Below are 72,089 nucleotides of genomic sequence, written 5' to 3'. Positions count from 1 at the left end.
ATATCAGATTAACATCTCGCCAGCTGGGGATTATATTGTATATCCTATTTTTACCAAAATACATTATTCTCGATAATTCAATTCTTCAGAGTTAACTTGATTTATATCAACAATATAAAGGTAGAATTTTTTTTTATTTACATTATTATTTTTTTAAACACATTGTATTTACATAAATTGTAATTTTATGTAAATAAAAAATAAAGATAAATTTTTTGGACAAAGAATGGTTATTACTTTGATATTTCTCCACTTTAAAAAAAGAAAACTGTATTAGGTCCTTTCATAAAAATACAATATGTGAATTTTTTTAAATGAACTCCTTTTAAATTGGAAGATATACACTATAATCTTCAACAGGTGTTATTATTATTATAACTTATTTAAACATGTTTAAAAAAAATAAATTCAATAAAATTTGCATTAATTTTAGATGTGAAAAAAATTATAAATATAATTTATAGATATAAATTTCATTTAAAAAATAAAAATAATTATTTCCGGGGAAAAAATTGTTCGTGGATGAGTTGACAAAATAATGACTATTTTTAAATAAGTAACAAATCTAATTTTGAATAATATAAAAAATAAATTTAAAAATTTAGTGTTATAAATAATAACGAACAGGGCTGGCTCACGATGTTAATTGAGAAATTATAATTATTATAGAAACTCAAATATATTATTAAAATAAAGGTAACTCATATTTATTTGAAAAGTGATTGAATTTTAAATATTTATATTATTTTCTACAAGTACATTCTATTATTTGTTAAATTAAAAAAATTTATAATTACAAACTAGGCCAATTAATTTTATGCTTATGTTAAAAAAAATAGATGTATTACTATCAATAAGATAAATATAAAAGCAAGCGTCAAACAATGTGCAGATAAAATATATTATATGGGTGACAATTTTTTATACTAACCTCAATAATGATACTTTAAAAAACATTTAAAACAATTAACAGTTGTGTAAGGAAAAATGTCATGATGATAACCCTTTTGCATTCGCGTTTCAAGGATGATAACGAAGATTTATGTCTTAATAATTTAAAACTTTATGTCTTAGTAATTTAAAAACTTTATGTCTTAATATTTTCTTAAATATTTTGAAGAATTAATTAATACTTCTGGCTAATTCTGATAATTGGCAAAATTATTTATTTATTTTTATTGATCGAAAATTAAAATTTTTAACTATTTGATCATTCTTTACTACGGTTTTATTTTGATAACGTTGTCGAAGTTCTACATAAACATTCTACAAAATCCTTTAAATTACCATATTTATATTTTTTTTAATCGCTTCTTAGGCAAATGAATTCAAAACTTGTCTTATTCTTCTTATCAGTAAATCTATATCATATATTATAAAACTACTCTATCAATCTAGGTAATTAAAATAGAGTATATACGATTATTTGAATATTCCTCCGATACATTGAGTGAGAGAAATAATGGTAATTAATTAATTTTTAGATATGCCTAAATTTTCTTTAGCGGAGATCAGGAAAGCAAAGTATTATAACAATGCAACTCCTTTGCTTAAATATCCAACAACTTTTAATATAAAACCCCATAGAATGTTTAAACAAAGTGTGCTAAAATCTTTTTTTAATGCATTAGGTAATGATTTATACTATATTTATTAGATGAGAAATCTGCAGTGAACAATATTTTTTAAATTAAATTATTTTATATATAGGCGTAGTCGGGGAGATGGGGCAAGAAATTCCCCCCCCCCTCGGATATTTCCATGTTCTCGTAAATATTATATTAAGATAATAAAATTTTCCCCTAGACACTCCCATCCCCTCTCTGCCCTTCACCCCCAAAAATACATAAAATATTATCACTATAAAGAAGGATTTGAAAGAAGAATTAGTAAAAGTTAATAAATTTTTATAATAATGACTATAATTCAAAATTTTTAGAAAAAAACTGATAACCCAATTTATTTTAATAAAAATCTAATGTAGCTAAACGCCTATAATAAGTAGACCTAAGAACCTCCAATAACATTCTTGAGGCACCCCACCCCCTGTCTACACCTTATGACTTTAATACGAAATGATTTTAAGATTTATGTACAAACTAATTCAAATTATGTCTTTATCTTTAAAAATCCTATTGTGTTAATTTTTCAATAAATATTTTACTAGTAATAGATGACAAATTATTTATTTAATAATTTAAGATATCTACAATCAAATTTTTGGACTATTTCCTAGATTTACTCCGCCCGAATTATTTCCCTCCTGGACTTTTAAAATATCTTTTGTTATGGCTCTATAAAGATTTTTAAAATTTCTGTGTTTTTTAAAAATATATTTCTAGGTCCAGCCTGGGTTCCTAGTTTTAATATATTTTCAAATACAACCCATTTTTTTTAAGTCGTAAAATTTGCCGGCTGGGCAAGCAAATCTCTGATAAAAAAAAACATAAATACAAAATTATTAGCACTAATAATTTTTGTTATTTAAAATAATAAAGGACTATTATACTAAATAATAAAAACTAAAATACTTCCTAAACTTTGATTTATTGTCAAGTCTATTTATATAAATCAAAGGTCATATTTATATCAGTAAATTTGAAATAGATCGAATTCTATTTTTGATTGGCCCCTTAGCTTTTATGTAACATTTGATGATTAAACATCAATACTGCGAGAATTTTAGCGTGAAATACATTATCGATCGATTACCGCGAAAAAGTATTTCCGCAAAATGCATTGCCGCTAATATATGTTGCGAAATGATTATCGCGAATGCATTTGCGCGAATAGCATAAGCACATCAGCGTGAATGCATTATAAAGATTGTATTATATTAGGTATAGCGAATGTATTATCACAAATAAATTACTTAAGTTGCAACGGGAATGGATTTTATTAAAAATTACATTTATTTATCGGCCTTTGGAGAGATTTATTGGAATCTGGAAATGGGCCCCCTTATTTGATTTGTGAATCAAAGTTTAAAAATAATCGGGAAAAATTTACTGTAATTATTAATAAAATTATTTTTTCACTTCAAAAATATTGGCCGTCATTTTTTTATAAAAATTTGTGTTTGAAATAAAAATGTTTACGACTAATACCAAAAAAATTCAGAAGAAAGAAATTCTATCCCACCTTCTATTGGGCGTTATTTTTAAAATATAATTCAAATAACTAAAAAATTGAATCCTTAATATCAAAGTAAAATAATAGTAGATTGTGCGATCTAATTTTTAAATAGTCTAAATTTTTCGGTACATTAATTTTTTTCCGAAAAATTCACATTTACTAATCAATCTTGAAAGAATTCCCTAGGAAATGGAATATTTGTCTCCAGTTCAACCTAAAAAGACCTAAAAAGATGGATTTATATACCGAAATATTATCAAATAATAGGCTACTAACTTTGAATCTTTTACAAACGTGAATGAAAAATGGTGAAATATGTTTCTTAATTTTGTAAGAAACAATAATATTGGCGTTGATTGTTAGGTCTATACAAGAAAAAATAAAGGAATGTTTAAAACAATATCACACTAATTATATTCATTATTTTGAAAATTCTATAAAATCTCAAAGATTATGTTATGTGGTGCATTATAATTTATAATTGAATATTTTTAAATTTAATTTTAATTAGGGAATTATAATAAATTTCTCCACTTTAAAATATTATAAGTAAGTATAAATACAAATAACAAAATAAATATAAAAACGTTAATTAGGTTGGGTCTCTAAATTTTAAAAAAGGTTTAAATGCTAAAGAGTTAGAATATAGCAGTAGAGAGTTTATAGAATTTCTTTAAAGAAAAGGAGATCCTGGGAAAAAAAAATATGGGGCTGGCATTCTCAAGGTAACAAAATTATAAAATCCAAAATATTTAAAAAAATAACCTTATTATAAATTTAAAAAATGTATATGCGGCAAAGAAATTTTACTTTATATATTATACCATTTGTCAAATGGATTAAATATATAAATAAATCGCTATTGCATTAATGCATTCTCGACATTAATTTCGATGTGATGCATTTGCGATATTATTTTCATGGTAATACAATTACACTAATAAATTCGCGATATTACTAATAAATTCGCGATATTGAATTCGTGATAATGCATTCGGTGTAATATATTCGCTATAATACATTCGCATGCATTTGTATTCGCGATAATGCATTCGCTATAATATCTTTTTGCGGGAATCAACATTTTGCATTTCTTGGGAAATGTTTCACGGTATTGACGTGGTAATACGATATATAATAGGGTGGGTCTGGTTTGTTATGTTTTAAAAATCTAATTTTAATGTGTATTATTTTTAACCGATATCCATTTCCATTTTTATAACACAATTTTGTAAAACGTAATTCAATAATTTAATAATTATTATGTTTTATTATGAAAAGTATGAAGGATTAAGAAATTAAAATGTGAAAAATATTAGTATCTATGAATGCTAACACTTTTTATAGTGTGGAATAAAAAAATTTATTCAAAACTTTTGAATTCGCATGTCTTTTAAACTTTATTAATCTTACAAAATAAATATCGAGTTGTTTAATCATCTATCGGCATTTCAATAGTAAGATAATCAAATAGGCTTAGATTAACTTTGTGTTTTTAATGTGCAGTGCTCAATAAATATTACGATTTAAAATTTTACTAATTCTAAAATATTGTAGAGGAAACCTGACCTATATATCTTGCCTAGAATGGGTTATGAAATGGTAATTTTAAAGGATCCACTCCATTTCTTTAAATGGTCCTGACTTAGTTTATTTGCGATTCGTATTTTTTTTTTGAAACTGGAAACATTTAAAAATAATAAATAATATATATCTACTAATTATTATATACTTTCAAACCAGAGGCGTAACAGAGGTCTCGGGATTCCCGACAAAAAAACTAATTTATTGTTTTTCCATAGATACAGATCATCCATTAAATAAAATTCATATTAATATTATATAATTTAATTACATGGAAATAATTGCAAAGAATTGTATAAAAACTAGAGATCTGCAAAGTTAGGCCAGGCCCGTACCCGGCTCGAGTCCGACCCGAACGGGCTTCGGACTGGACTCGGGCCCAATTTTATTTAAAATATTTGAGTTCGGGCCGGGTCGGGTCGGACCTTGGAAATTTTTTTAAATATAACTAAATTTATCAATTTTATATTGAATTTTTTAAGTAAAATAAAAATTTTTGATTTTATTAAAACTAAACGCCATATAACATATGTCTTTTATTTTGAGTAATTATAAAAATTAATTTCTATATTTAAATAATTTCGTGCCGGGCCAATAAATTTTTTAAAAAAAAATTTCGGGTTCGGGCCGGACTTGAAAAATTAGGCCCGATGCAGATCACTAATAAAAACTACAAACTAGTCATTAAAAACTGAGTATATATCAATAATTTAGGCATTTAATACAAATATTCAGAGTGGCTTGATGCCATAGAATTATTAAGTAATATTTTCTCGTTTATAGCATAGATTTGTCTTCAATACTTATCATTGGAAATTAGATAGTATAGTTGCTTTTCCCGTGGATTTGTGATTATATAAAAAGATGTAACTTAAATATTAACACTAAAATATCTTGCTTATTTAATCTTTCATCTAGCCATAGTTTTCCAAATTCTAGTACTGTTATCTTTTAAAATAACAATCGATACTCCATATTTAAACCATTTTCCATATCCCGTTTTGAACCTTAAATCATTTCTCATTCTTTAGGAATAATTTTCAAAAAATCAAAAAATTTGCCTCATTAGAATAAAAATATTTTTAAACAGCATTGCTATTTTTAATTTCCCATTTTAATCTTTTATATAAAAGTTGCGTAATCTAATTCTACTCCTTTCTGATTGCTTAATGATATTGATATTTAAAATGGTTATACAGTTACAGCCTATATGTCAGGCATAAATTTTTTAAAAAAGGTTGTTAAACGCCTATAGAGTCAAATACTTTAATTTGCCCATCTAATCACAATGTTACTAATATGCATCCTATGAATTTCTCATTTCGTTAATGTTTGAAGTAACATCACTTAAGACAAGGTTCAAATTGTGGTGAGGCTGCACAATGTATAAATATGGCAGGCTCCCTACATTGAACATTATAATACACTCATTAAATCGATATTTACCTGAATCTATAGCTTAATTCGTCAATCTTTTTAATATCTTGGATCGCTTCAATATAATTGCATAAAATGAGACTTCTTTGATTTTGAAATTTAAATTAGAAACCTGTGGGCCGGGTCGTATTTTAATTTTTTTAAATATACCCGGGCAGGCCTAAGAAATTTTTTTTTAAAAACCCGGGTCGTGCTTAGTCGTTTTTTTAAAAATACCCGAACCAGGCCGAATATTTTAAAATCAAATTAATTCGTTATTAACCATAAATATAAATAATAAGTTTTGTCGTTTGATGAATATATTTAAAGCTATGTTATTTTTAACAGATTTGGGAAAATATTTATTATTGAATAAATAGTGAAAGAATATTGCAACTAACATCCATTATTATTTTAAATTTTTATAAAATAAATATTATTGTTATATATAAAATTATGAATAAAAATGAATATTATTCACAATATTCATGCATTCTATATTCAATAATAAATATTTCCTGTACCATGATTTATAATGTTATTTTTTGAACAATTTAATAAGATTGATTTTAATTTCACATTACTGACACTTTTTATTTAGATAAATTAAGTAATACAGCTTATATTTTAAAAGGCCCTCTAATTTTTCAAAAAAATTGCAGGGACCTCTCAGGCTGGAGGTGTTGCCGGGGGGGGGGGGGTACGCTTCTTATTTAAAAATAAGATTCCAATTTTTGTTATAAATTTCTTGAGATATAAATGAATATTTTAATTTCGCTATTAATTACCTATGTTTGTATTATTTTTAAATAAAATTGTATATCTATATATAAATATAAAAAAAATAGATGATGCTAAACATAATATGGAAGATAAATTCATCCAACCACGAATATTAAATAAATCAAGTAATTCTATTTAAATATTTAAAATCTTACCTACTAATTATTTTAGAAAATTAAAATAATAAAGTCAAATTTATATTTTTATGTCCACATGAGTTACATTAAATCTGAATGCCGTGAGAGTTTAAATTTTTTATCAATGGTAGGCATACGATTGCTCTCTATATTTTCCCCCTTACCTTTAAAAATCAAGGAGTCTCGATATTTTGTTTTATCTTAAAGTCTTAATTATCGAATATTTTCTGAATTTTTCTTGCAATGGTTTTTGTACTATTTTTTCTATTAGTTATTCATCCAAAAAATTTTCAATGATTTTTCTAATATATTGCGTCAAAGGGGCTATAGACTCATATTTTTCCTACTACATGCCAATATCCATGCGTTTAAAATCTAGTTTTATGTTAAATTGTATAGTTACTGATTAATTTCGTGTACACTAAGGTTGCGTCATAGTTAAGGGATATTTTATATTTTACACCATGAGTTTTATTGGATATTTCTAGGTCTCCACTGTAGGCTTTTGACGGGATTATATTTTTTTTAAATTTTTTTAAAAACAAAATATTTTCTCAATAATTTTAATTTTGATAGATATAATAAATTGTTGTCAAAAAATAATTTTAATTATAGTAATTATTTTAAAAATTCACTTTTACTTATATTTTTTTTGAAATAAGGCTTACAATGAGATATGTGCAAGCTCATACCCCCCCCCCTTCTCCCCCCATCCTATCCAAAGCTAAAAAATTTAGATGCCGGTTAAAAATTATCAATGTTTTCTGAAAATTTTATCTAATTCTATCATTAGGATTCTTATTAATGCTTATTCAGAGTTTGACAAAATTAAAACTTTCCAACATGTAAAAAAATAATTTTTAAACTTTACAATTCGATAAAAACATAACATTAACATTTAACATCAATTTGAGTCAAATGTTGTTCTTCAAAGTTGATGTTCAAATTGCTAGCCATTAGCTTGAATAGATGCTATCCATCTTGCCATTCATTGATTACGAATGATAAATTATTCCTTAATCAAAATGATTCCTCCATAAGTCTCTGTTTGAGATAGGCAACGTCACATATACTATCTTATTAAACACGTTCTTGAAAGAAGCTTCATGATCAGAGCTGTTGGAAGAGTTGGTAAAAATATGGAATTTCTTTTGATAGGATCCATAGTTCCTCTAGCTCTGTAAGCTGGAGCACTCTGCGGGAATATAAAAAATTTACTGCCCGACTATTCTTTAATAATAGGCAATAAATACTCATCAAGTAAAACGTCACAATATTAAGCACCATTAATTTTGACTCCTGAATGGATAAAACTATGTGCAGCCAAGACTTGATTTCCCTATGGGAAACCATGATGGATTTAGAAATATTTGAATTGGTACAAAGTAAACGATGGCTGTAACTTGTTTTTTTCTCATTGAAACTGAAACGCACCCCCTATCATTTTTCAGATTACCGGTGGAGTTACTGTAAACAGCTTTCCATCCGCGAATCACATCAAATGGACTAATCTCGTATTTTTGTAGAAGTTGTTTGGAACTTACTAGACGTGCAATCACTCGTATCGGTTAGATCATGGGTTTCTTTTTTTAAAAAACGTTACAGCTCTTTGTGCATACTCCATTAAAATGAAGTTCATAGTTGTTCGAGATCTTTGACAAATTGTTCTGAGGGTTTCAAGATAGTCTTCTTGGCTTAATACTAGCATTTTAACAGAAGCAATATTTTCTAAAGTACGAGCTGTGCATAAGCCTAAAACGAATTATTTGTTATTCATTATTCGATTTGCAAGATTATTCGATTCATAATGGAAAAAAAAATCTTAGATAATAAGTTTTTATATTCAATCGAATTATTCGTAATTCGAAATTATCTGTATTTTTCGAAATATTCGTACTACTCTACAGAAATTTAGAATTATTTTATATGTTCCAAAAAATGCTATAGATATTTTGTATAATTTCAAAAACAATTTAACTATATTCCTAAAAATATTATTATTATATATTTTGAAAACTATATCCATTAGTACTTTTACGAATGAAAGAACATTTTAAAACATACCTGAGAAGTACTCCCTCTAAAAATGGATTGAATGGGTTAGCTCTTCGTAATATACATAGAGTTCACACCAAGCGCTAATAAAATAATTGAAAAATTGCTAATGAAATAATTGAAAAATTAGCAATCCCAGGTAAGATCTAATTTCATATTATAATTTTATAATGCTTCTAAATTATATTTTTTCCCATTTAATATATTTTTTTCACGAATACTTTCTAAGTTTATATGCATACAATGATTCTAATAATATTTTTATGTAATAATCTATTTTTTCAACATTATAAATTAAATTTATATATTAAATTTTAAAAACTTAAAAAATTTATATTTTTTTTACAAAGTCATTATTTTATAGTGATTCACACGCTAGTTATATACATTATATTTTATCATTTATTTATATTTGAATTTATGTATTATAAATTATCAATTAGTCTTAATATTTTTCTGAAACTTAAGATATCTTTGAATCTCCTAGAATTTTTTTTTAATTACCCTCCTCGCCCACATATTAACTTCCGTAAGCGCCTGGATATGTTATCATTTTTCGAAAGAGAGAGTGATGCAGGTTATATATTTTTTATTAGCATAAGATATAATTGGCCAATTTCAATTGGATGCATCAAATCTAAAGCTCTTTAAAACATCGAATTTTTATTAGTGTAGAAACAAGACTGTTCTTGGAACATTTTTCCCCTACCTTCTAGGATCTGGATGATTTCTTGTCTTATCTTATAGATTTTTTTACTACTTTTTCTGTACAGTACTTAAAATTTAATTTTTATCCAATTATAAGACCACTTCTAAACAAGTCGTTTTTTCAAAGCGGTATCCTAGGCATTTTTTCCCCAATTTTTTAAATTGTATAATATAAATTTGCCACTATTTAATAGTTAATAAAAATTAAAATCTTCTGTTTTTTATTACCAATTTAATAATTTCTGATGTACTCATCTTGAACAAATTTTTTTTTTTAAATATTTTATTATACAAAATATTAATTCTACAAATATAATATGTTTGGGAAAAAATATATTGCTGCAAATATGCCTAGGAAACTAAAATATTTCTCTTTATTTTTCATCTAATAAATTCCAATAGTATAATCATAAAAATCGATATCAAATAATTCAAATTCCAATTCATAAATATACAACTCATTTAATAAAATCTCCGACTCATTTCATATAAAAAATCACACACTGAATAAAATATTACTTTTACAATAAAAACATATTATTAAAAGAATAATAATCTGATTGACATCTCTTGAAAATAAATAAACATTTTTATTTTTCTCTTTAATTCAACATTTGCAACACGCCCACCCTTCAAAAGCCCAGATACCATATAATTATCCTTCTTTAAGGACATTGATTATTTCCTCGTCATTTATCGAATCTTATCTTTGAACATCATCGACTTTTAACTCTTGAATTGTCTTCTTTCGACATGCGGATTATAATAATTAATAAATTTTGTTTGTTTTATAAAAATTTGGATTCAACAATCCTTTACAATTATTTTCTTTTTCTTAATGTTCAATTATAAAACAAATAATTGACCACAAACAAAATAAAAGAATACGAATAGGGATAAAAAAAAATAATTTATAATTATCACTATTAAAACTACATAAATTGATTTTCGTTATATCCATTAAGAAAATAATATGAACCACAAAAAAAAAATATTAAGACATGTCATATAGCAAAAATACAAAACTACAATATATATATATATAATGCCACCACAATCATATTTTTTAAGTTACAAAAAAAAATATGAAGATGTGCCGATAGATAAAAGAAAATTTTAATTTAAATTATAACTATTAAAACTATAAATAATATCATCACATCACATTCCATCTTTTTTTAAAACTCTTTTATTTTACATAATTCTTCATTAGGTCAAAGTTTAAAATCTTTTATTGTCCACCGACTTTTATTTAAGAGTTTTTTCTTTATCACATAATATTAAAAAAATTTAATTTTACATTGTTTCACATCACAACAATGTCTCTTTAAATTAAAAAAAAATACATTTTTCTTTTAAAATTAATCTACACAAAAGTTTGTATTTCATTGAACTTTCTAATACCATGCCACATGGTATTATTCACATGAATTTATTAAAGTCAATGTTTTTATTTTATTGATAACAATTTAATTGTTAAATTAAAATATTCTTCTCTATTGCTTAAGATAAATAATACTTTTCTTCCCAGATGTTATTTTTATTAAAACTTTTATTACAATATATTATCACTTTTAATTATGCTTTACTCAATTTTATATTGACACGAAAACACCAACACTGATTACTTTCTTTTTCAATCATTAAAATTTTATTCATTATATTTGAATCACCATGAATATCATTAATATTCATGCCTAAATTCATCTCAGAATTTAAAGGTCTCTGAATCTCATTTATGTTTTTATTAAAAATCTCTCCTGGATATTTCCCACTTGTTTGATTACAATAATCCTTTTTATTCATATTATTGGTTAATTTAATTTTTTTTATTTCATCAGAATGACAATAAAAATTTCCCACATTACAACTCTTTTTATTCGAGTTAAATTTCAATGTATAATCTTATCTATTTTATTATATACATCCACAAAATTTTTAATAAAACTATATATATCACAAAATTCATTTATAATCTGAGGAATTTGTATACTTCGAACCACTAGATTTATCACTACTGGTGTTTGTTGCGGAAATCCACTTTTGAAATTGACTTCCCATGCAATTTCTTTTTATATGTCCTACAAAACCACATCGATGACACACTATGTCATTTTTTTCACTTGGTTTTGTAATCACATTCTCATTGGTTTTTCGGTCTCTTGCATAACAATTTTTACCGATATGTCCTTTTCTTCCACAAAATTCACAACTTTCAATTATATTATTATTATTTTTAATTTTTAAGTTGGAAACATCTCTGGACAAATTTTTCATATTTTCTCTCATTTCTCTAATTTCACATAAAATTAGAGATTCCTCTGTACTTTGTCTCAAAGTATTATTGGTATTATTTGTATTATTATTTTTCAAAATTCTACTGGTTTCTCGATTAAAACCTCAAAATTTGCTTTTTAAATACTATCACAATTGAATTTAATTTTTTATTTATATCCTCCGATATGTAAATATTTTGAGGAAAATTAAATACTTCACTAGTATCTAATTATTTTCTCGGATTTTTCTTCCATTATAACATTTTTTTTACCATTTAAATTTTTTAATTCTAACAAAATTAAATGTAAACTATTTTTGATATCTTCAGAAATATCTGGAGATTTCACCAAAACTTTAGGAATTAAATTTTTGATATTTGTATTTTTTATATCATTTTCTCTATTTTTAAAAGATCTTCTTTTTATTTTCCTACTTACTTGTTTCATTATAATTAAGATTACATATAACATAAAAAAAATTAATGCAGTAATGACATTATTGGTCACATCCACTTTATTAAAGTTTGAATTAAAAATTTTATTAAAATTACTCTTAAATTTTGTCATTTTATTAATATTATACTTATTATAATTATCAGAGTTGTTAAGAGATACTTTTTAAATGGATCTAGATACAGATACATAGTCTAAAAAGTTATCTAGATACAGATACAGCGTCTAAAAAGTTATCAAGATACAGATACAATTTTTAAATGTATCTGTATACTGATACATTTTTTATTGTGCTCTTATAGGTTTGCATAAACCTAAATTAATATTATATTGTGAAAATTCATGAAATGAGCTAAAAAATTTATTGACGCGATATAACATTTATCAGAATATAACTAAAATAATGATTTTAATATAATATATGAAAATATATGATTAAATAATTATAAATAATTATTAGATTTCAGTAATAAAATATTTGGAAAATTTTGATCATTTAGGCATCCTCGTTTATCAGTAAAGACATTTTTAGCAACACTAAATAGTCTTTCCACAGGGGCGCTTGAAGGAATTGTAGTGTTATATTTAATAAATAACAATTTTATATCAGGGTATTCTTTAAAAATGCTAAAATCTCTACATTCATTTTTGAAAAAATTATTTAAAATTTGTTGATTATCAAAATTTAAATCATTATTAGAAATTATATCTGCTGTAGGGTACTGAAAAAAATCTGAAATTAAATTATTTGTTTTTTTTGGCAGGTTATTTGCTTGCAGTCAGTTGATGACTTTGATAATTCACCAGCTAATCTTTGTATCAATTGTTTTCTTTTATTAAGATTTTCTTCCATTTGCAACCATGTCCAATCAAGTTTAAAAAAAGGGTGGAGCATGGTTGCTATAATATTATCATCTTCAAATAAGGTCACAATAAACCTAGAATTATTAAATATTTTTAATTTATTATATTAATTTACCTATACTCAATCCCTTTAAGTAAGGCATCTAAGAGTGGTAAACAGAATCTCAGGTTCATTTCTTTAAAATTCTTTAATTTGATAATAAGTTGTGAAATAGTTGCACAGTAATAAGCTGTGTACATATACTTATCTCTCTGCAAAATATCAAGGGAATTAGCTATTGGCTTCATTAGCTAATTTAAAATAATGCTATATATATAAATATTATTTATAACTTACTAAACAATATTCATGAATAAAATCACATTCATTAGGTAAAAACCTAGGTAGTTTTATTCTATCACATATCTTGTCCACTTTATCAGAGTTAGCTTTTATAATTTCTGACATTAATTGTAAGGCATTATAAGTGGAGTTCCATCTAGTTATATTAGGACATATAAAATAACGACCAATATATTCCTCCTTAATAATCTCAGATGAAATAGGAGACTTATTTTGCCTATTCCATATATTTTGGCATTTATGTAGTGTTGTGCTATATATCTAATGAAGAAAATATTACTTAAATTAAAATTAGTTTTACCCTCTGATATTATTTACACTGCATGGCTCTATTGGCATCCACAGTGGCTATAAGATTCAATGTGTGACTGGCACAACATTGGTGATGAGGTAAACTAAATGATTCTGATAATTCAGAATCCTGTGCAGTATTATAAAGATTTGATATAGAAATTGGCACAACTGCTTCATCTTCCAGATCATCAATTGATTCACTTGTATTATTTTCAATATGCTTGAAAACTCTTTAATAAATTAAGTAATCAATCATATATTATGTTTATATTTATTTATAATAAAATAAACCTAAAATATTTTATAAAATTTTTGGCATTATCTATAATGGTCTTTGAAATTTTATTTTGAATGCAATAATCCTTAGCTATATCTTGTAAATTTTTTGCTATTTTATCATATGTATGACTACCAGTCATTCTTTTACAAGCCAACGCTATATTTTTTCTTTCCAAACTTATTGGATTTATATAGTGAATGGTTACTCCTATGTATGAACTAAAAATTAAAATTTTTTAAAATTGCTGAAATAATTTATTCTTAATTAATTATTATACAAATTTAAATGTTAGCTATACCGGCGATAGGCATTCCAACAATCTGCTGTTGTGCATATTAATGATGGTTCTATAAGACTTTTAATTATTTCTTTCTTTTCATTTTCCCATCTTTGGGAAATTCTACCAACAACTGTCTGTCGGCAAATTATATTTTTGTGTAGAGCCAAAGTGTTGATCATTTTTTTAAAAGAAGGATTTTCAACAATTGAAAATGGCTGCATGCCATCTATAATAAAAGCAATAATTAAATCATCTAAAGTGCCTTGAGTTAAAGTCAAAGGTCTTTTAGCAAAAATATTATTGGAGGATGAGCCTTGTCCGATATTTTCTTTGGTAGTTTTATTTTCCTTCCCCTTTTTTATTTTTGTTAACAAGGTTGGATGTTTTCTCTTAAAATTTAAATTAGAATTTTAAATATATAATATCTATACCCTTATGTGCTTAACGATATTGCACGCTGAAGTCATACTGACGGATATTTTTGTATTTTTAGGTAGACACGGCAAACATTTTGCAAAAGAGAATTGTTTTCATTGTTTTGAGATATTATTTTAAAATATGCTCTATAAATTGGCCATGGTAAAGCAATAGAACTTGTTGTTGCTTCCTCTTCTTCATCGATATAGATCTAAATAAATATATAAACTTAAAAATTTAGTTATAAAATAAAATTTACCATTTCCATATTGTAATATTAAAATTTGTATGGTTTATTGATAAACTCGGACATAATATTTAAATTAATGAATATTTATATATATTTTTTATATATAAGTTTTAATATTTTATGTATATATAATTTTTTATTATAGTATTAATATTTTATGTATATACAATTCTTATTATAGTATTAATAAATATTAATATATAATATATATATATATATTTATTTATTTCATAAGCTCATATGAAATAAAATACATTTTACAGTCAAATATTTTTATTTATAATAAAAAAAGGGGTATATAAAATGTATCTTAAAAAGTATCTAAAAACAGATACAGACACCTCTAAAAAATATCTAGATACAGATACCTTTCTAAAAAATCTATCTAGATACAGATACTACATTTTTATAACTAGATACTTTAACAACTCTGATAATTATCATTAAAATAAAAAGCTATTTTTTTATTAATTACCCAAAATTTAAAATTTTATCTCATATATTTTTAATTTTAATCCAAAAAATATTACTATTGCGTTGTGTAATTTATAATACAAAAAAAAAATTTCTTACTTTTATATATATCCGGAATTACTATTATTTTGAGGAACCCGGTCCTAGAAAATTTTTTTCTTGATTAATAACGTCTGAAATTTATTTTTATAAAACACTCTTGTTATATTTTTTCTCTAAATATCTCAATTTTTATTTTTTTCTCTAACTTATTTTTTCCCTAATAAGAGTTCACGAATCTTGGTCGGTCGGCACCAATAAAATATTTCTCTTTAATTTTTCATCTAATAAATTCCAATAGTATAATCATAAAAATCGATATCAAATAATTCAAATTCCAATTCATAAATATACAACTCATTTAATAAAATCTCCGACTCATTTCATATAAAAAATCACACACTGAATAAAATATTACTTTTACAATAAAAACATATTATTAAAAGAATAATAATCTGATTGACATCTCTTGAAAATAAATAAACATTTTTATTTTTCTCTTTAATTCAACATTTGCAACAGAAACCATTTTGAAAAAATCACTTGTTTGGAAGTGGTCTAAAAGGAGGTTCAATAAAAAAAATTTTAGGACTTTTTTGATAGCTAACATTTTTAAAAATGACATTTTAATTGTATTTTTTAGAATTTCAACAGGGAGATCTTCAATTTTGTGAGGCTTGAGCCCCTGTGCCCCTAGTGGGGCTACGGTCTGCATTTATTTTTAAATTTTAAGCAAAATCCAATTACTTAAATAAAAAAGCGTACAAATTTAAAGTTTATAAAGTCGGGTTTCTTTAACTAGATAAAATGTAATAGAATATTAATTTTATACTTTAAATTATTTTTCGGTTTTGTATTTCTTTCTAGAGGAATAATAATATCTTCATTGGCTTCAGGAGGTAGAGTGTAAAAGTACCAGCTTAAACCTTATTTGCCTTTTTTAATTTATGTAAATAAAAATAAATCTTATTATTATTTTTACATAGTTAGGTAGATTTAAAATTTGTTTTTCTGATCATTATATTCTTAGGTATTTAAGGAGTATATCCCCTCTTAATAAATAATATACTACTTGGAGGGATTAAATATAAAATAAAATATTTTCAACTTTCCCGTAATTATAAAACTTACAATGAATTTTTTTTACAGATAGCCTCAAAGATCATAATAAATTTAAAGAAAATGCTAATCAAATTGATACGCATTCCAAAAAAGTTGCTCATTACACTGATTCTTCCTCGTTTAACAGGGATAAACTTTTAAATTTCAGTAATATTGAAAATTGTATTTCTAGTAAAAATTTTTATTTAGATATTACAACAAAATCCGATGATTCTGACTTTATATCAAGATCATTTTCAGAGGATGATAATTTTTATGATGCAGGAGAATATGAACCTTCATCTAATTTACAACCCCGTTCTTCGTCTCCTTATATACCTTATGCTAAAAATACTATTGTAAAAAAAGATTCATTAGATGATACATTCCATGATAATATTAACAATAATATTAATAGTATCAATAATGTAGCCTCTTCTAATAAATTTCCTACTTTTAATTCTAATATGCTAGATGAAAAAATTTCTGGTAATTTTACATTTAAAAAAAATAATATAATAACTATCAATACAAGATGTTCGAGTGTTTTGTGATTTTTCGACCAAAGAAATGGCGATAGATGTGAGTTTCTCTAAACCATTCGAAGGAGTTATTTATACAAAGGGCTACTACAAAGGAAAAAGTTGCAAAGGTTTTGGGAAAGGTGAATATTCTTTTAGGTTTAAAATTCCATTGGATGCATGTGGTACTCTTAAAAAAGAGCAGGTAGAAAATTATATAAGCTATTAATCATTATTAAAAAATATTTATGGAATAGAATGGAAACCGAATACTTGTAATTTTAAGCAATTCTATTAGATAAAAATAAAAGGATAGACCGGTTTCACATTCGGAATTTTAAAGTTCTATATTTAGAACCACCCCAGAATTCAAACTTTTGAAAAAATATATATCGATAGAATGAAAATAGAATCAATATTTGTATTTTATAGAAATAAAAAAAAATTACAAAAAAAAATTATTATAAAATTATTTCTTTTGGAAATTTCAGGGAAAAATAAAAACTATTAAATGTATACAATATTTTTAAATCTAATTGCAAATTAAGTTATGTGTTTCTTTTATTTTTATTGTTTTAAGTTAAATTATCTATCCGAACCAAAAAGTGAAGACTATGGAAAGAGGGTATTTGAAAATATTGTAGTGATTATGTTTGAACCTTATTATGGAATATTGAATACGGATGATAAAATATATGGAGTTAAATGTAAAGAAAGCATGGTAGGTACAAAAAGGATAAATACCGGATTCACTATACCGTAAGAGAATTTTTATATTTAAATTCCACCCTCAAATTGCATTCCTAAGACGCACTGAAGTAACTCAAGTAATTCCCTACACAGCAAATGTTCCAGATGTTTATATGAAAATAACAAAAGGCAAAAACCCAGACAATTATGCCACCGATATATTACAATTAGGGGATATAGCTACCGTTGCCGTGAATCTCCCTGGCTATTCAGGTAATATCTTTATAAAATAAGACAAAAAAGACCAATCAATTTTATATTCAAATTTTTTTTGGCAAATAATAAATAATTTTTAATATCTCATTTCTTGTTATCTGAGAGATACTAGCTGACACAGCTGATATGAATTAAAACTGTAGAAAGATTTAATACTTTTTAACATGATTTCATTATCGGGAGGTCAATCTTTTATGAAATTTGGTAGGCGCTTATATTACAATCAACTTTAATTCGTGCACAAATCTTAGTAAAAATGGTTTACCTGAAAAACTTTTTTTATTGTTCAGTTTATTAATATAAAAAGTATTTTTGTAAATTATAATAAAAATTAGTTGATCTTCATTTTGATATGTCTTGATAAAGTAATTTTCTAATAAAAAGTAGCTAAAAGATTTGAGATACAAATTTAATATAATGAAAAAGTATATACTATCCTACAATATATGATAGTTAATTAGGTGGATGACCAATAAGATTTCTTCCCAAAAAAAGAAATATAGTTGCTGCCACGGAAAATTAATTTGAAGTTTTTAAAACTTATTAAAAGCAGGGCTGTGATTCCGCTTATAAAAAAGGTTTAGGTTCAGTGAAAAATCTTTGAACCCGGGTTGGGGTCAGGAGGGTTCAGGGTTCTGTGTCGAAAAATTTTATAATTAAAAAAGATTCTACCAATAATGTTTTAATATTAAAAATAAAAATAACAATTATATTTTATATATGTTTTTTTATTATATAAATATTATACATGTTATTTTTTAATATATATTTTTAATACTATTTTTTTATAATTTAAAAAATAATTTTTAAAAGAAAAACAGATAAAATAAATAATTTAACCCTGATCCTTAAATTTAAAAAAAGTTTGTGGTTCAGTGTTCTTGAAAATATTAGGGTTGAAGGATTCTGGTTCAGGGTTCGGGTTCACAGCCCTGATTAAAAGTAGCCTTTTTTTGGTTCCCATGTTCTATTTTAATATGATTTCAACGATTTTTTAGATTATGATATGTATTTATTTGACTGCATGGCACATGATGGACTGAATTATGGGAAAATTCGTTTAAACGATGAAAGAGGGTTATTATTGATTCATTTGATTTTCCGATTAACTTTTTTAAAAGACTTATAATGACTATTTAGTTTATTCAAATTTAAATAAGAATAAAATAAGTTTTATTTTTTTGCTTAATTTAAAAAGGTTGATTTTCAGGTAATATTCTAAGTTTTATAAATCAATTATCTTTAGTATGCATTTGGTTTTTTTTTGAAAATTAATAAACTTTTATTATGAAGATGAAATGAAAGATTGGAAGTTATATGTCAATGTTAACAACTGTCTAAAATTTAATTATAATTTTTTTAAAATATACAATTTTCAAATAATTCCTATGAAATATAAAAAATAAAATCTTTACTCTGAATCTTAAGGTTTCGTTCAGAAATGTGCACCGATGCCACTTTTGGCACCGATTCCAGAACTGATATAATATAATATAGGGCTTATCTTAATATCGATATCAACAAACAATAAAGTAGCATATTTATTGAAAAAAGCAGGAATAAAATTCATAAATATTATTGTTTTATTATCTTTTTTTTAATATCTTATCTAATTAATTTATAAAAGTATGTAAATTAATAAAGTAAAAAGAGGGAAAAAAAGTACCTTGTTTCTTTCCTTTTTATCCGCTTAAAATTTTATATATTCATTTTTTTTCTATCTCGAAGTATCCTAAAAAAAATTCAAATTTATGATAATTATCATTTTTGGGTATCGGCCACTAGAATCGATTGATTCCAGGACTCTCTAGTTTCGATAGATATAAATAATTTTATTAGTAATGATTGCTAAAAAATTATAAATATAAATCTTCACCTACCAATTTATAAAATATATAATAAGTCCATTTGTATTTCTATAGGTAAAACTAATTTGAAAATTAAATTAATCAATAGATGTCCCATTGACAATAATTTAGTGAGTTCTCAATACACATACGATCCTTCCCAGGCAGATGACATAACGATAAAGGGTAATAAGATTAATAAAAATGATGATGAAAAATTTGGACGAATTGCGTATTTCAATTTCAAAACATTTAAATTTCCAGATGTCGAACATGTATATTTTGATTGCTTTGCAAATATTTGCTACCAGAAATGTCCAAATCGTGTAAGTATTTTAAACATTTTGTTAAATAAACCATAAAGCATTTTATAATAAAATTTCTAATACTTAAAATATTTACTATATATTTGGTTTTTTATTAATACATTTACGGCGAAAGATGAAACTTTAAAATCTTATCTTTTGCGTATAAATGTTGATATTTTATAGGTACTAAATGAAAATGTTAAAAGATATATTCTATATAACGGATAAAGAAATGATATCGGTATTATGATAAATAAACCATTTTATTTGATGTGGTCAAGCCTAGATGAAATATAAAAAAAAGCTTAACATGACAAAACAAAAAGGATAAAAATATTAATGAAAGTCTTATTACAATGAAAGTTTATAAAAATGGGTTTGATAAAAGAACTATTTGGAAATCAATTCCGATTTTTAAAGGATTGGAAACTGATTACCTTATAATAAAAATATTAAACAATGAATTGAACTAAATATCTAGAAACTAATCATTTATAATTGAAATAATAATGATTACATGATAAAGATAAAGGAATTGCAAAAGTACAAAAAAAAACAGAAATTTATTGTTTATATTGGAAAATATATTTTAATTAGAACAAATTAGACAATAAATGTATACCTTTTACACGTGATTTTTACACTTTTTTGAGTTTATCGAAAAATAACAAAATACACACACATGAATGAAAGACTGAACAATATCATTTACAAATATATATTTAACAAATATCGAATTATATATTTTAAATATTATATTCTAAACAGTATATTAGAGGGCAATCCCGCCTAACCCTCTGTTATTTTGAGTTGGGTACGATCGGCAAAATATTAGTTTTCAGAGGGTTAGGCTGGTTTTAGAAAATTTTTGTTATAATTTTGTAGTTGTGTTAGCAATAAATCATGGTTTGATTTAATAGTTAAACGGCTCAATAACGACGAGTCTAATATTATAGCCGAAAAACCTAGCGATTATTTTCATAGATGGCAGAGAAGTTTGGACATCTATAAAGAAATTTCGAGGCATGTATAATATTAATTTGGTTAAAATCTTAGTTTAAAATTGCCTAAATCAATCCATTTAACAACACTAGTTCGATTTTTTTTTATTTTACAATTTTGTTCTTTTTAGATTATTTCTTACTGTTAAAACATATATTAATTAAATTTTAGGCTAAATTTTTTTATTCTTGATTTTTGGTCTGTGGATCGGGAATCTTATTTAAAAGATTTTCAGGATGGGCTTGGAAAATTTTTTTTCTACTGTCGGGTTAAGTGAAAAAATTTATTACTTGCCTGTTTTTACTTTATAACAGGGTTGTTAAAGTAGGATAATTTTGCAGCGTAAGCAATAGCGCGCTACTTTTTGTAGTTTTACGACAGTACTTTTCTTGAAAAGAAACGTTTGGTAATCTTAAAATATATAATTTTTTTATCAAACCGACCATCTGATCAAAAATAAGACTGAAAATAAACGATTTACTTATGCAAGTTTATCAATCTGTTTGGTGCAAAATAAATTGCACTATTTAAGCCTGATGATCAGGGGCGGACTGTCGACGCTACCGCCTAGAGAGAATTTTTTTTATAGCGGCCTCATTTTTATGGGGGACTTGCCCCCATAACCTCATTTTGTGGATCTTCAACCCGCTTTCGCCCGGCCTTTGGCCGGGTTCTCTTAAATGGCTTCTTCGAATTACATGATTTTTATTACTTCTTTTTGAAAATGAGTTCAAACGATTTACATTTTTAATAAAAAAGAGAATAGTGTGGCACGATAATCATATAATATATTTTAAAAAATTGCACATCTAAAATCTTATTCATTGTACATATAAAAAATATTCATGCACATATATATATTTTATATTAGATTTACAACGATATTGCACTATAAAATCAAATCATACATCACATGTTAAATATAAAATAATGCTTACTCAATATATAAAATCAATTAATTACACATATATAATTATTGGAATTATACAATATTGCACAGAAAATGAAATTTAAGCACTTAAAATCAGGCACCGATCATATTGTAGATTGATATAAAGAAGATTTAAATAAAAGAATTAAGAAAATATATAATTTTTATGTTAATAAATCTCTCATTAACTTTTTATGTTAATAAATCTCTCATTAACTTTGAACCTTTGCGCAAATAAACAAGAATATCTTCTAGCTCAATCTGCGCTAAAAGTTCAACTGACATCATTAAAAACGCTTCTAATTTCTCTTGGTCTATATTTGCCCTCAGCCTATTTTTTATAATTTTTAATTTACTAAATATTTACTCTCAATTAACCTGCGAAGTCAAAATATATTCATATGAAAAAATTAATTAGTGTATGCACTTATGTGCATATTGTATCTTTTAAGGATTCCATACATGCATATTAAACACTTGTTACATTTATTATCACATTCTGAGTTGTGATCATATTGTAATAATCCATCTTCTTTGACTCATCATTTGTACATACGATATAATAGTTCGTTTCATTTAATTCTGCTATTAAATCTTTGAATATACTGGCAAATGAATGAACATAATTCGCTACGTAATTTAACACTCAATATATTTGCCAATTGTGCCAATTTTTCCAACGCCTTTCCAGAAATATCTTTACTATTTCTTTCATCAAAATGCCTTGGATGCAAATATTGAACATTCAAAATAAGCTCTCTATTCGCAGAAAACAATTCCGAGAAGCTATTTATAATTTGATAGAACGAAATACTTCGACCCTCTAAAGGTCAATCGATTCATGAAAACGTTCATCTTGGCCTTCGTCACTATATATTCTCTTTGCTTGTCATTCGAATTTTTAGCAGAGCATTCTGTACGCAGATACTTTCCGGGAGCTTTAAATATGAAAGTGTTTCATTTAAATTAGAAGCCATTTTTATTGTTATATTTTGAATCGAAGTAATAGTTATCAAGATATAGCACCTTCTATCATTTTCCATGCTGCCAAAATATCTAAATTTTTAGTTTGAGAATATATAGACAGTGACCCTATTATTTTAAAAATTTCCAAATCTATTATAGCTGTACTTAGAGTCTTAAATTTACATAAATTATCGATCAAATACTGCGCTTCTGGTGAGGTTTTTGCCTCAAATGGTTTATTATCTATAATAAATTAAAGTGCACTTATCGTTATTGGGAGCAAACTCTTACCATATATATCTAAGGGCTTTTTCACGTGCCTACCCCCTTGTCTCATCTATTTTTTGCAGCCTTCTCAACTTATTTTGGCCAGATGAATTATTCTGTTTCCCCCAAGCACCCATCCTTTTATATGATTCACCAAAGAAAGTTGCTAGTCTGTTCAATAATCCATAAATTTTTGCTCAATATTATCGCACGAATCACATATACAGAGATTTAATGTTTGACTGTAACATCAAATATATAAACTATCTGGGGACTCTTGTCTAATAAGAGCATGTAACCCAACAAATTCACTCCGCATATTTGCAGCACCATCAAATGATTCTCCAATTATAGTTCTCATTTGTATTCCATGTTTTAAAAAGCATTCACTCAAGATATCAAAAAATCCTTTTTCGAAAGAGCTTGTGACTTTTGTAAGTGCCAAAAGCTTTTCTATTATTTTGCCATTATATATGTATCGTATGCAAATGGTTGCTTGATCATAAAGGCTAATGTTTTGTGTACTATCTATTTGCAAACTAAACTGTTTGTTACCAATCTCCTTTTTTAATTAAATCTCTGATTTGATCAAGAACAATATCAATAACTTTGTTAACAGTTGTTTTTGATAACAAGGTTATGAGAAAACCTCTTCCATTCGATTTTGATTTGTCAAAGAGTTTAAACTTTTATTTTCTTGCTCTTTAAAATAGCTTTCTCAAAATGATCTCTAATTATTTGATCATTTTTTTATTATAATACTAATCTTTCCATGAAATTCCCATGATTCAAATTTTTATTTCAAAGTGGCTAACATTTGATCCTCAGTAGGGTAAGTTTTGTTTGCCTAAAAACTTTATTATTTCGAATATTTGTTTTCTTACGTGGACATTGTTATAAATTTGTTGGTATTTTTCATTTAATATTTTAACAGTAATTGAATTATCAAATGACTTATTTTTTGATGCTCTGAGGTAGGCTGCATTAATATGTATTCTTGAATTTTCATGTATTTTAATTACTAAATTATGTCGAAAATTTGTTGACCTGTTGTGAAAATGTTCTCGCATACTGCAAATGCCAGGCAGATTGAGCAGTACACAGCTTTGGTGCATATTAATTTTATTGTAATCCATTTTCTAGGTATTTTTTCTATCATTACCATTGATAATATAATTTTTATATTTCCTATTTATTGGTTGTATAAGATGTTGCATTAAAAATGTAAGGTATGGTAGCTGTTATATGCAACTTGTAATTTTTATGAGTATGCATATCCAATTCTGTGAATTGATTTGCGACATATCTGAGAAGGAGCTCTTTAAAAGAATAGATGATGAAATTGTTACAGATGAATGTGGCGTTATAATTCCTATACATGGTAAAATTGTTTCCGATATCAATAATCTACTTTGGAAAATATCTTTGATGTAGTTGCTTCTGACAGTATGATGATAATAAAGATGAAACTGTAATTGTAGATGATGTATTTTCAGGGTATGTGAATGATTTATCTGCTGTAATAGTGGATTAGTTTTAGGTGGGTGTGGTAATGATTGAACTGAAGCAATAATAAATGAAGATGTTGCAGACAATGTAGTTGTTTCAGGTAGATGTGAATGAGAGCAATTGTTGATATTCCTAAAAAAATAGTTTTTTTGCATAAAGTAATTGTATTAGAAATACTTGGTATTGATTTATCAAAGAAAGATAATTTAAGTTGTTTTGGAACAGCACCAGCTGCTTTGAGATCAGCAGCATTATTTTCTCTTAATTTTTAGCCCCGCTTTTAAATTTTTTTTGGCATTTCTATGCATCATATTTAAAAATATATCAATTTAAAAATAATGCACTCTTGTGCACTACCCATGATAAATATAAACAAGATAAGTGTAAAATTTGAATATAATTTTTTTTAAAGAATTGTATTTTAATATAAGGTAAGAAAGTCATCATGTTAGGTTATCCTTTCATTTTCATATCATGTTGCATTAAACATTTACTATTATCGATTTATAACTCAGGGCTTAAAAAAATATCTCAAGATATGAACTGGAAATTCTTATAAAATTCATATTTCATAAAATTACCTATTTTTATAAAAATCTGACGAATCAGCCAGTAATAATAAAAAAATATTACTGTTTATGGGTTATGAAATATAAATAAGTTATTTACTTTTTACATACATCTCAATTCAATGATCATATAAATATGTGTAAAAATAACTATATAAAGTTTATTATTATATTTGGTTTTTACAATAAATTTTACTGAAAATTTTTGCAAATGATGGTTTTATTAATTTCAATGTATTAAAAACAAGAAATACAAAATGTTGGCTATATTATTTCTACAATAAATCAATGTATAAAAATATAATATAATAAATTAAACAACTTAGCTTTTATTCTACTCAGACTCAAACGGAAGGGTTTTCTCTTCATTTGAAAAAAACAAAGAAAAGCACGTGGTAATGATGTATAGCGTCAAGCGACGTTGTTGATATTTTCTGCATTTACTAGATGATAATTCTCAAGGAATTTGATATCTAAATATTAGAGATTTATTTAAAAATAAATAAATGATAAAAGAAAATAATGTGAACATAATAATATATTTTCTAATCGGCCTATTTTTTGTTCCTCTGATCGGCCTCAAAAATCGACATTTTCTCGCGGCCTCGTGTGCAAAATGCCCAACTGGTCTTATGGCCAGTTCACCCCTGCTGATGATGAGATTCTAACAATTGCGATTGATTCCTTTTTAGGTGGCTAATAGCGATGATAATCGTTGAGATCAAACCTTGTGCTTTAAAAATCTTCCAAATACCAACTAGGCTTTACTACAAAAAGGAAATGCGAAATACTCTTTGGCATATATATTAAAAATCTACCACCAGAGGCCGTGGTTTATAAGGTAGATTTTATAAATGCTTTTAATTTTCTATACAAAAAAGTATTTTATTTTTTTATGAAAAATTTTCGGTGTATGCGAAATTTATTGAACAGTCATATGGCTGTAGAACCCGTTTCAAATTGGAAATTATAGGAGACCCTTTGGATTCTCTCATTTTTAGCTTGGGTATACATAACCCGAATCATCATTCTTTAAAAACACCTTTTAGCTTACATATAAATATATGGTATCTGGATTATGGCATCATCTATCGACCATCCAAAAGTATTTTTGCAGCAATAAATTATATAGAGCTGAATATGGGAAATATTTTATTACATATTTTTAGATCCTCTTCTTTTTTTTAAAAATAAAAAAATTATTCGTGAATTTTGAGAAACATATTAGAAAATATTTTAAATATTAAATTGGGAAATTTTAACTAGGTTTTCTCACCATTACCCTCAAAAATAGGAGATTTCGAATTAAAACAATATATCTCTTTCTTCATTTTAGCATCACGTTTGATGAACAACACAATGCCATCTTCTTTTATCACTCCCAAATATAACATTTTAAATTCCGCCACACATCAGTACCATTTTGTTTATTAAATTATGTTCATTTCATGATAAAAAATATTAATACAAGTGGCACGCTCTCCCTAAAATATCTGGAGGGGCACGCTAAATTTTATTTAAATCGGTGGAGCATTGCATACTCCTCTGGCCATGGTTTGACTTATTCAGAAGGTAGTAAGAAAATTTTTTAACTCCGAACATTAGATAAAGGAAGAACACGATTATATCCTATATTATATTTTTATTATTTACATCAAAACTGGACTTTGTTTAATTTATTTTATAGCGTTGATGACAATAATTTGACAAGAACTGGATTTAAAACGCTGCTATACTCGGCCTAGCTATTCAATAGCACTAATTGATTTTCAACTATCAGATACATTTAATCCTTGTCAAAAATGAATAGAGAATACTCTCTCATTTTTTCTTATACAGATGACATTGCCTAATTTAAAATCCAGCCAAAAGCATTTTAACTCTTTATCAAAATCTAGAGTATCGGCATTTTTTATAATTTACTTTGTTTAGTATGGTGAGGTTTTAAAGTATAACCAAAGGTCGTGTTATATTTTCAACTATAAAAAATTTATTCAACTAACTGAGTAATGGTATTATTTTTTTTATAGATTTTCTTTAAGGAGTAATAACTAATGCGGGACTTACTTAAAATAAGATCAAACCCTTAAAAATTTTGTTGAAAAATAAGTTCGAATTTAATTTATGTTTTCATCATGATCCCCCAGCACATTGTGACTTTATAGACTAACTAAGGTAAGCAAGCGAGTATGCAGGAATTTGGTCTAGGGGAGGATAATTAATTTTTTAAGAAATATTATTGCTATTTAAAAATATCAAGCATAAATTTATTAGGATTAATAACTAATTTTAAATTATATGGATTATAAAAAAATTATATATATAAACCGGTGTAGGATTGTGAAATTAATACCCATTGTAGCTTCAATACCGTATTGATATTATCATTGTAGATTCAATACCGTAGTGATATTTTGGTATTGTTGAATCAATACCGTATTGATTTTTAAGTGATGCATTAATCACTTCAAATACGGCCATTAAAATTGTAAAATATTTATTTATTTTATATTTATTCATCTCTTCAAATATATTGGCGGTCATTAAAATTGTAAAATATTATTATTATATATTTTTTCATCGCTTCAAAAATATTGGTGGCCATTTTCGATTTGTAAAAAAATTATTTAAAATAGTTAAATATAAATGATTATAAAAATGTTTTTATATTCTTTTATATAATTTTTTCAAGGAATTTATTTATTTTACAATTCTTGATATCCTATGTAATTTTTATTTGTTTACTCATCTATAAGTGTTGATTCAAAGTTTTATAATTGATATTATGGATTTAAACAAATTAAATGTACCTTATTGATTGAATGAGAATCTATAGATATGCTAATCTATAATTGTCTATTCCTCTATAAATGTCGATTCAAAAATTTGTAAATTATATTTTAGATTTTATTAGTAAAAGTTGAAGTTCGATCATAAATTATCAATACGGTATTGATTTTACAATATTCCGTATTGATTTTAGATGGTATTGATTTTACAATACTACACCGGTACATAAAAAACTATAAAATAAATGTGAATTAAAAAATATAAAGCGAATATAACCACCATATGAATCACTTAAATGACCCAAAATTGAAATATGAGTTTTTTGAGCCTTTAAAATTTATATATAAAGTATAAAAAATTTAATAAAATTTATATATTATAAAAAATTTAAATGTTAGAAATATAAATATTTTTACACAAAATGTTTCTTAGGAATAATTGTATTTTGTATGTTATATATTTACAATGTAAAATCCAATCTTCGTTGGGATTGAGCTAATTTTTCAATTACTCACCCTTGCTTGGCCTTAAATGCCTACGAATATTTAAAAGATCTAAACCATTCAATTTACTATCAGAAGTTGTACTTCTTAGGTATGTTTTTGGTTCCCGGGCCGGACCATATTTTAATTTTTTAAATATACCTGCCGGGCCATAAATTAAAAAAAAAAAACCAAGGCCGGGCCTGAATTTTTTTAAAAAATATTATCCGGGCCCGGCTGTATATTTTAAAACCAAATATTTGAAATTAGCTATAAAAATCAAAAATAAATACAATTTTTAAAAAAATCCGGGCCGCGACTGAAAATTTTATTTTAAAAAAAGCCACCGGGCCTGAAAATTTTTTTAAAAAAACCCGGCCGGTCCGAATATAATTTTGAAAAAAACCCGGGCCGGTCCGAATATAATTTTGAAAAAAAATCCGGGCCGTGCCCTGCAGGTACCTCTGCAGGGCTCTGTTATTCTTCTTAAAAAAGAGAATGTTTTCTCATTAGTTTACTAATGGGAAGAGTTGCTAATATATATATAATCATTTTAATACATTGGGAATATAATCTAAAATGTGTTTGAAATTATAAAAAGCATCCATAGCAATTTTTGGGACTCTATCTTAGTTAATCTTTTAAACATAGTTATTCAGATAATAAGGCATCAAACAAATATTATTTTTTTCTATCACCATCTATAAAAGATTGGGAAGGCTTTTGTGGAAGTAATATCTGCAGATTGGTAAGTGCTGCATGATGAATTAAAAATCATTCATTTATTTGGATTATAGTTTAATACTTTTCTACTGATCTTATACTAATGTTTTGACGATGAGTTTGCGTTGCTGCAAGTCGAGGGAGATAAATATTAAACATTTATAGCTCTGTTTTTGACTCAACAATAACATATAAAATATGAAATTCTTCATCAACACTAGCCCTAATTTCCTTGAGTTCTAATAAAATGCTCACCAATATTCTCATCTTCTTAATCAAGCCAATGTCATGTTTGAAAAGTATTACATAAAATAGTTGTATAATGAAATAATACATTCCAATGAGAAAAAAAATTTGGATTAAGTATTGAATCCAATAAATTTTATGCTGAGGAAATATTTCTTTCAGGCCATTAATATTTCAGTAATAGCATTAATAATCGGCTCTTTTAACTCCATAAAAGCTGTCATTGCTTGATGGAGGAGACTCCATCTCGTTGGACAAGCTTGCAATTTCTTTCTCCTTGTTGGACAAGGAGTTTCAGAAAATTATTATTTGACTAGAAATATGAAAATGGTAGATAAATATTACGCCACTAGAAATTTGAAAATAATAGGTAAATATTACGCCACTAGAAATTTGAAAATAATAGGTAAATATTACGCCACTAGAAATTTGAAAATAATAGGTATATATTACGCCAATGAAAACTTGAAATCGAAATTAATTGATAAAATAACTTAGTAGATGAATGTGATAAATAAATGTAATTAAATATTTATATAATATAGGAATAGATATTATCAAATATAAATTATTATAAACAAAAATATTTTTGAAAAATATATCCGGCATCTGCATTTGGGGGGGGGGGGAGGGGAATTGTCCCCGTGCCCCCTCCCGCTGCGTACGCGCCTGTAGGTAAGGTTGCTTTGTAGGCCAACCTGAAGTATGTCGCTTTCCAAATAGAGGTGACAAATTGACTAAACTTACCTTGAGGTCAGGGGTAATTTTTTCTGCTACGACTCCTTGTTGAGGTCAATAAAACTTACCTATTTAACCATGCTAAATTTTTCTACATATGATTAATAACTTCATTTAATTAAAAGCCCCATAAAGTGTGTTGTTTTAGAATAGCTGCATTTTCCATCTTTTTATAAAAATATTATATTATATGATTTGATCTTATCTATACAAAAATATATTCAAATAATAATTTTTATATTTTATAAGCCCGAAAACTATTGCAATAAACGTATTAGGAAAAGAGAATTAGATGTCAATCATACAATCATAACTAATGAAAGCTTTTCGCAAAAGGTTAATTTGTTTCAAGGCGTTAAGGTTGTTTTGAAAGGAGAAGAAGATTTTGATGAAATGGGTAATAATTATATCATAATATTTCATGCGTTTTTTTTATTTACTAATAGCCAAAGTTTAAATTTAAGTTAAATTTTTAAAGACTCGACAATGAGTATATATCATATTTATTTCTTAATTTTGAGTTTAACATATGCATAAATAAAAGTGAATTTAAATATTGTAATAAACTTGTTAAATAATATTAAAATATTTTATTTTTTATGTCTTTAAGAGCGAATATATTTTTCGAACAGAAAAAAAATATCGTGTTCATGTTATAATGGCCAAGTGTACATAGCATTGTTACTTATCATTGTTTTATTCATTTTCTTGTCATTTTTATTATTCGTACTGATAGCAAAATGTAGTAATTTAAATGGCGCTTTATTTGAAAATGTATTTCTTAAAAAAATGAACAAATTCGCTACTAATTATTTTGATATTAATAAATCATCAAATTAAAATGCCATATATTTATGCCCGTATATATTATATTGTAAATATTATTATAAATATAAATTTTCATATATATTGTATTTTGTCAATATAAAAATAAATTACACTATATGATTATCTATACTTAGATTATCAAAAAGATAGGTATAGCCAGGGTTTCTTCTCATTCGAAACCGATTTTTGTAAATATCATTTTAGGCTAATAAATAATTTTCTCCTACATTCCCCTGTCCCTCTTTCCCCAAAATTGAACCATAACACTAAACAATAATTTAGAAGGAAAATAAATAAAAGTAAGTATAATTTTTAAAATGATTGAAAAGTGAAAAATTATTTTTTTAAATGTAGCCTACCAAAACTTGCCATGGGCTATGCGAGTAAATGTGTGTTCACACCTAATTTCTTTGCGTGAGAATAAATATGAATAGATAAGAGTCTTATGGTGTTAAAAAACATATACCTAACTCCTCTTTTTAACTTAGTTTGGAGAATATAGAGGACATAAGCACATCCAAGATTTTATTAAGGGGGGAGGGAGGGTACGAATGGGAGGGTTTTCCATAAATTTTATTGAAGATCTTTAGGTCTACTTATTAAAGGCCTTTGGCTATATAATATTTTAATAAAAATAATTTATGGTTATAAAAATTTTTTTCTAAAAATTTTGAATTATAGCCTTTATACTAATATTTCTTTCAAATTCTCCTTATAGTGATATATTGTGTACATTTTTGGGATAGAGTAGGGGGGAGAGGGGTTATAGGGAGAATTTTCTATTAGATGATATCTAAATAGAGAAAATTTAAAAAATAAAAAACTTTCATTATCTGAGCAAAAATGATAATTAGATAATTGAGCATCTTTGATTAATAAAGAATAATATAAAATATATATTAAATTGTTAAATTTTCTATATTTTTTTTGATAGAAAACATTTAATATATTTTTTAGATTTTGGGGTATAATCATTACGATACATAATTCCTTAGGTGATTCAATTTCCATCTAATTAATATGCTCTTTTTTAGTTAAAAAAAATCAATTTTTTAGTATCATTGCATTGATATTTTTATTTCTGAAATTGCCTCCCATAATAAACATTTATATTTTTTTTTTATTTATCACAAATACTTCTAGGGCAAGGCTGTATGAAATATAGGGCTAATATTTATATATTATCAATATTTTCTAGAAATACAAATATGGAATACTCAGAGATTTTTATAAAATTAGATATTTATATATGTATGCATAAAATTAAATAAACTGGCGGACCCAAACTCATTGTTTTCATGTGAAAAAAGAATAGAAAATAAAATAAATTTCAATTACAAAATTTCAGGAAGGATGAGATGGATAGTTATTAATTAGAATTTACCTTATTATATTTCTAGTCTCAAAAAGAAATCTTGTAAATAATTTTGTACCCTTTCTTTCCATTTTATTTAAAAAAAATCTGCATATTGTGCCATTTTTGGCAGATTTTTATATTTGTTATTTTATTTAATAGTGTTAATACAGGGGCGGACTGGCAATGCTGCGGTCTCGTGGACAAATGTTTTATAGCTTTGCGTTACGTTTTTTGATTAAAAATGACAAAACGCACAGTTTGTAAGCACTGTAATATTAACATATGTAGTTTGTAAAGGTATTCACAATTGACTTGTATTTTCTTCACATTTTTATTTTCTTGGATTAATCAAAAGTCAAGGTTAAGGTAAAGAAATTAATTTAGGTTAGAATAATTGCATAAAAATAGAATATACATTGAGTTCCAATTGAACCGTTACTTTTTTTGCTTTGGCAATAAATCGGTCATTTTTAAAAATAATTCAAAATTTTGGAAATTGGAGAAAGATAAATTATCAATGTTTTATTTTATTAAGGGTCTAAAGTTATGCAAATTCAAAGTTAGGCAAACACAATTTGAACTTTTCAACGTAAAAATTTATCTTTTATTTTTTTTAAACTTTACAATTCGTCAAAAACATGAATACATCATTAAAATTAATTTGAGTCAAATATCAATTGGCTGCAACTTGTTCTTTTCTTATTGAAACTGAACATCATTTTGCAGATTTACCGGTGGAGTTACTTTAAAGAGATTTTCATCCGTAAACTATAATAAAACTAATCTCTGAGGGTATTTCTTACAGGTTGTTTGATAAGTACCATATATGAGCAAAATCTTATTCGTATCGGGTAAGTCGTGGCTTGTTTCTTTTTTTGGACATTTCAGTTGCAGCTTTTTTAATCCTATGCATTGAAGTTTTTTTATCTGGATATTTCACGAAAAGTTCTGTGGGTGCCAGGTCAGTCTTCATGGTTAAATACCAATGTTTCAAAATAATCAACATTTTGCAATAGGGGAAGCTGGGGTTAGTCAAACCAATTTTTACAAAATTGGCTATAGCTCTTGTTATTTTATAGATAATTTGGATATCTAAAACTATACTCTATAAAGGTGCCTTATAAAAAATCTTAAGAATATAATCATTTTTTTAAATTTTATTTTTTGTAAAAGTGAAAATTTTGTTCAACAAGCCCCAATAGCAGGGTGAGGCAAACCACTTCAAGGGGCTTCCTAAACCATTAGTTTTTTTAGGCCATAATAAATTGAAATGCATTTATATTTATTAATAATGATATGTTTAGAATAATTTTATTATTTTATTGTTCAAAATATCATATTACTTATAAATTGAAGCTAATTATAAATAAAAATTGAAACTTAATTTTGGCTAATTTAATAAACATTTTGGATATAAAAAAATATGAATTTTAAGGAGAGATCAAGATTTCTTAGCATAAATCCTAAATACCAATCATAAACAACCATGAAATTGCCTTTTCAAGATTTTGAAATTTTTTTCATTATTAATTGCCATTGTATGGTTTAACAAACCCCGCTAGTTCTAAATTAACAAATCATGATTGAAATAATATCTAGATTTGATAAATACTCATAAAACTCACCCAAATTATAAAAGAATGTTTAAACTTTGTAATAAAATTTAATTTGCATATAAATGATTATATATTTTAATAAAAATAAAATGTCATGTAAAAATTTTTTGAAAATTTTATCAAAATTTTATTTCATAAATAAAATTTTTAGTAATTAATTATTTCAAAAAATATTTTGTCCATAGATGTATACTAATGAAAACTATATTAGGATAAAATTTTAACCTTCTGGTGTATTTAATTTTAAAATAAGATTAAGTCGTTTGCCAAGCTCCTGAGTTTACCTAACCCCAGTCTCCCCTACTATCTGTGCATGATCTGTCACCACCATACCGCTTTTCTGCTGATCCGGTAGCATCAAATTTTGCAACCAATCGATTACTCAAGGCTGCGATAGACCAATTGTTAGGAAATTCTTTCAAAAAAATATTGGCTCAGTGATGTCTTGTCATACTGAAAAAGCATTTCTTTTTCTTTTTTATTAATGTCTTCTTAAATGAATGTATAATAAAATTAAAAAATTTTTACAAGTAGAAAAGAATTTTGGTTGTATAACTTTGAATCTCCATAACTTTGGACCCTGTTGATAGAACTTATTGATATTTTCAGATAACATTGGCAATTTATTCCTCTCTCAATCTATAAAATTTTATTGAATTACTTTTATGATTAATAGGTGCAATTTGATCATATATTTTGATTTCGCCTCGATAATCGTATATATCTGGCAAAATTTTTGATCAAGTTCTCTCTTGCTTTCTTAGTTGTACTACAATAATATCCATCATTCATGATCTCTAAATATAGCATGTGTTACTAAATAATTTATTTATACATTCCAATAAAAAAAACGGCTTTCGTATTGAATTTAATAATATATCTGATTCAAGTATAATATTTTGTTCAGGCCATTTTGACATTTCTCCAATAAATCACCTTTCTGTAGTAGGGATTTTTTGAAATTTATAAAAACCTTTTATTTTTCTAAAAAATATTTTAAAAATTTGCATTTTTTTATTATGGGGCGGCAGATGTGTCATTAGCGTTAACTATCTGCTTTCAGTACCTATGCACCCCTTAGAATATGCAACAATTGTGGGAAATGGTTTGGCATTTAATACTAGTATTCAATTTTTAAAAAATTAGCACTAATTTAAAAAAATACAATATTATTATATTTTTTTCAAATCAAATTATAATGTTTGTTTAAATGAAATGATTTTCCTAATCTTATTATAGATTATTTTACAATATATTATTATCATTCAGTTCATTCGCTTTGGTGTGGGGGGAGGATAATTAGATTTTAGTTTAGAATTATTCTAGGAGTTATTTAAGAATATCTTAAGTTTTAGAAATTTATTAAGACTAGTAACTATAAAATATTGGCACTTTTTAATAGACAAATTAAATATAAATTAATGATAAATTGTTATATGTATTAATATTGTGTCTCGAAAAAGAACTTTGTAGAAATATATAAATTTTTAAGCATTTAGGCTGTGTCCTAGGTCGGCATAATTTGCGTACTTAATTTTAGTAGAGGCTAAAAATTTGAACGAGGACACCCTAATTTGGTTTGTTTTAAGTACCAACAATTTCGTCTTTTTTTAAATAAATATAATTAAAAGTCGTAAAAAGTCATTTTTTTTTAAATGTATTATTTTTTTAAAAAAATTAATATTTTATTTAAGATATTTTAAATTAGTTGTTTCTACAAAATTTTTGATGGATGAAACTTTGTATTTTAATTTTTTTTTAGTGATAATACTAAAATTAAAGAAAGATCCCATAAATATAAATTTTTTTAGCAACTTTAGGAAAATTAGAATAACTTTTTCCTGGAAATAAATATTAATCTATTTCCTCAAATCCATCAAACTGGATATTTAATTTAGGGAAAGAAAATGAGAAGCCCTTCACACGTTTATGGCAAGCTTACTTACTTGTACAAACAACAGTCCGAGAATTGTAGTTTTTAAACGAGAATAGGCTTATAACTGAGGAGTTGGGCAAAATAAAAGCCCATACCCGTGAACTACAATATAATTTAATTACTTTAAGGGTGGGTGGTGGCTAATTTTAAATTTAAATTCTTTAGTGTAAGCAGCCTTTGATTTAAATAAATATATAATTGTATAGAGAAATTAAAAATAAGAATAAATAAAAAAGGGTAAAAGTAAATAGAGTAGTGTTCTAAAATAGAATATTTTATAGAAATTAGAATAATTTGTAAGAAAAAAGTATGGTGGTAAAAAATAATTATTAAGTTTAAATTAAAAAAATAAAATAAAAATTATTATTAGAAATAAGCAAGGTTAATTGAATAAAAAATATAAAGTAAGAAATAGTGGTTATAAATAAATTTAAGAATTAATAAAAGCAAGTGGTTATAAATATTAATTTTAATAAAAGAAAATTGATAGAATATTAATTTGTAGTTAGTTTAATATGAGGAAAATTTAAGAATACTTAAGATAATATTTTTAATTTAAGGATTAATAGAAAAATATCTATTTTTTAATAGTTAATAAAAAAATTGGAAGAAGGTAGTAGTAACATTATAATTATAAAAGGATATATAAATTTAGTAATCTTATCTATTTTGAATCTATAGAATAATCACATCAATAATATAAAATGAATTAAGAATATATAGTAGTTTCCATTTCATCTAAATCGATTATCACTTTCCACATTACTCAATTAATGTAATCTCGTTGGAGAGCCTAGAAATTAACATATGATAAAATAAAATACCATCGCGAATACAGTACAATCACTTAACAAGAATACTAGATCTTTATATCAAACTTTGAAAATAATCTTCCATCACCATATCGAAAAAACCCAAAAAATCTTTGTGCTATTTCACGAATATCAGATAAATTTTTTATTATATTAAATCATGAATGTTGAGTAAAACTACGGAGGTTTGTTAAAATGCAATCTGAAGATGCCTATAATATACACTATAACTAAAACGAATCATTCTTTATTCCGATTTTATTCGGTTCAATTCGTATTTTACAAATATAAATAAGATAAATGTACTATTCACCGGTACATGCATTATTCTATCGAATTATTCAAAATTACTTGAATAATTTGATTTTTTATTTTATTCTGATTTATCATATATTATATTCGATATCGTTATAAAATATTGAAACTATTATTAAATATTAAAACTTATTCATAAATTTATAAATTATTTATATGTATTTAACATGTTAAGAAATATTTTATGTTTTTTAAGCGTGTGGCTGTATTGGGGCGAGGCCTCTTATAAATTATTATAAAAGAATAGAGTGAAAATGTTTGGCAATCCTTACGAATCTCATTGTTAGCTTTTTAAATGACCTGCCTGTCATCCATTTTTATATTAAACACAACTTGTAGTCCCACCACGGTTTTTATATAATATTTTTATTTTATTTTATCATGTTTTATACATCACGAATTTAATAAATAATAAAATGTAAAAAAAAAAAAAAAAAAAAAAAAAATTTTTGTAAATGTCAAATGAAAAAAAATCAAATTTTGCCTCTGTTGTTCAAAAAGGTGCAGTAAGGGCTAAGGAGAAGGTTTTAACATAATATAATTTACCTACAAATTTTTATAGATACTTGTAAATTTAGGCAAAGTTGATAAAACAAAAGACGACTTATTCGATGATTATATTTCAAATTTTAATAAACAGCAAGTTTTGTTTTCATTATAATCTGATATGCTCTATTTAATGTTTATAATTAGTTAATATCCAGCAAATTGTACAAAGATTTAAAGGCATATATAAATTCAATTAAAGGTAATATTTTACTCTTCATTTTTATAGCTTAAGTTTAGAAAAATCTATATGTGAAAAAAGTTTATATGAAGCAATCAAAGAAACTTATGAAATAGAATGGCAAAATAAAGATTTATTTTGCCATTTATTAGATTCATTTGATTTTATTTGGCAAGATTATATTCAAAAATTAGAAAATCAAGTTTTAATACCATTAAATTCTTATAATAATCAATTTATTGAAATTAAAGTAACAATTATTTGTTTGGCAAAATAATGCTTAATCATTTAGGACAAAATTAATAAACGAAGTCGTAAATTATTATATTTTGATTCTGCTAGACATAGTTACGATACATTAATAAATTCTGCAAACAAAAAAAAGGATGATCAAAAGATTAACAAAGTTCATTAACATTTATCATAATTTTAAAAATCTCAATTTTACTTATTAATACATTGAAGAGACTTGTTGAGTTTTAATTTTTAGGTCCAACCTGGATTGAAAGATATCCTATTTTTTAACCTAGCCAGTATTTTATTTTTTTGACTTTCCCATATAGCTTATCAAATTTTTAGTCCTGCCTCATATTTTAAATTACCTTTAGCAATCTAAGTCAATCCATAATTTAAAAAGAATAATATTTGTTATTGAACATGCTCAAAAAAATTTAAATTATTTTATGGCTTAGAATATATAATTTATTATTGAGAAGTTTTGAAATTTTTTTATTATTAGATTCTCACCCTTTCTCACTTTTTGTAGTTTATTTTTTAAAGTAATATTGAATTAACTATGAGGCATTTTGACATAACAATATTTAATAAAATCAGCATTATAATTTTATAATTTGGAATTCTTTGCATCTATATTTAAATTTAAAATCTTGAAATTTCTTTGTTTTTAAAAATATAGCTTCTGTTCTAAGCCTGATAAAGATCGATGACCAGATCGAATACATATTTGCAAATACTCTTTTGAAAATTGGTTGGGTCCTCTGTCTGATCTGGATTGAAAAAATATTTTATTGACTTAGTTTTATATCAAATTTAATATTTAGAAGAATTAATAATGCTTATTTAATATTAGAAAAGGTAAAAATAGCTAATTTTGTCACCTTTGACCCTTATTATCTTAAAGTATATAATCTACAGAATTAAAATTTCGTTTTTTTTTCTACCACATCCCATATTTTATCTATAAAATGGAAAGGGAGAATTTCAGTTACTTGTTTGACATGGAAAGACTGTAATAACTCAAATTTGTTTGAGAATATTATATGAAATGGAAACTGTATTAAAAAATGTTAAATTCTCAATAAAATAATTCTGAATTTATATCCTCTATTCATTATTTTATAACAATTTTTTTATACTTATTGATGGCACAATGTTTTTTAAATTATCTCTCATGTAAGTGCCAAATAACAGTATATTAAATGAATATAGTATATTTTTATTTAACTTTTATAAGGCTCTAGACCAACTAACAGATGCTAAAAAGGTTTATCAAGATTTAAACAATGAACTTCACGAATCGTTACCTACCTTATATCAAACGTAAAATTTAAAACTATTTCTTATATATAGTGTTTTTTCCCTTTCCCATACATTTATAAATTGGATGTTGTTTTTAGCTGTTAGGCAAGAAATATTAAATATGATAAAAGAAACTATTTGTTATTTTTTTTCTATCAAGAGGAGCAAAATTTAATATCTCATTTTTATAAATAAAAAATAACATACCTTAAATTAGAGTCCAGCACCATGGACCTATACACCAGGACAGATATTTTCCTAAATTTTTAAAACTAACAGTTGCAACCTAAAAATATGCTCTGAATATTTTAAAAAGTAATCCTGTTCTGATTCTTAAAATTTTGATAAATAAGTTCAGGTTTCCAAAATTTAATCTGGTTTCATGATTTGGTCTGTTCCTGAACTGTAAAAGCACTCAAAAAAATTAAAGAATAAATTGTCCCTTTAAAAATCGTTTGCACTTTTGTTTAAACTGGTTCTGGGAAATTAAAATAGGTTCTATTTATAAATTTTTATAGTGGGTGTCAGGTTCTGGTTCTTTATTGTCATTCTCAAATATTATCAATTTTATTTTATATATAAATTACCATTTTTGGCTTGGCTTAGACATCAGTAAAAATGCTAAAAATATACGAGTTAATTTAATACGTTTTAATATAAGAAGTTATACAAGTTAACAATATTGAATCATCAGTTCATGTGTTATTCTTTTTAGTCAATCTCTAATTGAATCTAAACCAAAAATATATTTATGGATAAACTAAAATTTAAACTGTTATAAGCAAATTTTCTATCTAAATCTTGATAAGTGGTTTGTTATATAGTCTTGTGAGCATCACATTTATCATACTTATAATAATAACCTTATTTTATTATATAAAAAAATGTGTTTAAGACGGATATCATTTTTAGTATCCCATTTTCAATCGCTCTTTGCTGCCGAGCTACAATTTCACAATGAAATGGCAAAGGTATTTATATATTTATACATCTGCAAAGCTCGGCCAATCCAAAATCTCGTGGATCATGCTAGACAAATTTTTTAAAAAAATACTACAAGCCAGACCATGCAAAAAATTAAAAAGGCCGAGTCGGACAAATTCTACATAATAAATTAAGGCCCAGGCCTAACAATCCTTACCTAAAAAATCGGGATGGGTCTTGTAAATCTCTAATTTTAAATTTATTTAATATTCTTTGAAATAACAATAATTTAAAACAAAGAGTTAATATCTTTTTGTTATAAAAACTGCCTAATTAAATTATCATAAATAAAATAAAAGTATTATTGATTTTAACTTTGGCTGTCGCCATATTTCCAAATCTATTTTTAGGAATTAAGAAAAAAATAATTTTTAATGTTTGTATATTTATGGTTATTTTATTAATGTTAAAATATAATTAGAGAAACAGAAGGTATAAATATAAACTATTATAATGAAAAAAGATTACAATTTTCAATCAAAAATTAATTATATAAGATTATTTTAAAAAGTAATAAGGTTAAAATAATAATATATTATTATGTAAATGTAACAAACTTCAGAATGGTATTTATAAAATTAAAGAAAATAATAAGTGATGTATGGCGGAAATTCATACTTCTTTAATGAATCATTAAATTACATTTTAAATGCTTATCATGCAATAAAATGCCAATACAAATCTTCATTAAGAACTTCACATCATTAGTGCACCAAAAATTACTCTATTTATTTATGATATAGATCCAATTACATATACACACAGATATTAAAACACAATTGGTTTATAAAACGGTTTCTATAGAAATCGATAGCTATAGAGTAGAAATATAAGAGCATAAATTGACATTGGGGAAAAAATTAGATTTAGACATTAAAAATGTGATGGCCAGAAAATGTGTACAAACAAATTTAAGAGCTAAGACAAACTTTTTGTAAAATCTTAACGGCCCAGGTCTTATACACTAATTTACATTATATTATTTGAAAAAAATCTATATTAAGGTGAATAATGAACTCAGTGAATTAATGGATATATTAGCGGAAGGCTTAGGAAAAAATGAAAAGTGGCAATGTTTTGAAAAGTAATTTATAATTTTAGCATTAAAATCAATGAAAATTTAGTCATGAATCTTCTGGCAAAGTTATTGATAATGAAGAAAATGTTGATGATAATAGTTCACTAACTAAAATTATTACAAGTATTATATATTTTTTTAAAATCATTCATTTTTATACAGATAATAAAATTGACATTCACACAAATATTCGATCTTCCAGTAAAAATCCTTTTGACGAAGAACCAGAAGTTAGTTATTTCAACTTTATCATTAATGATTCTTTTGTCTTTCATAAATTATTTATAAATTCTCATTTTTGTTAAAGGGCTAAATTTTGGATTTTGTTTTCCAAATTTTAAGGGTATTTTAATCAAAGTTTGAGACCAGAACTCGGAACCGGGATAAATCTAGAATATCCTTAATTTTTTTTTAGAATTTGATGGAGTCTTTTTTCAGAAAATTGGATCGAAAATGTTAAAATTTGATAAAAAAATAATTCAGGATCCTCAAATTTATTTTCAAAAGGGGGTTAGACGAGTTCATATTATGTTGAACTACCCTCGCTTTTTTTCAAATCTTCATCATAGAAAAATATTTAGGCTGCCAAACAAATATAGTTATAAAACGTCATTTATTAACACCCAATAAAATCAGACGATAATTTTTTAAATTAAATATATTATCAAAAGATAATCTTATATTGCATCCAAATTGAGTGTTTGAGTTTTGCTTTATATAATAAAACATAACTCCATCACTTCTAAAATAGTGCAGTTCAATGAGCTTTAAAGCGACTTCGAAATACTTCATAAATATTCCCAAAACAAGGAAATGGTAGACCTATTCTGCCAAGATAGATTTGAATATTGCATAGGTTTAACAAAATCATTATCTCAAATTAATAAACCTAATAGGGGAGAGTGGGTTAGTCCAACCGATTTTTACAATATTGACTATAGCTCTTGGCTTTTTATCTAAAACTACACTATAAAGGTGTCTTAAAAAATTTTAAGAATATAATCATTTTTTTGAAATATTATTTTTTATAAAAGTGGAAAAACAAGCTCCAATAGCAGGGTGAGATAAACCACTTCAGGGGCTTTTGAAACCATTGGTTTTTTAGGCCAAATGAAATGTATTTTTATTTATTAATAATGTACGTATAGAATAATTTTAATGTTCAAAATATCATAAAACTTATTAATTGAAGTTAATTATAAAAAATTGAAACATAATTTTGGTTAATTTATTAAACATTTTGGGCATATAAGAAATTTATCGAAGTTTGAACATGTACCATGTGCCCATCCTTGGCTTCTGCATTGGTACTAGCCTTCGCCATTATGATATTTTATATATTCCAGCTCAATAAATACAAATATCTTTGTAAATAATTTTTTTTACATTTTTTTCTAGCAAATATTTTCTTTTTTCCATCAATTTTTTTTATAGGGAGTGGATGTGAATCTCGGCCCTTATTTTCACTCTCTTCACTCTTTTTTTTGGGATGATTCGAGGATATTGATAAATTGCTGGATGGACTAGAATATCATCTAAATGAACATAAGTGGATGATGGAGCATCATTACATATATCTAAGTTCTATTCTCTTTCTCCGTTTAATGACGATTTCCAGGTTTACCGTTGGCCAGTTTTCCCTCTAATTTTTAATCATTAGGAAATTTTGTAGTAGGGTTTTTACAATCGAATACCCTTCCTGACATCAACCCCTATTGGTTTTTACACCCTGCCGAGGAGACGGTGATCCTATTGTATACCCAGACCACAGGTAACCTTTTATATCTCCATTAGCCGCCAAAAGATGTTACCACTCTCCCACCACGATGAGGCTAAAGGTATGGGGGGAGGGTCTAAGGTTCTATTAATATTTAAAATATTTTTTAATACTAAAGAAACATAGCTTGATTCTAATATTGAGATTTTAGGAAGTTCACATATAGAATCCCCATAGAGATATAATCTTCTTTCCTGAATATATCTTGATTCATTGGATATATTCCACATGCTTTAAAACCATTTGCTATATTGAGAGGTGATGCTGCTAAAGGCAAGACATCCTTAATAACAGATGGAATATCATAAATTGCAAATAATTTTCCTGGATAACGCATCAGGAATCAAGTGCATTACTGTAATATTTTTTGAGAGGCCCATAAACAGACCGATCAAGAGGCTGTAATTTTGCAGTGGAGTGGCAAATATAATAGACTTATCCCCGTATCTATACAAAATTTGACAGTTTGATAGGAGTGGTGTGATATATGATTGTCAAAGCTTAATAAAACTTTGGACACTAGAGTACACCGAGTATGTCTAGAAAAATGTTTTAAAAAAATAATAAAATCCTCCTCTTGCTACATCCTGAACCATTTGATACCCCTATAGAGTCAGGTAGGCCATCTCCAAAATAGTCATTATTTTTTTTTGTGAAAAAGAAACATTGGAGGAATTGTATAGGCAATTGCATTTACAGTTAGACTAATGTATTTAAGGTACCCCTTTCTGCGGAAGTCTGGATCCTACCTGTTTTTGACCCATTTATGCAATTATCTTGGATGGGGTTTGAACTGTTGTAAGTCCAGTTTCATCATGTTGTTAATTGCTGTACATTCTAATTTATGTTCATCTAATATTCTTAAATATTTAATGTAAAACATTTACTTAACAATCATTTAATAAGCCTTTATATAAATTAAAAAGTATAAAACATTTTCTTCGCCATTGAATTGTCTTTCAAAGATTTAGGAAATTTTTTTAATTACTGCCATTTGGTAGGCCAATATTTTTATCTAAAAAGCAATGTATAAAATAATGAAGAATAAATTTATACCTTTTTAATTGAAAGGCCATAAAAAATGTGGCTGGCTCGAATCAGATATTTATATATTTCCCACCTCTTCCTCTGTGAATATCCTCTGTTTATTATTTTGCCCTACACTACAAATGTGCCAATTTCTTGATCTATATTGTAATATCTCATAGAGTTTGATCTAGGAATACCTAAAATAAAAATGTCAAATAAAATATTAGATTATTTCTATAACTTTAAAATATATAATTACATTACCATGACCGATTTTTATTTACATAATCTCTATTATTAAATATTGCTAAAATTTGATTTTATTGTTAATTACATAAAATTAAGGCAATAATATTATACTTCATCATAATTTTAATCAATTTTACATATATGAACATTTTGCAAATTACATTAAATAAAAATATTTACATAATCTCTATTATTAAATATTGCTAAAAATTAATTATATTGTTTTTACATAAAATTATTGTGATTTATATCTTAAAAATAAGGCAGATAATGTAGATAATACCTGTAGAATCTAGGAAAATAATTCCCCGGAAAAAAATCCTATAAATATATCCATGAAATAAAAATCCTCAAATAATATATTTAAAACTTTTGAGAAAATTAATTCCGGAGAATTATTTTCTAAGAATTATTATTGGGGATTTTTTCAAGTGAATTATTTTCCATTTGTTAGTTGGTTAGTGATCCTTGTTGATTTACAATTTTTATATACCTTAATAGCCTAATACATTATAATATTAATATATTAAATTAATATATTTCTAAATAATTATTAATATTAAATGATTGACCCTTATTAATTTTCTTCGATTTGTGTTTTTTCACCATATCGAATAATGCTAAAAAATATCATTCAAATGGATTGACATGTATGGTTTAGCAAGTCCCCTAGCTCTAAATTTACTAATCATGATTGAAATAATATCTAGACATAATAAATACTCATAGAACTTTCCAAAATTATAGAAGAGTGTTTAAACTTTGCTATAAACTTTAATTTACATATAAATGATTATATATTTTAATAAAAATTAAAATTCTGTCGTGTAAAAATCTTTTTAAATTTCATCAAAATTATAAAATTTTTCTATAGATGTAAACTAATAAAAACTATATTATGGTAAAATTTAACCTTCTGGTTTATTTAATTTTAAAATGAGATATAGTGGTTTGACTTGCCATTCTTAAAGAATTATGGCTAAACATGTAGGCATATCATGAAAGTTTTTATTATATTAAGAAATCTTATTAAAACTAAATAAGCACACAGTTAATAAAGGTTTCAAATTTGTGTATAAATGAATCGTGTTTTTTATTTGATAAATGTTTCCAAATATTTTTAGAGGGTTGTCAAATTACTATACCTATACCCTTAGTAACTTAATATTTCAAAGAAAATTATTTACTCAAACTATTCCAGGCCATAAAATTTGAGTAAAAACAAATTATATTTAATAAAATTATTTTTATTCTAATTCAAAAGGATCAAGGCAATATTAAAGAAAATGACGAGGAAAAGCAGGATTTAAATATTCAATACAAAGTTGTTATTTATCATTATTTTTTCCTTAAATATATTATTATCTATATGTTTAATTTTGCATTACTTTGTTTTATTGATATCAGAGATGTACCGGTGTGCCATTTTTTTTGCTGATACTGTACTATCACATATCAGGCCGATTCCACCGATTCTTATATAAAAAAAATTCTGAACAAACATACACAATAACTTAACAAAATTTTAATTTATAAATTTTTATTTCTTTTATATTATATGGTTCTATTATTTCAACCTCCTATTCTTAAAAAATATCCACCCTTCTCGGAAAGTGCAAATGACTAACAAAGTTAATATACAATCAACAATATTTCTTTCAAAAAAAAATGGCTTACTTAAAATTTTGTTTGTCTGGACTGGAAGTATCTTAATTGTAAAAACAATTATCTAAAAGTTGTGTGAATATACTTAGGTATCAAAAAGATTTTTGTTTAATAATTTCTGCAAACTTAAATAACCCAACAGCGAGAAAGGGAATGACTATATTAAAATTTTAAAAAACATCTCTAATTTATTAATAATAATATCTAGGGATGCACAAATATTTTTAATATCTTTTTAAAATATCTATTAAATTTTCCGATCCGATAAAATGGCGTCTTAATTTAAAATTTTATAGCATTGGTTCATAATTTTTTAATATTTAAGAATTTTTTTTATTATTAAGAACATTATTATATAATTAAAGTGATAAATATAAAAAACGAACTAAATAATTAAAAATATGCTTAAAAAAATAAAATACATCATTTATTTTTATAAGAATGTTTATTATTTAAAACAATTGTAACAACGAATAAAATTTAGAAATATCGGATTGGTAATTAGCCGATATATAATATCAGATCTGTATCTAAAAAGTGGTATCGGTATACCTCTAATAATACGTATTAAATCAACCAATTTGGCAACCATTCTTAAAGATGAATGAAACTATAGATTTATTAAATAGGTTGTAAACTTTACCTAAATCCAACTTTCAGAATAGAGTTTACTGAGACCCAGAGTTTGGTCCTTCAATTCAAAATTCAAGTCCAGCGCAATCTTGATTTAACGAATATTCAAATTAATCAAAAAATGTTGTAATTAGTCCTTTCATTTTTTCTAAATTACTTAAAGAACTTATATTTTGCTGGAAGGTGTCTCTTTTGGCAATATACTTCTAAGTTATGTGGTGTTATTGTATAGTCGAGGTCACTCTAAATCTTTAGTCGACTATTTCAAGCAGGAGAATTACAATTGTTTAATTTTGCATTGAAATCGAAATATATATAAAATTGATTTCGAATTCTTTTGACCAATCATTCTACAAATTTTTTTAATTTTCTTTACTATATAAAAATACTGCAAGCAAAGGGATGCTGACTTAATTAGTTAACTTTTCTTATGAATCATGATTTTTACAAAAAAATACATTCTAGTATCCTTTTATAAGAATAATGACATTTTTATTTTGTTGGCCATTTCTGGTTTTTGCTATATGCGATTTTATAGCTATTTTAGAGCTATAAATTTTTATCGGGATTTTCGCTGGGCCTTAATTTTTACAAGGTCTGTTGTCCGGCCCTAGCCCGATAATTTTTTTGAAAAAAATTTAAAGGAATATATTTAGTAATATAATAATGAAAATCTTTTTTTTTATTACAGAAGAATGATGAGAAGAGAGGGACAAAGGGAAATTGTATTATATAGATTATAAATGTAATATACTTTTAATTATTAAATTCATGGATTAATTCTAAGCAGGTTATGGAAAATCCTCTGAACTGGAGTAAATCTAGGAGTCAGAACTTGGAAGCCTCTTAAAATTTATAGGAAACCGTACCTATTTTAATAATTTTAAGGTCCTGAACTCATTTTAAAATTTCCATGATCCGGTTCTACCAAATATTCTATTTTAATATCTTTTCATATTATGTTATTTTTAATATCTTTTTATTATGTTATTTTATAATATTTTTTTAAAAATAAATTAAACTTTTAACTCAATTTTTTTTATGTCGTATTGGGATATTGAATTCATTGGGACCTCTGAATCTAATATCATTTTCTGAAAGCGGTTTTTAAATCTGAAAAATCCTATTTGACCGGAAATAATTTCCAACATGCACAGAGAAGTACCCACTAATTTAAAACAATTTTGTCCGAAACTGTTGAAATACATTCATTTATATAGATTTTTCATATAAATGGAAAAATACACAAAAGTTTATGGCGGAAATTGCTTAAATTTCATAGGATATGTAGTCTAGACATGCTGGAAAACATTTTCGCTAAAATGAGATTTTCAAATTATATTTAATTTCACAAAAAATTTTAAATTCAGTACTAATAAATGCTGGATCACCATCCGATACAATACTTTTAGGTATTTTAAATCTTGAAAATATATTTTTACAATATTTCATTACAATTCCCATGGTTAATCCAAGTACTTCAGCAAACTCTATCAACTTAGAAAAAGAATCAACCATCAAAATAATTTTTTTCCCTTCCCATTCTAATAAATCTAAATGAATTCTTTCCCACGGTCCTTTGGTTTTCGGCCAAATACTATTTTTATCTTTACGGGGCATGTTAGCACAGGCATTACAAATTCACAATCTTTCCCTAATTTTCTTCATTCATACCCGGCCACCATATATATTCCCTTCCCCATTGTTTCATTTTGTTCCTAGATGTCCCGCATGCAATATATCCAACACTTTTTCTCTTAAATCCTAGGAATAACAGCTCTATTTTCCCTCATGATATATTTAACTATCGTTCTGTTTCCAATTTTGAAATTTATTTTCCTGATCATTTTACTGTTTTTTCCCTGTAATCCATAATTTTACCAAATTTAATTCTTTATCTTTTAAAGTATATTTTTGAATATCTTCCCATTTAGTAGAATTACCTTTTAAAACTCGAGTTAATGTTTTGATGAGAGCTTCTTCCCCATTTTTAGCTTTATATATCTTCATATCCTGTTCATCCTTATTAGCTCCTAACCTTGACAAAATATCCGGTAAATGATTTAAATCAAAACCACCAACCATCGTTGCAATCGAGGAGACATCATCAATTCCTTATTATTCTTTTTGAACAAATGTATCAAAGATTTATGATCTGTATAACAAATTTTCTTCCAATCAGATATTCTCTGCATTTCGTCAATCCAAAAATGACTGCTAAAACTTCTTGTTCAATTACTGAATACCTTCTTTCTACACCTCTGAATATTTTCGAAAAGAAAATCACTGGTCTCTCCATTCCTTCTATCTTGTGCAACAAAGCTCCACCCACTCCTTTATTGGATGCATCAACAGCCAAAATCACTATTTAAACATATTAGAATTTCCTTGCTAATTTGTAATTCAATAATTCAAATGCAACTTTTTCCTCATCTTTCCATTCAAAAGGTACATTTTTTAGTAATAATTCATACAAAGGAGCTGATACCCTTGCAGAATCCTCTATGAAACGATGATAATAATTTACCATTCCCATAAACGTTGAAACTTATTGGCTTGGGAATTTTTTTATTATTAAATGGGGCCTAATTTTTGTTTACTTTGGGCGCCAGGTTTGATCGACAAATTAAGGCCCATGAAGGTCTTTGGTTCTGATTTTAATTAAACTTTAAAATGTATCAAATATTCCAATATATATAAATTACTTACACTTGTTGGGTGTATTGGAAATTTTAAAATAGCTCTGGTTCCTTTAAACTTTAAGAGGGTTCCAGATTCTGGTTAATGGATGTTTCGATTCCAAACTGATTAGAATTTATTTTTATAATTATATATATTCTTTTTTTGATCTTATATATAATACAATTTTTTTGTTTTTCACTCTTTTCTCTTTCTCTCATTTTTATTCTGCTAAATATTATTGAATTCAGATTGAAATAAAAGTTATTGTTAAATGTTTACTTTACAACTGGCATATTTACTGAGATATGGTTACTTAAAATGCAAGAGCGAATTGGCCAACAGCATGGGAAAAATTTTTTTTTAGGCAAGTGCTTAATAAATTGAAATATTTTAAAGCCGAGCCAAAGTTTTTCCTTAACAAAATATTAAAGGCCACAAAATTTATTATACGAGCCTGGTAAAAATAATTAGTGACTTGCGAAAACTCAATAAAAATACATAGCTTTAATGACATAATATATAATATGGTAAAAATGAGCAAACTGGAAATGGTTATTTATAAGTTGACTAAAGTGCTTTAAATTTGTAAAAAAATTATGGATGGCAAATTATTGAAAAAAATCTAAGCACCCACTTTAAGTGTTTTTTGTAACTAACATAAATAGTTGTAGATTAAGGATCATAACTTGAATTTAGGAAGTGAGTGGTCAGTTTTTATATTAAAAACTTGGCTTCAGTTTTCTACTAGACTTAGTTCATTAATGTAAGTAGTAATTTATAATTAAAAAAAATTAAATTCTTATTTTAATTTTTTGTTCTTAGTAGAAAAACATATGATTTGATCAATTTACGTCATTCTATTTATTCATACAATACAGCAGTGGTAATTAACGCTGACATTTCAATATCCTAAATGAGAGCTAGTATAAAATATATTTTGTTTTACCAGAAATATATCCGATGTTTTATTTTTAAATGATATTTTTTAAAAATTTCTAGGCTAATATCAGTTTTAGATTCTTAAAACAAACATGGCACCTACATTCTACTAGATTTATAACTAAGCATATAAGCTAGCTTTAAAATTTTGATTTAAAAATATCTACTATATAACAGTCATATCCATTTTAAAAAATGGTAATTCGACATTGGTCAATTTTGCATGAAATCATAATAAAATTTGATCATTTTTCTTAGATATTTGAAATTAATTTTTGGAAAAAGTCAAATTTTTTTAAAGGAGTATAGGTCTTCAACTGATGGGGTTTAACCCTTCACTGTTTAAAAAAATATTTTATGTTTATCCCAGCCGTTTCTAAAACGTAGTTGGGAAGTAAAATCTTCGTCTATTTAATATAGAATTCAACATATATATTAAATCTAGGTAAAAGCTCTATATAAATATACAAAGGAAGACAATGACGAATTATCGTTCGAACCTGGAGATTATATATATGTCATAGATTCACAACAAGAATTAGTAACAATAAATTTTATATAATATATTTTATATGTTTTTAAGGATTCTGGGTGGAAGTTTGGAATAAAAGTTGAAACTAAAGAGAAGGGCGTTTTCCCAGAAAATCACACAAAGCAAATAGACTAAAACTATATTTATATCACAAATAAATATAATGTATTCGTCAAATATTCAAAATTTATAGTTTTCCTTCATTCAAGAGAATCTGTAATTGTTCAATTTCATCTAAGCTTGAGGCCTTGGCGATTGCTTCCTGTATTATTATTTAAAGATTAATCAAAATAAAATATATTACTCTTATAGCATTTATATTTTTCTTATTTGATATAGTTTTGACATCTTGTTTCGTCTCCCCAAATTGTAATTTTTCTCCGGGTGTAAAAACATTTTCCTTTACAATTTTATTAGATTCTAAAGTTTTAAACATCTTTTCCGCTTCTATTCTTTCCTTTTTTTAAATGTAATATTTTAATATAATGTTCATATTTGATAAGAGTCAGCTGAATATTTAAGTGCAATTTATAATAGATGAGGATTATAGCAATTTTGGGGATTTCTTTATTAAACAAAAGAAAATTAACAATCATAAATAATAGGATAAAATTTCAAAGCTATATGTATATCTACATAATTACCTAAAGTATTGATAAAAATATATAAGGATAGATATTTTTTTATGTACATATTCGTTTTTAATAGAATATTATGTAGACAATATCAAGTCGACCATGAATGTAATATAGAAAAAAACAAGTTGGGAGAGCAATAATCATAAGAAATCATGAATTTAATAAATGATCTTCAATTTCTAGGACACCTCAGTCTTTTTCCAATATTTCATTAATACTTTTAATCCTATTCCTGATGTCATAATTGAAGTTTTTAATGTTTATCGAGGTGTCCCATAAAAAAGTTCCATTTTGGGCATATTTCATAGGTTCTATTAATTTTTGTAAGTATGAATTAGTGTTAGGGCTCGCAGCGAAACTATAATTAGTGCCTTTGTATAGTCAGTTACTTAATATAAAAAATTTTTATTGGGTTAATATTTTTCTGAATATATACTTTGAATTTATTCGAAATAATATGAAATTGAATATAATTTTGCCACCAATTTTATTTTTTTAAATAAATAGCATAAGATATAGACCCAATATATTTTTCAGAGACCTGCAGATCCAGGGCTAGACCGTATTTTAATTTTTTTTAAATATACCAGGGCGCCTAAAAAGTTTTGCTTTTAAATCGTCGCTATTAGCAATAAAAATTAAATGTAACATATTTTAAAAAATTCGGGCCAGGCTTAAAAATAGGTCTCTGATATATTTTTTATAGATAATCTAAATTAAAATTTGGAAGTGATTTAGTTGTATATAGAGGAAAAATATACCTTTTGTTTAATTTTTTGAAAATCAAGTAGTCTAAGCTGTGGTAGTTTGTAGATTGTATAATAACGATAATTCAAAATTTTTGTAACTGGATTTCCTAGCAAGCTGAAATAATGATTATATTATATATATATATAATGATAATGAAAATACCTCAATGTATTTAAATATTTTAAGTTTTTAAGAACATCCATTACAGTTAGTTCTGATATATTATTTGAGCTCATTATCACTGTTTGTAAATTTGGAAGATTTTTATATAGATTTTCACTTATACGACTAAAAACTAATTATATACATATAGTCCATTTATATATTACTAAATATGATTATTATTTAATAATAAATGTTTCAATCTTTTTAATAATGGAAATCCGTCTAATTTTCTAATTTCATTGTCTGAAAAATCCATGCAATCAAACTGATCCTATATAAGAAAAAAATTATTACATATATAATGTATAAAAAAATAAGAAATTAGGATTTTCAGTCTGAGTTTAAGTTTAAAATTATTTAATGTTATAATTTCGAGAAAAAAATTAAAGGTTTAAGTTTTATGAATTATTTCGATTCTTTGGTAGAACTAGAGATTTAAATTTCCAGGGAAACTATAATTGAGGGAAATGTAAGGAAACAACGAGAAATTTCCTTTAAAAAATTATTTTACAGGTCAATATTGAATTTTTTCCATGTTTTAAAAATAGACTTAATATATTATTTAAACAATATTCAATTATTATGTTTCCTATTTCTTCAATTCTTTAATAAATTCACTAGATATATATATATTAGTCCGTATGCATATTGGCCCCTATTTCAATTATGTCTATAATAAAATTTATTTCCACTCTTATACCCATCATCATAATAAATGTCAAATTTTTATATTTTAGTTACTATATCTTTAATCCTTTCATATTAGCTGTTTAACAAATTTTATTGAGTAAACATCATGAGAGGGTTTTAAAGATTGAAATGATTTCTTACAAATATACACGTTGCATCAGTGGCGTAGCTAGAAATTTTCCTTAGAGGGGGTCCATACATATAAAATCCTGGGGGGGGGGCTTCGCCCCCAGACCCCCTTTAACGGGCCTAACCATATCTTCGATAATATATAATAAATATATTTTTTAAATGCATCAATAATATGTTATTATAATTTAGTAGATTATTCTCAATGACTTTATAATAATACTACCCAGAATAATTTCAATAGTAATATATTATCCTTTCACAAACATCAAAACCAAAAAATATAAATATTAATGGTATTTATTTGATATAAAGTCAATTTTAAGTCTTTTGAGTATAATTTAAAAAATTTGCTCTAGGAGGGGTCCAAACCCGAAAACCACCCCCGTAGCTACGCCACTGCGTTGCATTATAGAAGATGGACAATTTAACATAAAAATGGTTGTTGCAATATCAATATAGTTCATTAAATTATTTCTTCAGAAATTTAAATTATTAGTTGTTGAAATTAGAAGAGGAAGTTGGTCTACCCTATCCAGCGTCTACATGACAGGATTTTCATTGGATGCAAACCCCCTTCAAAAACTTCTGCCTACTCCCCTAAAAAATCCCCGCCACCTTCGGCGGCGGTGTCTCTTTATTTTTATTTTGAAGAATTTATAAAGATAACTTAAATTAATCTATCTCTACCAACTAATTTTTTGATTATAAAGAATTTATTTTTTAGATAATAAATTCAATCAAAATCTCCATTATTTACAATGAATTAATTATTATGACATTATGAGCTTGCTGATATATCTAATCCTTTTAAATGTAATTTAAAAGGATAGCAGAAAGTTTTATTTGGAAAACAATGTGTATGATTGTTTGCTATATATAGATTTGGTCGATAATTGTATTATAATAATTCTATAATAAAAGTATTAATTTTTACAGCAATAAATTTTGTCCTATTTCATCTCAAAATTTAATAGACAACCCCCCAAAAAATTTCTACCCCCATTAAAGCAGCCTACCCCATCAAAAAAATAGGATGCAAACTGTTCCTACCCCTCCCGCTCTTATAGACGCTGACCCTATCCTATATCTCTTAAACCTTTAATACTCTTATCCATATTTCAAAAAATTACCCTCCGATCATTACTAGAGTGAACTATTTATCGAAATTGAACCTACATATAAAAACAACACATAATTATGAGATATGAACCAAGAAAATATATTTTTCCAATATATGACACAGATCCTGATTATTTTATCAAAAAAATATAAATTGGGGAAATTTCTCAGATGATACATCCCTGCCAAATGTTTGAAAATAATTGGTTCGGGCTTAAAAAATGTTTTTCCTTTGTTTTAAAAAAAAATCGAATTTATCTGTGATAAGTACAAATCAATTAGTGATTTTAACTTAATACGTCCAATTTATATTTTTTAATTTAAAAAAAATCAGACTAGGGCGTAAAATAAAAATCCGGGTTAAGCTCGGGGTAAAATTTGCAGGGCTTTATTCAAAGTTTCTGAATCAAAACCATATTTATTTACCTTATAGTGAAGATATCGCTGCGTCAACTGGATCGATCGAGGCTATTTTTATTCATAGTGCAAAGCGATTTTATTAATGCACGACAAAGTATTGTTTTTATACAAAATAATCTTGAAGGGGAGTAGATAAAACAATCTTAATATTAGCAAAAGAAAAGAGGGTGAATTTTACACCACCTTTCTTAAGCTCTTAAGGCGAAATTTTTTAATTATATGAGAATGACCAAAGTATTTAATTTTTCCGTTTTATCTTTAATTCTATTTTATATAGGAAACTTTTTATTATATACTAAAACATGTACAATCAGCTTTATACATAACAGCCACAAATTTTATTAAGTATCCTATAATTATTGAAAAAAAAATTCATGGTTTGTATTAGATAATAATAAAGTACTTTATTATTTAAATAAATTTTTATCTATGAATTTAGCCACTGGCTGTAACTATCCTAACTTGGCCTATTCCTTCAATGGGGATTTCAGCAATCCAAAAAAATATTAGGACCACATTCCTAGATATATGACAAACTTTAATAAGCGTTCATATGCCAGCACCTACTCTCACTGACTTTGAGAGGATAGTAAAGAATTTTGAAAAGAAGTGAAATTTAGTCAATAATCCAATATAAAAATATATTATATTTTCAATAAATAAAATTTTACCTATTTTGTATTTTATATATTTTTTAAAAAATTGTTTTACATTTTATTGTTATATATTTTAATTAAAATTTCAAAATAATGATTTGCTGACACCATAAAACCTATATTATAAAGATTTTTATATATTATTTTAAAAATATATTTTCATTATAATAAAATTTACCTTATTTGGATTTTATATGTATATATATTTTTTAAATAATAATCTACCTTTAATATAGTCTAAACTCATAATAAAATATCTATGTAGGAATATATCAAAATAAAGCAAATAAGGTATCCAAATTTAAGAATACTATTAGAAATCATAAAAATATATATAAAATAATTAACAAATTATCTAATATATATAATCTCCATAATCAAAACATGATCGTTTTCGTATCTTCCTAATCTATTTAAAATTTAAGGAGACTATATAGTGTAATGTTATTTTTTTGCTCTCTACGAGAGTCGAACACAAGCCTCCCGTTTCAAAGTCGTATGTTTTAAGCGTGTACCAACTTGAAATTAATTAATAGCTGATATTTTTAAAATTCTGCCGTTTATTATCATACTAGCTAAGGGGTTGAAGGGTAATTATTTAGTTTTTGTTTATGGTACTAAATATACATTATTAATAAATTTTATATAAATATTAAAATTTAGGAGAAAAAGAGGTAGTTGCAATATATACCGTGAGCATGTATTAGAAATCAAAATTTAAATTTGTGATAGAAATCATATTAGATAAAATTTAAAATAGAGATGCTTTAAGATTTTTGAATTTTAAATATGGGTTATACATTGGCTTGAAAATTTTTTTTTGCAAACATAGCCAGGCCTGATCAAAAAACCAAGTCCCATGCAACTTTCATAAAATTTTGCCATTTATTTTTATTGTAATTTAATAAAAATGTCTTAAATTTAATTTTATATTTAGAATAAAGATTTGTGATAGAAATCATATTGAATAAAATTTAAAATTGAGATGCTTGGAAATTTTTTAATTTTAAATATGGGGTAGACATTGGCCTGAAATTTTTTTTTGCAGAAATCGCCAGACCTGATTAAAAAAACCAAGCCCTTGCAACTTTCATATTCTGATTTTATTTTTAAATGAATTATGACTTTTATATATTTTATTTCAGTTCTCAATTAACAAAATTATTATGGTCTTTGGCAGGCTTGAGAAAATTTTCCCAACATTATGAGCATGAACCTGTTGAGAATTTTTTCTATATTAGATATTAGACATAATATTTATATGGGTCTCAGGTATGAGCTAATTTAAATATATTTTTACTCAAAAATAATATTCACTATTAGTCCTAATGAGTTGGTCTTGGTCTGAAGTAGGATTGAGCGGGATTAAAAAGAATAAAAAATGAATATGGTTTTTAGAGATTTATCTATCTCCAGGCTTGAGAAAAAAATTTAAAAATTATTACGCATTGGCCAGGTTTGAGAAAAAAATTTTTAAAATTATTATGGGTGGAGCTAGGCTTGGATAATATTTTTATGAATTATATTGGAGTGGACTTATGGAAAATTTTTCAAAATTATTATCAGCTTGGTTGGGAATTCTATTATCCACTATGGATCAGATATTGATCTAAAACAAAATTTTTTGCAGACCTGGGGACCTGGCCTAAAGGGGAGGGGGTTATAAAGAATAAAAAGATATTATTTTCAAATAACAGGTAGCAACTATCATAAAAGTAGGGAGAAAAACTAACTAATTACCTCTCAACCCCGTCATTCTTGACGGGTTATTAGCTAGTATTATTCATCATATTCATAAAAATCAAAAATTAATTTCCAATTCATCTGCAATCATTTTAAATTTATTGTGTAAATTTTAATATAAATTTTTTTAGAGTTTAATACACATGACGTATAATAGATACACATAGATTTTATTTATTTCTATAGTTAATTTTGTCAAAAATGAAAGACAGCTATCAATATAAAAATTCTAAATAATAGTTTATAACTTTTGAATAGTTACTTTTTTATTTTATATATCATATCATTTCTCTTGTACAAATTTTTAAGGAACAGGAAGTTAAGAATCCTATTAAAAGGTAAGAGAAATGTTTTATACATAAATATATTGCTATATTCATTAATAGTGTTTAAAATTTAAGTTTTAAGGTACATGTACCCAGATACATAATGCACACAAATGCAATATGAATTTGATCCTTTTTGATTATTTTTTTTATATTATTAAATGTTATTTATTTGCTATCTATAGTCAAAATGTACTGTATTCCAGAAGATAATTATGATTCTAACCTTAGTTTATCAGATGAGGAAATTCTTGATTCAAGATCAGCAGATGTTGATTCTAGCGGAAATGTGGTATTTCAACTATTAGTACTAGTGATCTGCATCAGGCCTAATTTTACAAACCCAGCCCAAAATTTATTTTATAAAATTTTGCCTGGCCCAAACTCAAAATATGATTTAAAAAATTTTGCTGGCCTGGTCCGAATTTATTTAAATATAGAAATTAATTTTTATACTCAAAATAAACGATATATGTTATATGGCATCTACTTTCTATAAATAAAATCACATATTTTTATTTTACATAAAAAATTCAACATAAAATTGAAAAATTTAGATATATTTTAAAAAATTTCTAAGGTCAGACAAGACCCAGCCCAAATTTTCTTAAAAAATTTCGGGCTGGGCTACTTTTGCAGATCTCTAATTAGTACCACTACATTCCAATTTTAAATTGTGTTTTGATAATTGGTCCTGTGGTATAGAACTTGAGGTATTACTCATCCAAAAGGGAGTATTGCTACAGTGAGAGCTAAGAGAATTTATAATTGCCAATTTCGAACTGAAAAAAAATTCTAAAAGATGGAGCGTGGATCTTTTATCAAAAAGAAGTCATCAGTAAATAGTGTAGAATTATATGGTACTAAATTGCATGATAGTAAGTCTGTAATTATTCTAAGTACATATAGGTAATGATCTGTTGGAGATTGTGAATGGTTTGATTTAAAGGAACGATGGCAAATTAAAATTCCATGTCCAGCAGCTATAAAAGTTTACAATATAAATAGGGAGGTGTAGATTTAATCAATTTATTGATTACTTTATATCAAATTCACATAAAATCATGTAAATGGTATCACTGTATAGTATTTCATATACTTGATATGATGCTCATAAATCTTGGTTAATGTATGGCAAGATTTTGTAGCTTTAAAGGTATCGATAAAAGAACAGTTGCCATTATTAACATTTAAAATTTCAATAGCAGAAACTCTGTAAATGTAACAAAAATATGAACACTATCATAAAAAAAAAGAATATCAATTGACACCAAATATAAAGAAAAATAAATTGGTTACGAAAATGATTTGTACCAAATATGGTATATCATTATGTTTTACTATAAAAAACAATTGTTTAAAATTATTTCATGAAAATTAGTATAAATTTGTTTTATTACATTATTTATAGAATAATAAAATTATGTATATATTTTATAGGTTTGAAATTGAAAAATATGATATTTTTACACACATTGTGTATTTAAATACACAGATTTAAAAAAATTATTTTTAGTATATTAAGGATCATTTAAAGTCAAAATTAAGTTTTTTTTCAAAAATTATATCATATATTGATATGTCACACAAAAGAGGGTTAATATAAAATAATATAATAAGCTAATAAATTTAGAATAAATTTTTTAAAAAAAGACATCTTATACTAATTATAATTTATATTTTCATATTAAAAATCATAAATAGAGATAATTATAATTATACATAACTGGTAATATAATTAAAATAATGGAGAAAAATATGTTTTATGACAAAAATAAAATATCCATACTGAACCTTCAAAACATATTTGTGTAAAACAGGGACCCAAAGAACCATTATATATAAAGGGTCCAGTTTGATTCAAGAGACAAACAGTTTTATAAAGATTTTGATTTGGCTGAGCCAGTGCTTAAAATTATAAAGATTCTTGTTGTGCTAAGGTTTTAAAAATATATAAAGGTTTTTCAAGTTTTGTAATATTTATCTATTTTAAAAAATTTGAATAAAATAAATATGAAAAAATGTTAGAGTTAGGAAAATTAATAAAAGTCACCAGGGAAAAGTAAAGTGTACAAAATTATGGTTTAAGTTATAAATTAAATTTATACCCTGCCTTATGAATGATCATGGTTGTATAAATAAATGATTTTTGTATGAATTATACTATGCAATATTTGAAATTATCCCATTTATTAAAGTATCCTGTATTTATTTGTGTAAGGTGGCCATTGAATTTATTATTTTTAATATTTATTGATGACTTTAGATCAGTTAATTATAATGGAATTTCTTAGATTAAAAAGAATAAATATAAAATTTAAAGGTTTTCACTCAAGAAAACAATTGTGTGATTATTATAATTATAATATGATTAAGATATCATATTTATTTAACAATTCATTATTTTGGATGAATTCAACTATAATTTTTATTAAAAAATATAATATAGAATCGTCTTCTTATATATAATAATACAAGGAGCATATCAAAAAATCTTACATAGGTAGCCCCCAAATTTTCTATAACAGATATTTTTAATCCTTTAAGTAAATAAAATTATATAGATTTAATTTAAATAATTTACCTCTCAAATCCATTTCTCTATCTTTAAGCGGGTTAAAATATTGAGGAGATTCATTAATTAATTCAGGTGTAATTTTCACCATTTTAAATATATTGACGATAATTAAACTTTAGAAAATGACATTAAGTGACTTTTAAGATTGTAAGCTATAAAAAAATGAACTGGCTGCATTCATAGTAAACTAGTTATCTTTAAGCGTTGGTTATTTAGCGTAGCGTTATACGAGCTGATTTGGTTTTAAAAACTAATAAGATATAGTTAAAATAGATATAATTATTTTATATAATATTTAAGAAAATTCAATAACCTTTTTATCGAATTTACTATTATTTATAATCATGCAGAGTTTTTTTAAAGCTTCGCAACATATGTTTATCAAATTTTATCATAGCGTTTTGATGATGAGGATGTAAGCTCCGTCGAGGTATTCCTTTTTAGCTTAACGCACTGTTAGAAGCATTGTACTGTTGAAATATTTGATTGAGGGGGAGGGCATAATTTTTTTTATATATAATATCAAAAAAATGATTTATATCAATTTTTTTATCTCTAATATGAATAAATTCTAAGTACATTCCTACCAAGATTAATCTCATTCATTCCTACGCACCTTCTCTTCCCAACGCTCTTCTATACCAAGCACACTCTACCCTTGTAATGAACATCCCTCTCATTATCAGTATCCTTCATTATCCATTATATTTTTGTATTCAAGATTATTTAATCCTCTACTCTTTTCAATATTTATATCCTCTTCATCCCATTCCAACCTACATTATACCTTCAACCGACCCTACTTTCACCATCGGGAAATTTAATAACTATTCTTCTGCAAAATAAATTTTCCTTAATAATATAAATATATTTTTTTACACACAAAAAAAAACAATTCCTCCATTTTTTACACGACCACTAAGGACCAGACTTTTTTTATAACGCACACTATAAACTCGTATACCAGCTTGCTCATCTGTCGTGACCTTGATCTCATTGAAAAATTTTCTTATAACTATTCTGCTGACCTCCGGCCCCGACATCAATGTTGCCCCGGGTCAAATTCTCTAGGCTCTTGATTTTTATGCCGTACTCCCACCTTCCCATCTTGGTATCACACTCAACTCAATGTTCTACCAATATTGTCATTTACTATTCCAGAAAGCCACTTATCTTTCCACCATACACTCTTGCCCACACCTTATGTCCCATGATAAACTTCATTTTACCATTCTCTTTGTGTTCCCTTCTCGAACTATCTATCTTCGGCTTCAAAGCATGCAATCTATTCTAGTTCTGCGTCCCAAAGATTTCCCTAACGGAGAATTTCTTCTCCTTTTCTACTATTATTATAATACACAACAGACATCCATATCTCTCTTTTTCCATAATTAGTCTTTCAAGCCAATTCTTCTCCAATTCTATTATTCGTTCAGCCTGCCCATTAGAGATCGATGATATAGAGCACCTAAAATATGTCTGACCCCATTCTCTTTGCAAAACTTTCAGAATTCCCCACTATTAAATACCAAGTCTCAGTCACCTTAGACATTTCAAACTGGCCCACAAATTCTTTAACTTCTTGACCATGACCCGCATTGTTAAACCTCCTGCAACATCAGACTTCACCCATTTCGAGAATGCATCCACTACCAAAAAATACTCTCTCTCATATTTATAAAAATAGACATATATCCTCTCCCATGGCTCCGTCGTTTTCGACCATGTCACCTTATATCCTTCTCCGATTTTAAGCATCGTCTCGCCAATTCCTCAATCTCCTTAGTTCTCTTCCAATCCTCCATTTCAATTCCTCAAAGCACTCAAATTTTTCTCTTTCCTTAACAATTTATAAAAAGGCGCGACTATTTCCTCCACAAATCTTGATATTAATAAACCATTCCAATAAACGACTGCACTTCGGATTTGCACTTTGGCTTAAACATGCTTGCAATTTCAACCATGTTTTTATTCAACTGTCTAACCTCTTCTCCAGTAATATATGTCCCAAAACACTACTTCCGTCACTCCTAGCACACTTTTTTCACCACTTGCCCGCAATCATTTTTCTACAATACTTCTAAACAGTTCGTCCCCTATTCAAAGTAATATAATCCTCCTCTCCTAGAAAAGAGCTGCCATTGTTCGTTGGAAATCGGCGCCGAAACTCTAAATCCTAAAGGTAACATACAAAATGCATGTATATCCTTTAGCGTAGTGATAGTCATTAGCTTTTGCATCCGACTTCACTCGCAATTGTATATTGGCACTCAATCTACTACAGGCCAATATATCTTAAATTCATGGCAAGGGATATTTGACTTCCCCCACCAATGGGTTTAGCGTAACCCAGAAATCGTAGGCCAAACGGAGCTTTGCGCAGTATACTTCATCGACATCAACGGCGTCGCCCAATCGCTTTATTCAACTGGACATAATATGCCCTTCTTCATCCAGTGATCTAACTCGCATTCAACCTCCTGTCTCCACTCAAAAGGCACTCGCCCCACAGAGCACTACATTGGGACACACCTATCTTTCATCCGAATCTCCACTTCATAATCTTTTAAACAACCCAGTTCTTCTACAAAAATTTCTCGATATTCCTTCACTAACCTTTCCACCTCTCTTTTTGTACACATTTAATTCCCTCACTAGGCCCTCTCGAACTCTTGCATTTCTCTGTTCTATAGAATTTGAACACATTTCAGTGGTTTCACAACCTCATTTCTTCCCTCTTGTATCGTCCTCTCCTTATTCATAACTCGGACTTCCCTCAAACATTTCGTCGTTCGCCCTCTCTTCACTTTCACTCCAAAACAAGGAATTCTTCTTATCCACATCTATATATCTCTGCCTTTCATTCATTCACCATTCCTCCCGGGTATTTTCTCCTCCTCATCTTTCCTGACCAGGGTTGCCATGTCTCCCCCCATCAGCGGGAGACTCCCGCAATTTTTTAGTTTACACGCAGAAATCTCTCACCCGCAAAACTACCGCAATTGGAAATCTCCCGCAATTTTTTAAAAAGTATTTTAACGTTTTTAATATATAAATAATAATTTTGAGAGATAGTAATTGATTATTTTTATATTTTTAAAATAAATTTTAAATATTTTTTCGAAAAACATGTTTAGTTTGTAAATTTCTTTCTATCCTGTTTTATTTTTATCCAATAATAAATCAACATCATTTCATTCATATAAGTCAGTATAGGGGAGTATATCAACATCGATTGCAATACAAAAATATTCTCAATTAATAAATAATACAGATGCAACTACATCATCTATCATGTAGTTCAACATTCACAGAGCTATATCATCACAATGTGGGTCATATTTTTTTCTCATGATCGACTCCAATATAAGTGCAAACCTTATTTGTGGCAGAACAAAAATGAGCAAGGCTATCACAAGTGTTTTAGTACCTGAATCCTAGAGGTCAATTCTAGACCATTTGAAAGATGGGCATCCATATTCAATTCTAACAGATGCATCTAATAAGGGAAATATTAAAACATTTCCCTTGATCCTTCGCTATTCCAACAAGAATATGAACATTTCCATAAAACTGTTAAAAATTTTTCCTCGGATTATGAAAAATCCAACGATGTAGCTAGCCACATAATGGTAAATATAGCTGATTCAGATTTATCAATGATTTGAATGTCAGCTTTATGCGCTGATAATGCCTCTGTAAATATTGGCAAAAACTAAAGTTACCGAATTGAGGCAGCACAATAATGAATTTATACCAATTGGCTGTATATGTCATATACTACATAATTCTTGCAAGAAGGCAATAAATGTACTATCTGTGGATGTCGATATAATTGTGATGAAATGGTGTGAGGTGTTGCAATATATACCTATCAGGTGATTGTCATTAATACCTGCCATTGATAGAATTTTAAAATTTTACAAACCCTTAAAAAAATACTTTTCTTAAATAAGGATTTTAAAAACTGTCCTAAAATTTTGAAAAAAGCAGTAGCATATTTGGGATTCGTTTCACATGTAGGAAATCTACTTCATGCAGTTAATATTCAGTTGCAATTAGAATATTCTTTATAAAAAAGATTCATAAAATCATGCTACAGCTCTGTTCATCTCTACAATTAAAAATTGATAATAAATTTTATGGCGCTATTGCTAAAAATATTATATTAAAATGTTCAAATAATACTCTAATTAATACATTTTTAAATGAAGCAGATATTTTTATTAAGATAATTTTAGAATATTTAAAATCAAAATTTGATTTTAATCACTCTATTTACAAATGTATAAATATTATGACCTTGGAACAGAAACCATCAATTGATGGTTTTTATAATTAATAAATATATTAAAAATACCGAAAGACATTCATTTCTTGTTTGAGGAGATTGTAATTCTCTCTATTTTTTATGATTCGCCAAAATAAAGTTAGATGGTCGAAAAGCAGAGGAGAAATGCTTGGGAAAAATATGCGAGTATGTCTTCTCCTTACCTCATTCCAATGCCTCATCCGAGAACATTTTTAGCCTGATGAGGACTGCCTAGAAAACGGATGCTTTAACAATATTAGAGGCCGAGCTAATGGTTAAACAAATTTATAATATGTCATGCCAGGAATTTTATAAATATCTCAATAACGACGGTAAACGTTTAGTTCCATTATTTAAATCTCAAATAAAATATAATTAACATTATATTTAATTTTCCATATTTTTTTATTTATACATTCGCATAAAATAAATATATTTTTTACATTGTAAATCAAAAATAGAGAGCATTACAATATCCTCAAACAAGACATCAATGTTTATCGGTATTTTTAAAATATTTGAACACTTTAATATAGTTTTAGCAATGGCGCCATAAAATTTATTGTCAATTTTTAACTGTAAAGATTAACACATCTGCAGCATAATTTTGTGAATCTTTGTTAAGATTCTTCTGATTGCAACTGCACATTAACAGTATGTGGTAGATTTCCTACATGTGAAATCAATCCTAAATATACCTCAGCCATTCATTACTGAAAAAATTTTCAAAATGTTAGGACAGTTTTAACATTTTTATTTAAGAAATATTTAAAGGTTTATAAAATTTTAAAATTCTATTGATGGCGGGTATTAGGAACTAATCGTAACCAACATTGTGCTGACTCAATTCTGTATGCACTCTGGTTTTTCCCAAATTCACTGAGGCATTATCAGATCAGAAAGTTGACATATTTATTGATAATCCCGAATCTGCTATATTTTCCATTATATGGTTAGCTATGTCTTTGGATTTTTTACTATTTGAGGGGAAAAAATTTAATATTTTTCTTGGAACGTCCTTAATTTTGTTGAAATAGCGAAGGATCAAAAGAAATATTTTAATATTTCCCTTATTAGATGCATCTGTTAGAATATTGCATATGTATGCCCATCTTTCAAATCGTCAAGAATTGACCTCCTGAATTCAGATTCTAAAACATTGATGATAACCTTGCTCATTTTTGTTCTAGTAAAGTTTTCATTTATCTTGGAGTCGTTAAATATTATGGGGAAAGATTCTACCTACATTTTAATGATAAGTTACTCTATGAATGTTGTACTACAAGATAAGTGATTACAATTGCTTCAACCGTAGTTGCATCTGTATTATTTCTTATTTTTGGAGAATATTTTTGTTTGCAATGAATGTAGATACACTCTCCTGCACTGATTATAATAATGTGATTGAACAATAATAAATAAAATAATTATCATTGAAATGAGTACAATATTACCTTATTATGTATTTAAACGTGATACGTGATAATTAAGCGCTTATCCCTATAATGTTATGCACACACAAGGTAGATTTCCAATTGCGGATGTTGTGCGGGACATTCGCATAAAATATATTTATTACATTGTAAAATTAAAATCGTTTGTTTTTTTATAAAATTTTATCTTGTTTACATTCTTTTATATTTAAAAAGGATCAATGGTTATTTTTTATAAATTAATATATTTTAATAAATCAAGATCTAATTTTATTTTGAAAATAGTTACCGAATTTGTAATTATATAAACGAATTATAAAAAATAATAGGCAGATAATTAAGTCAATTCAAAATCCCGGCCCGGCCGGGATTTTGAGGCTCTTTTTTAGCAAATTTTTTATTTCTACCGCAATTTTCATATTTCTCCCGGAAATTTCATATTTCTCCCCCCCCCCCAAATTTCTCGCGCAATTTGAAAATTTTGACCTGGCAACCCTGTTCCTGACCATCCTCATAATTTCCCCTCTCATTTCTTCTTGGACGACCAACACCACATCACAAATACTCCTCAAAAATATTTTTGGGCCCACACTATTCCAGTCCCGTACCATCACCGGTTCTCCTCTCCGGTTATATCCACAAGTCCAGCATCTTCCATCTGCATTCCAACACTGACACCATTATTTATTTATATTAAACCACACTTTATGACTCTGAATATATTACGATCCTCTCTAACTTCATCTTAAAACATCCTCACTAGTATCTTTTTCTCCTCTTCTCACTCCGTTCTCAACACCTCGACCAGAACTTCTTTTCTTCAACACTTTATACCCAGTACCCTTCATTTCGACATTTGAAACACACGGTTTTAAATTTGATATCTACTTCTCTTTTCGCTGCTACCCCCTCCATACTTTTTGCATTTATGGCATTCCAACTTTCTCCCCTCTGTAGAAAGCCTCCTATTGTATCTATCTTTCTGCAATCATTTTCCCCATACCCAAATCTTTCGAATCTTGTACACCTTAACCTATTTCTTTTACCCGGGTAATACTTTAAAATATAAACACATTTGAAAAATCTATGCAATCTACCGCAATATCTCTCAACACCACATATGTAGAAAAATATATTTCTGCTCCTTTGCACTTCCATATTAAACGTTCTCGACAATTTTCGACGCCCTCCGTAAACAGCCATACTTCTCTCATTATCATTTTTATTTTATATCCTCCCAATTTTATCATTATTCATCCATCCTTTTATTATCTCCTGCACCGGTAACCTCGTTACTCTAGCCAATCTATCATCCTCTCCATTATGTCCCTCCATGAATAACGATTGCCCACGAATTCGAATACTTCTCTCTCTCTCTCTCCGTATTTTCCTACCAAAATATAAGCTGCACAACCATAACGGCCCTCATTACATTGTACTGTAACCCCATGTACTTTGTTATTTTAAAACTCTTCATTAACATTTATAAAATATTTAAATAAAATAATCCAAATTTTTGTGTTAATTTATATCCAAACTAATTTGATTCAGCACCAAATATTTTCACAACACCTTAACTCAAACTATTATTTATAAAAAATTAATATTTACTTTACTAAAAATATTTTAACTATTTGTAAAGTTAAACAATATGATAAAATTAATTAAATCAACACTGAAACGACGCAAAGATACATAACACTTTCCCACTGACGCAAAGGTACATAACATTAATCACCACCGTAAATCACTTCACAATTTTTATCACTATCACTTCTAATAACCACTGCAAACTTCTTCAAATTTTTCATTATTACTTCAAATAACCACAGTGCTTCACAATATTTTAGCAAAAAAATATATTATAAAAAAAATTGGTAGCTATTATATTTTAGTAACGGCACCAACTATTGGCTGTCCGTTTATTTAAAATGAATATCTACACAAAAACGCAAACGAATTATTTAAATTAATTAAAAAAATATAAGTAATTCAAATACTTGTAAAAAATAAAATGATGAATTTTTATCATTTCAATTAGCTCCCCTTTTATATGGTAGTTCTTAATTGTAAAAAAGTAATACATAAAATATCAATTTATTGATAGATATTTTAAAAAGTCAAATACAGAAAAATCCCAATGAATCTGCTGGAAAATAAATTTTATAATTAAAGTTAGATATTTTTTTGAATACAAGTAGCGATAATCATAATGACTTCACAAATACAAAAATAAAATTAACACAAATGTAGATTTTAAAAAAAAAAAGATAATAAATGCTTTTCATAATGACTTCAGTATACTAAACTATTCGTGACTAAATTATGCGTTGGATTTTTACTTTTTTGTTCTATGGAGAAAATAATTAAAACAAAATTTAAAAGAAAAATTAAAAAATTTATTTAAAAATTTGTAAAAAATTCTAAAAATAAAATAAGAAAACTGCCTCGTAAAAATAAGTTATAAAATTTACTTGATATTTTAATAAAAATTTTGTTATGCACATATTGTTCATTTATAGAATCTTTATTATTAAAAATAATAAATTTTTATTTTACCTATATAATCTTTTATAATTCCTATCTTAATAATAAATATCATAGAACTAATATTTATTGTACTTACTTGTATTACGTTGTGCCGCTTGTGTCGCTTGAATTAATATTAGAACGAATAATATACTACTTTAAACTTTGTACCGCTTAAATTAATTTAAACTAATATTAAAACGAATAATATAGAGACTATTTTATTTTGCAAACCAAATATAATTTTACAACCAAAAAAAAATATATAATTTTACAATTAAAAGAAACCAAAAAAAACATAATCGTTAAAAAAAAATTAATTAATTTTAAAAAAATGAATTCAAAAAAAAAATGAATTGATTATTTACAATTTTCGTTTGCCTTTTATAGGGAAGCGATAATCATCACAAATAAATTATTAAATCCCATCATCATAATGACTTTACAATAATTAACTTTTATAAATCTAAAAATAAAATGTTAGCGCGATTAAACTAAAACATAAAATTAAACAAATAACAATGACTCACCAATTTAACTAAAACATAAAATTATAAAAATAAAAATGACTCATCAAATGCAATACATACTGACTTTACCAAAAATCAAATTTTACAAATCAAAGTCTCCCAATTATGACACCTCCCCCCTTTAACCAATCCTTGAGACCCCAATCCCTTTGATCACCCCTAGGAATTCTTCTGTTATTGTTGTAAGTGGACACCTTTGACCATCGATTATTCGAACATATTTCCATAATTATTATTCCTCCATCGTCTTCTTCTAAGAGTAACTACAACCTAAAATCCTTTTAATTTATTTCATTACTAAAAAAAAATTTCGGACTCCCACTTTTGCATACACGCTGAAAAGACTCCACCACTCCAATAACACGCTGCATATACTCATCCACCTCCAACCTTCGATTGTTCTGCTCTAGAGTAACCCCTGTTATTTTTACATCATGGTATAATAAAACACTCCCTCCAATCCCTGAAAAACTACCGCCATCGTCCGTTGAAACATAGGTGCCGATACGCTCAACCCAAACGGCAACCTTCTAAAAGCAAATAAGCCCTTTGGTGTTGTTATAGTCAACAACCTCTGCCTCTCCTTTTTTACCCGTAATTGCAAATACGCGTTCGAAAAATCCACTTTCGAAAAATCCACTTTCGAAAAATATCTGCTCCCCTTTAAACTGGCCAATATCTCCTCTATCCTGGGTAACGGATACTTCACCTCACACATGGATTCAACGCTACCCGGAAATCCGCACACAACCTCAAACTCCCATTGGCCTTCTTTACGGGTACCAAAGGCGTCGCCCATTCGCTGTATTCAACCGGACTCACGATACCCTCCTTTACCCAACGATCCAACTCCTTCTCTGACTCCTGCTTCCATTCAAAATATACTCTACGAACAGCACAATACTTCGGCACACATCCATCCTTCATCCGAATCCCACTTCATAACCCTTTAGACAACCCAACTCTTCCCCAAATATTTCTCCATACCTCTCCACTAGCTTCTCCACTTCCTTTCGGACATCCTTTATTCCCTCTCCACACTCCCACAAATTTTTCGCAACTCCCTGTTCTACAAAATTCTCACTCTTCTCACTAACCAGCGGCCTCAATACTCCATATCTACTGTCTTGGACATTTCCTATTTCTCCATCTACATAAATCGGACCTCTCCCCAACATATATTCTCTCGCATTCTCTTCGCTTTCCCCCCAAAACATGGATCTTCCATCGTCTACTTCAATATTATCTCGGCCCTCCATCCATTCCAAATTTCCTCTCGACATTCTCTCCTCCTCATTCACTCGGACCATATTTATCAAGTCTTCCCGAATATCTTCTTCGATCGCCACAAATACTCCCCATCGCGCAAATACTCCCCAAAATCCATACGTCGGCCCTACATTTGTAATCCAATCCCATCCCATCACCGGCTCAACGTCTCGGTTAATTATCCATAAGTCCAATATTTTACATCCCATCCTTCTCTTCCTACCTCCCCAATATGCACTCTTCCCATCATCTCCATCTCCGATCCATCAAACTGCCTCACTTGCATAACGTCTCTACTTATTTTACTACCCGGCCAAAGTCTTCTAAAATCCTCATATCCCATCACCGAAATAGCTGCTCCGTTATCAAATAACATAGATACCATCTTCCCGTTGATATCGAACCATACCCTCGGACTCGGCAGATACGTTAACTCCCTTTGAACCTCCTACTGCAACATTTTAACTCTCAACTCTTTCTTGCCTCCTCCTAACGCCACGGTCATCATTTTACTCTCCTTTCCATTATATAGTCATTCTCTACCACAATCTCTGGCCCAATGTCCCCTTTCTCGGCATTTGAAACACGTCATCTCCTTTTCACTATCCTTTCCTCCTTTTCCAGCTATCTCCGTCATACTCCTCATATTCACGGCCCCCGAAGACTCTCCTCTCTGTGGAAAACCTGCCCTTGTTTCTACCTTTCCCACTCGGCAATCCTTTAACACATGTCCAAATCTTCCACAACCCGTGCAACGTATTCTCTCTGCTCTACCCGGACAATATGTCGAAATATGTCCCATCTCTCCACACGCATAACATTTGACATCTCTACAATTCACCGCAATATGACCCATCTCCCCACATTTATAACATCTACCATTCCGACCTCTTTGTCCCCCACTGCTGAACGGCCTCGGCATGTCCTGACGTCCACGGTATACGTCCAAATGTCTGTCATCTATCCTCTCGTTCTTTAACCGGTCAATTTCTTCATTGTTGACCCAACCCTTCATTATTTCTTGAACCGGTAACCACGTCACTCTCCCTAATATCCTCTCCATTATGCCCTTCGACCAACAACGATTGCCCACGAATCCTAATACTCCTTTCTCTTCGCATCCTCTTTCCAAAATATAAACTACACAACCATATCATCAACACTACCACCGCTCCCAATACATTATATTGCAACTCCACATATTTTGTCATTTTAAAACCCTTCATTAAAATATTTTCGTATTTAAATTTTTCCTAATTTATTTCTCTAGCAACACTATATTCTATAAAATATTCACAAAAAATTAATAATTAATTTCACCAAAAATATCTTAACTACTTGTAATGT

At 26.6% G+C, this 72,089-nt stretch overlaps 3 protein-coding genes across 3 annotated transcripts; 1 reads left to right on the top strand and 2 right to left on the bottom strand.

Annotated features, from left to right (window-relative positions):
- Positions 1–37,985: 37,985 nt before the first annotated feature.
- On the top strand, positions 37,986–51,825 carry LOC135929321 (myc box-dependent-interacting protein 1-like). Its single transcript, XM_065465854.1, has 13 exons — positions 37,986–38,142; positions 38,181–38,261; positions 38,312–38,366; positions 38,405–38,595; positions 38,638–38,751; positions 39,820–39,905; positions 40,780–40,855; positions 41,873–41,952; positions 41,993–42,069; positions 42,109–42,176; positions 46,266–46,325; positions 51,366–51,461; positions 51,504–51,825. Exons 1-13 carry the CDS (start codon positions 38,074–38,076, stop codon positions 51,585–51,587), a joined length of 1,137 nt encoding a protein of 378 aa, XP_065321926.1. The 5' UTR covers positions 37,986–38,073; the 3' UTR covers positions 51,588–51,825.
- LOC135929322 (U2 small nuclear ribonucleoprotein A'-like) lies at positions 51,412–60,792 on the bottom strand. The gene is made up of 7 exons (XM_065465855.1): positions 60,676–60,792; positions 60,591–60,631; positions 53,170–53,276; positions 53,003–53,128; positions 52,852–52,954; positions 51,757–51,909; positions 51,412–51,714 (listed from the first exon to the last, which is right to left on the bottom strand). The coding sequence occupies exons 1-7, from the start codon at positions 60,755–60,757 to the stop codon at positions 51,640–51,642; spliced, it is 687 nt and encodes a 228-aa protein (XP_065321927.1). The 5' UTR covers positions 60,758–60,792; the 3' UTR covers positions 51,412–51,639.
- Positions 60,793–71,274: 10,482 nt separating this feature from the next.
- LOC135930199 (DNA-binding protein HEXBP-like) lies at positions 71,275–71,805 on the bottom strand. The gene has a single exon (XM_065466980.1). The coding sequence runs from the start codon at positions 71,803–71,805 to the stop codon at positions 71,275–71,277; it is 531 nt and encodes a 176-aa protein (XP_065323052.1).
- Between the last annotated feature and the right edge of the window lie 284 nt (positions 71,806–72,089).

This window comes from Gordionus sp. m RMFG-2023, chromosome 5 (assembly GCF_954871325.1).
Source record: "Gordionus sp. m RMFG-2023 chromosome 5, tfGorSpeb1-WG-v2, whole genome shotgun sequence".
Lineage (NCBI taxonomy): Eukaryota > Metazoa > Nematomorpha > Gordioida > Chordodea > Parachordodidae > Gordionus > Gordionus sp. m RMFG-2023.
The sequence above is the reverse complement of the archived record's forward strand: the minus strand, read 5'-3'. Positions and strand labels throughout refer to the sequence as shown.

Bases quoted from the DNA above. Each gene is read 5' to 3' on its own strand.
- LOC135929321 (XM_065465854.1), top strand. From the start codon at position 38,074: ATGTCAAATGAAAAAAAATCAAATTTTGCCTCTGTTGTTCAAAAAGGT. The intron at 46,326-51,365 runs GTTGTTATTTAT...TATTAAATCTAG, and splicing joins ATTTAAATATTCAATACAAA to GTAAAAGCTCTATATAAATA. The intron at 51,462-51,503 runs GTAACAATAAAT...TATGTTTTTAAG, and splicing joins TAGATTCACAACAAGAATTA to GATTCTGGGTGGAAGTTTGG.
- LOC135929322 (XM_065465855.1), bottom strand. From the start codon at position 60,757: ATGGTGAAAATTACACCTGAATTAATTAATGAATCTCCTCAATATTTT. The intron at 51,910-52,851 runs GTATATTTTTCC...ATTTAAAAAAAG, and splicing joins TTCAAAAAATTAAACAAAAG to GAAAGAATAGAAGCGGAAAA. The intron at 51,715-51,756 runs GTAATATATTTT...ATAATAATACAG, and splicing joins AAAATATAAATGCTATAAGA to GAAGCAATCGCCAAGGCCTC.
- LOC135930199 (XM_065466980.1), bottom strand. From the start codon at position 71,805: ATGGAGAGGATATTAGGGAGAGTGACGTGGTTACCGGTTCAAGAAATA.